This window comes from Schistocerca piceifrons, chromosome 2 (assembly GCF_021461385.2).
Source record: "Schistocerca piceifrons isolate TAMUIC-IGC-003096 chromosome 2, iqSchPice1.1, whole genome shotgun sequence".
In the NCBI taxonomy this organism is placed as follows: domain Eukaryota; kingdom Metazoa; phylum Arthropoda; class Insecta; order Orthoptera; family Acrididae; genus Schistocerca; species Schistocerca piceifrons.
Window position 1 is genome coordinate 662,388,149 of NC_060139.1, and position 72,089 is coordinate 662,460,237.

At 44.2% G+C, this 72,089-nt stretch overlaps 1 protein-coding gene across 1 annotated transcript; it reads left to right on the forward strand.

Moving 5' to 3' along the window:
• Window positions 1–10,365: 10,365 nt before the first annotated feature.
• On the forward strand, window positions 10,366–37,779 carry LOC124775717. The gene is made up of 2 exons (XM_047250542.1): window positions 10,366–11,193; window positions 37,390–37,779. Exons 1-2 carry the CDS (start codon window positions 10,366–10,368, stop codon window positions 37,777–37,779), a joined length of 1,218 nt encoding a protein of 405 aa, XP_047106498.1.
• Window positions 37,780–72,089: the final 34,310 nt, after the last annotated feature.

Genomic DNA, 72,089 nt, shown 5'->3' on the forward strand with positions numbered 1-72,089 from the left:
AGATGCCATTTTCCTTGACTTCCGGAAGGCGTTCGATTCAGTTCCGCACTGTCGCCTGATAAACAAAGTAAGACCCTACAGAATATCAGACCAGCTGTGTGGTTGGACTGAAGAGTTTTTAGCAAACAGAACACAGCATGTTGTTCCCAATGAAGAGACGTCTACAGACGTTAAAGTAACCTCTGGCGTGCCACAGGGGAGTGTTATGGGACCATTGCTTTTCACAATATATGTAAATGACCTAATAGATAGTGTCGGAAGTTCTATGCGGCTTTTCTCGGACGATGCTGTAGTATACAGAGAAGTTGCAGCATTAGAAAATTGTAGCGAAATGCTGGAAGATCTGCAGCGGATAGGCACTTGGCGCAGGGAATGGCAACTGACCCTTAACATAGACAAATGTAATGTATTGCGAATACATAGAAAGAAGGATCCTTTATTGTATGATTATATGATAGCGGAACAAACACTGGTAGCAGTTACTTCTGTAAAATATTTGTGAGTATGCGTACAGAACGATTTGAAGTGGAATGATCATATAAAATTAATTGTTGGTAAGGCAGGTGCCAGGCTGAGATTCATTGGGAGAGTCCTTAGAAAATGTAGTCCATCAACAAAGGAAATGACTTACAAAACACTCGTCGACCTATACTTGAGTATAGCTCATCAGTGTGGGATCCATACCAGGTCGGGTTGACAGAGGAGACAGAGAAGATCCAAAGAAGAACGGCACGTTTCGTCACAGGGTTATTTGGTAAGCGTGGTAGCATTACAGAGATGTTTAGCAAACTCAAGTGGCAGACTCTGCAAGAGAGGCGCTCTGCATCGCAGTGTAGGTTGCTGTCCAGGTTTCAAGAGGGTGCGTTTCTGGATGAGGTATCGAATATATTGCTTCCCCCTGCTTATACCTCCCGAGGAGATCACGAATGTAAAATTAGAGTGATTCGAGCGCGCACGGAGGCTTTTCGGCAGTCGTTCTTCCCGCGAACCATACGCGACTGGAACAGGAAAGGGAGGTAATGACAGTGGCACATAAAGTGCCCTCCGCCACACACCGTAGGGTGGATTGCGGAGTATAAATGTAGATGTAGATGTATTAAATACATAGACAAATTAGATAAACATATATCAAAGGAATAGCAAGCAAAAGTAGGCGAGTATCCTAATGTCTCTGTGCTTTCTAAACCCCAGTAAATATTTGACCAGTTTCTTCATGAATAGTATATATCGGATATAAACAAAGATATAGATGAATAAATATATTTATAAGCATGCTGCTTCAGTTTTTTAGTGTAACTGTGGAGTACTTATGGCCTGACGCGATCGATAGTAATCAGCCACTTTGACCTCCAATAACTCATGTACTATTCAAGATACATGCCTGTAATTTATACCAATTTAGGTTTATACTAACAGCTTTCTAAAGACACGTCGATTGATGGAATAGTATAGATTTTGGAAATTCGTTGCTGGGTGTTACTTGTATAATTTACTGTCAGATACTAAACTTTAAACTGATAAATCGTCGTGCAAATAATGGTAATCTAAATGTTTCTTTTTGAGGTATCATGATTCATCTGGCTACTATTAATTTCTATACGAACTGTGAGACGTTTGCTATTATCATTTCAAGAAGTCCACCATCTTTGGCACTCTCGGCATAGACATCTCCTTGATCAACACAAAGCACCATTCTCATCACAGTTTCAACATGGAATTCCCAGGCACGCGATCGGGATGGACCACTCTTGCTTTGTCCAACATGCGGCACGACGTGGTCGGCCTGCCGAGCGGGCCGCGCCCACCGAGTGGCCCACGCGGCCACGCCAACTCCGAACTTAGATTATTTCCTGGGCGCCACAACTCGCCCGTTACCATACACGCATCGTGCGCCAGTGTGAGACTGAATGTTTGCAGGTGACAGAAAACAAACTGAGGTCGCTCAGATCGACCACAAAGGTCCTAAGTTTACGTTAGTGGGGGTGAGTGAATGACTGTATTCACTCAGAGCCATTCACTGTGAATGGTTTCATGTCAGCGTCACCACTGGAGGTTCTGCTTACCAGACTGTGCATCGGAAACATCACTCTAACACATGGCTTCCTCCTCCGGCGGAAGTTTGAGGTGTGCCACTTTCAGTTCAGCATATTTTGCAACTTGTGTCCTATATAATGATATTAGGGCAATCCTCTGACCCGATGGAGGTCTATCCACCATCCTTGCTGATACTGATTCCATTGATACAAGAGTGGTGAAATTTTGTGAACTGTCAGGCCTCATCCCTAAATTACTGGGGAAGGAAGACAGACTTCTATGGATTATAAACAGTTCCTCGTGTGGGGACAACCTTCGTTCCTAACCATAACACTGGAATGGTGACTTTCGTCAGGACGCTGATGACCATGATGTTGAGCGCACCTCACCTCAAATCATCATCATCATCATCATCACCATCTGCTTTGAACGCACTCCCGATGCAGAAGCTATTTTGAAGGCTACGCATCGGAACTTTATGAAACTATAGGAGGTGAAACGGGAATGTTGCACGACGTCCCACACCAAATTCAGCATTTTCTTACGCGAAACTGGCTGAGAGAAAAATTGATGAATTACTTATTGAACGCCCCTCGTTCGACCTCACTTCTACTGCTTAACACTGCCTGTCAAAATTGACTGGTCGATTGCACTCTCCTTGTTTACAAGTGTTAATTCAAGCTGCGACCGAAGTTACTGACATCCCTTATTTGCCAGGAATAAAATAAGTACAAAATGTGCTGCATCACAGGAATCCAGAAACCGTTCACAATGAGGCTTTCTTCTTTCTTGTTGAAGCTTTTCTCATCTTTGCCTATTTCTATAGCTTCCCTTAACAAGCGGATGTGATTTGCCTTCTCTACAGCAGTCATTCCCCCACAGACATTTCCGCATGTACGCGATATGTTCCCGACATTGCAAGTGGGTGTCCTTTTTCCGTTGTCGATCTGAGACGCTCACTGATCTTCTTCGCCGGTTTATAAATAATCTCTACTTTGCGTTTGCGCAATATACCGACTATCACTCTGGGAATGTAAGACAGAAAGGCGGCACCCAACATTTCTTTTTCCGACAACGAAGATCAAAGAGTGTCTCAAATCGGCAAAGTAAAAAAAGGATCCACCAGCAGTGTCGGGAATACACCCCATACCATGTGCTTGAGGAAAAGTTTACGTGTGAATGACTGGGAAATTAATCAGTACCAGAAACACTGAACATAATCGGCACTGCAGATTGGAGAAGGTAAAGTCTGTTATGGCGGAGCATGGGCTGTGTGAGACCGACCACATAGTAAAATTCGATACGGTAGTTCTTGCTTTAGAAAAGAGCTATTACAACCGCTTGTACAGAGAAGCTATAGAAATACACAAATTTGAGCATAGCTTCAGCAAGAGAGAAGAAAGCCTCAAGGTGAACGGTTTCTGTTTTCACGTGCTGCAGCGAACGATCGTTGCAGATAGCAAGGGGAGAAGCGCATCAGAAATGCCCCCGGAAAGACCCTCAGATGCTGGCGCGCGAGGTACATGTAATCTGCGGCCGCGAGCTGGCCTCGAGTCCAGTAAACCAGCGTTGGAGGATGAAGCTTTGACAATGCCAGACACTATTGCTGGCGAAACTTCCGAAAAATCACAAAAAAAGTTGGCCGAAGAACCTGAGACAGAAGCCAACAGGAAATTCGTGAATAAAATAAGTTTCGGAATGTCTTGGAAGGCCAGTACATAGTGCCAGATTTACTACGTAACTTTTATTACGCTAGATTTGCACTGAAGAGTCCAAAGAAAGTGGCACACGTGCTTAATATCGTGTAGGGCCCCCGCGAGCACGCAGGAGTGCCGCAACACGACACAATATGGACTCGACTAATGTGTGAAGTAGTGCTGGAGGGAACTGACACCATGAATTCAGCTGGGCTGTCCATAAATCCGTAGAAGTACGGGGGGGTGGAGATCTTTTCTGAACAGCACGTTGCAAGGCATCCCCCAGATATGCTCAATAATGTTCATTCTGGGGAGTTTGGTAGTCAAAAGTAGTGTTTAAACTCTGAAGAATGTTTCTGGAGCCAATCTGTAGCAATTCTAGGTGCATGGGGTGTCACATTGTCCTGCTGGAATTGCTCAAGTCCGTCGGAAAGCACAATGGACATGAATGGATACAGGTGATCAGACAGGATGCTTACATACGTGTCACCTGTCAGAGTCCCATCTAGACGTATCAGGGATCCGATATCACTAGAAGTGCACAGGCGTCATACCATTACAGTGTCTCCTACAGCTTGAACATTCCCGTGCTGACATGAACAGTCCATGGATTCATGAGGTTGTCTCTATACCCGTACACGTCCATCCGCTCGATACAATTTGAAACGAAACTCAGCCGACCAGGCAACATGTTTCCAATCATCAACATCCACTGTCAGTGTTGACGGGCCGAGGCAAGGCGTAAAGCTTTGTGTCTTGCGGTCATCAAGGGTACACGAGTAGACCTTCAGCTCCGAAAGCCCATATCGATGATATTTCATTGAATGATTTTCACGCTGACACTTGCTGAGGGCCCAGCACTGAAATCTGCAGCAATTTGCGGAAGGGTAGCACTTCTGTCACGCTGAACGATTCTCTTCAGTCGTCGTTGGTCCCGTTCTTAAAGGAACTTTTTCCGGCCGCAGCGATGTCGGAGATTTGATGTTTTACCGTGTTCCTGATTTTCACGGTATACTCGTGAAATGGTCTTACAGGAAAATCCCCACTGCATAGCTACCTCAGAGATGCTGTGTCCCATAGCTCGTGCGCCGACTATAACACCACGTACTAACTGTCTTAAATCTTGATAACCTGCCATTGTACTAGCAGTAACCGATTTAACAAATGCGCCAGGTAATTGTTGTCTTACATAGACATTGCCGACTGCAGTGCCATATTTTGCCTGTTTACATATCTCAGTATTTGAATACGTATGCCTATACCAGTTTCTTTGGCGCTTCAGTGTAGAATATGCAGGTGGACTGTGTTTTACAAGACTAGTTTATCCTGAGGCTTTGTGACCGAACCCGCCGATTCCACGTGTGACTGTTTTGTAGTATTAAATAATTCTCGTACGAAATCGCACGGAATCGTACTGCAGTTACGAAACGTAGTTGAAAAACACAAAAACAAACTGTTAACTACGTACGTCTTTCTTTCTACTAGTTTTGTTTAAATAAATACATTTTCAGTGCACATAATAACGTTAGTTGTTTGCTGCTGAGTGAAAGTCCCGCGCCAGCTGTCCGGACGAAAGTGAACACCCTTTGGAAGCGGGTAGCGGCCGCCCCTATTCTGACGCCTAGCAAACACTGGCACAAAAAAAATCTTAACGGTGTCTCCGCGGCCGCATTACGCTGCTTTTCTCAAGCCACAATACAGCCGTTCACACACTCCCGCTAACGTAAACTTTACACTGAAAAATGTTACTGCAAATATTGTTAATAAACTTTCTATGTTCAACCAAACCTATGGCCGGTGTAACCTAATGGATCATTTAACGTGGGCTTCTACCCAAAGCACAATGTGGATGAAGGGGCTCAATGCGCAAATTCGGTGGGGCACACAATGTCTGACCTGTCTGCTATCAGATCCATCCACACCGCCGTAACACACCACAGCAGACTCGAAACCTTACCTTAGTTAGGCCCACAGTAAGAAAAACTATCCCTAAAATTTTATTTTCGGTGGCCAGCTCTGAAGGAGCAATTCTGAAATCTTTAAACGTTTTTCTTTTACTTACTTTTAGTGGTGACAGTGCCTTTCAATGGCTGTAATTTTTTTTTATTACGTGAATTTACTTCGAAAAAACATGGAAGCAAACTGGGACTGGCCAAGTCGCAGCCAGCTTTACTTTAAAACTTGTTACGTAAATCATGAATTAGCAAGCAAAACAAATTTAAATTTGTAGCAAAATTAATGTTATTCAAGGGACTGTAGTTTATTTCTTTGAACAAAGCGACCATATTTAAAGATTGTGTTATAAATCAAAGCAATTTCTTAGATTGAAAGTCTCCCCCTCTCTACTACGAAGCAGTTCGTAATAATAATGAATTTACTTATCGTACCTTTTACTTCATTATTAAACAAACAAGCAATTTAACTTTCAAACCGTCATTACACAACAAACATGACCAGGAAACAGGACTGGTGATGACTTGGGGCAGAAATTTTCGGAGAATAAGCATGCACATCTTCTGTTTTTTTCGTTTCAAAGTAAGTTGACTGTAACCCCTTACATGTTCTGAGATCAACAAACAAGCCAATGAAATTAGTGCTTGCCTTGAGTTGTGTGCTTGAGGGCTCATAGTACTGTTGGTACAACAATTTCGGTCGGCTCTTCACGTCCCCAGTGATGGACTTCCTTACTGATAGCCACGTCATAAGCAGCAGCCATCTTTACAAGTCGGAGCGTCGGCCGAATTCCATCATAAAATTATTCGGATAATCTTGCTTTCCGAATTGATACATACTGGAGACGACTTTGCGGCATAAAAGCAGCTGCTGTCCGAATATTTGGTTGCACTTTTTTCACAACTGTAGCACCATATAAGCCTCACTTTATCGGACCTTCACAGCCCGATACACGCACTGTGTAGGCTCCCACGCAACTGCCTGTCTTTCCACCTTCTTTTCCCTTGGTGCTCCTCTCGCTAAGGTCACCGCCACAACCGGTCACGTAAAACCCTTTATACTTCCCCTCGTCTTATTCTGTACTCTTGTTTAACATATTAACCATGAAAATTTGCCCTGAGGTGGTTACAGTCATTACAATTTTTTCATTGAATGGCAATAACATTTTCCTTATCGTTAATTAACAATTAGGTATGAAGTAATTCTTTTATGTCAAAGAGCTTTGCATACAAACATAACAGTTTATACATTCATTTGATGATTACTTTTACATCTCTCTGTAACACCTAATATCGATCCTTCAACATACGAGGGTGAGTCATACGAGGGTGAGTCAAATGAAAACCTTAAATTTGTAATAACATATCGAAATTTCGCGCCGTTATCCTGTAAGTTGGTGAGCGTGCTACATACAGCGTGCAGAATGGCCTATAGATGGCAGCATAGTGCAAATGCACACATACCGTCGCAGTATCAGTATAAAGATGGCCGTCCCACTTGCGACTTGCACCAGGGAAGAATAGCGTTCTGTTAGTCGGTTTTTGCGTAGTGAAGGTGTGAAACCTGTTGAAATTCATCGACGAGTTAAGGTTCAGTACGGTGATGCATGTTTGTCACAGCAGCAAGTCTACGAATGGAGTAGGAAGTTCGTAAATGATGTGACTTTAGTGGAAGATGCTCCTCGTCCAGGTCAGGCACAACGAGTTGTGACTCCATTGAACATTGCAGCAATTGAAGCCGTAGTTAAGGCAAACCGCCGAGTGACACTGAATGACATTGCAGCATGTTTACAGATTAGTCATGGGTCAGCACACCACATTGTGCATGATGTGCTCCAGTTTCACCAAGTGTCTGCAAGATGAGTGCCGCAGCAGCTGACTCCTGAAATGAGAGAACGACGTGTTGATGCTTGAGTTGAACTTCGGCGCTTTGAACGAGAAGGTGATGGCTTCCTTGCAAGAATCGTTACTGGGGACGAAACCTGGGTTCACTTCCATTAACCGGAAATGAAGAGAGCGAGCAAGGAATGGCATGGCGCCATCATCTATGAGACCTTTAGCGTGTAAAGAGATCAACTGAAGTGGCTTGACAATTTTGCTTCTCGTTTTCGAATCCGGATAACTGTTTTTAATTCTGAAGTTCATTAATCTACCCATGTCCGTAGAAGATAAATACACGAATGGTTTCCAATGTACATTAAAATAGCATTGTTGTTATTCGTATACTAACAGCGTTTAGTGAATGACCTTAAAAAAAACAATAAATGAATCGGAAATTATTTTCAGTTAAATTCCTGTAGTGCAAGTTGGTTCACAATCAGTTGCAAACGGCAGTTTTCGGTAAAGTATTCATTATGCGTGGTTTGCCACGAAATTATTGTCAATGCGTGACATTTTCACCACGTTAAGGATTTTTTTTCCTAGTGAGATTCATACAAAGAAAAATCACCAAAACCAAAGAAGTTTCGAACAGAACCATCGGCAGGGGACTCTCTTTTGGGACGAAAAAGGCGTCATTTTGGAGCATTACATGCCTAGAGGAACCACTGTCACCAGTGCATCATACACAGATCTCCCAAAAAATCATCTGCGACCTGCAATCAAATCAAAGCGACGTGGATTGCTGTCAGCAGGTGTCCTTTTGCAACATGACAATGCAAGGCAACACAGTGCACGTACAACAGTTATAACAATCATAGACGTGCATTTTGAGTGTCTTCCTCATCCACCATACTCACCAGACCTTGCCACAAGTGATTTCCATACGTTTGAACCAGGCAAAGATGCAATGGGAGGAAAGAAGTTTCGTTCTGATAAAGAGGTACGCCACGAGGTGCATGAGTGGTTGCGCGGACTACCAAAAGAATTTTTTTCTAAAGGAATTTATGCACTTTATAAGCGCTGGAGGACTTGCATTGAGCGTGGGGCAGGTTATATTGAAAAATGATACAGCTTTGTACCACTTCTGCACATTAAATAATATTTAAAAAAATATTTACGGTTTTCATTCGACTCACCCTCGTACCAATACTCTAAAGCAAAGTAAAAGAAAAATATTTTAAAAATTTATTTAATTTTTAAGGGTGGCATCACAGCTTCTTTGAGAAAAGCTTCATATCTTCCACAAATGTCAGGGTGTTCCTGCATAGAATATGCTCTAGAATCATACAGTATAGAGACGTTGCAATACTAACGTACACTACTGTCCATTAAAATTGCTACACCAAGAAGAAATACAGATGATAAACGGGTATTCATTGGACAAATACATTATACTAGAACTCACATGTGATTACATTTCACGCAATTTGGGTGCATAGATCCTGAGACATCAGTACCCACAACAACCACCTATGACCGTAATAACGGCCTTGATACGCCTGGGCATTGAGTCAAACAGAGTTTGGATGGCGTGTACAGGTACAGCTGCCCATGTAGCTTCAACACGATGCCACAGATCATTAAGAGTAGTGACTGGCGTATTGTGACGAGCCAGTTGCTTGGCCACCATTCACCAGACGTTTTCAGTTGGTGAGAGATCTAGACAATGTGCTTGCCAGGGCAGCAGTCGAACATTTCATGTATCCAGAAAGGCCTGTACGGGACCTGTAACATGCGGTCGTGCATTATCCTGCTGAAATGTAGGGTTTCGCAGGGATGGAATGAAGGGTAGAGCCACGGGTCGTCACACATCTGAAATGTAACGTCCACTGTTGAAAGTGCCGTCAATGCGAACAAGAGGTAACCCATACCATCACGCCGGGTGATACGCCAGTATGGCGATGACGAATACACGCTTCCAATGTGCGTTCACCGCGATGTCGCCAAACACGGGTACGACCGTCATAGTGCGGTAAACAGAACCTGGATTCATCCGAAAAAATGACATTTTGCCATTCGTGCACCCAGGTTCGTCGTTGAGTACACCATCGCAGGCGCTTCTGTCTGTGATGCAGCGTCAAGGGTAACTGCAGCCATGGTCTCCGAGCTGATAGTCCATGCTGCTGCAAACGTCGTCGAACTGTTCGTGCAAATAGTAGCTGTCTTGCAAACGTCCCCATCTGTTGACTCAGGGATCGAGACGTGGCTGCACGACCCGTTACAGCCATGCGGATAAGATGCCTGTCATCTCGACTACTAGTGATACGCCGTTGGGATCCAGCACGGCGTTCCGTATACCCACGTGAACCCACCGATTCCATATTCTACTAACAGTCACTGGATCTCTACCAACGCGAGCAGCAATGTCGCGATACGATAAACCGCAATCGCGATAGGCTACAATCCGACCTTTATCAAAGTCGGAAACGTGATGATACGCATTTCTTCTTCTTTCACGAGGCATCACGACAAGGTTTCACCAGGCAACGCCGGTCAACTGCTGTTTGTGTATGAGAAATCGGTTGGAAAGGTTCCTAATGTCAACACGTTGTAGGTGTCGCCACCAGCACCTACCTTGAGTGAATGCTCTGAAAAGCTAACCATTTGCATATCACAGCATCTTCTTCCTGTCGGTTAAATTTCGCGTCTGTAGCACGTCATCTTCGTGGTGTAGCAATTTTAATGGCCAGTAGTGTATACTACATTGTGTAAGAGTAGGTGCTGTGTGCGGGGGGTCACCACGGAGGCTGGCTTACCGTGTCGTGCTCGATGTCCCTTGTTAACAGGAAAGGGCCCGTACGATGACGGAAACGACGCTGGACACGACGCCCGAGTGGCTGGACCGCGACTTCGTGGCCACCTGCCTGAGCAAGGACGACGAAGCCGCGGGGCTGCGCGTGAAGTCGTTCGTGGCGACGCCGCTCAACACGGCGGCGCAGGTGGCGGGCAGCCGCGTGATGCGCGTCGCTGCGGAGCTGGAAGCGCCGGACGGCAGCCCCTCGCGGCCGCGGCGGCTGGTGCTCAAGACGCCGGCCGTGGGCATGAGCGCGCAGCTGCAGCAGACCTTCCGCAGGGAGGTGTTCGTCTACTCGCGCGCGCTGCCGGACGCGGAGGCGGCGCTGCGCGCGGCGGAGGGCGAGTCGTTCCGGCCGGTGGCGGCGCGCTGCCTGCTGTCGGGCGACGCGCTCGCGCTGGAGGACCTGTCGGCGGCCGGCTTCCGGCTGGCGGCGGGCGGCGCCTCGCTGGACCTGCCGCACTGCGCGCTCGTGGCCCGCGCCGTGGCGCGCCTGCACGCCGCCTCCGCGCCGCTCGTCGACCGCGAGCCCTACGTCGGCGAGCTCTTCCGCGACTCCGCCTTCTTCAACGAGGCGTCGCGCCCCGACATGCAGCACTTCACCGAGAAGAACATGCTCGCCGTAGCCGAGGCGCTCGACGCCGTGCCCGGTTTCGCCGGGTACGCGCAGAAGTACCGCCAGCTGGCCGTGAAGATCTTCGACCGGCTGCTCGCTCTGCACCGGGACCAGGAGGGCCGCATGCGAGTGCTGCTGCACGGCGACCTCTGGCGGAACAACCTCATGTTCCGCTACTCCGACGGCCGGCCCGTCGACGTCAGATTGGTCGACTTCCAGGTAAAAGAAGATTTTCTCTGTACGAGGCTCTACTGACGAGGTAAACACGGCGGGTGCCATAACCCGATTTCCCAGACACTTCGCTCAGTGGAACAGGACTCAGAATAAACGGACACGTGTCTCGTTTCTTAGGAAACGACGGTCAAAGTTTTCAGTGCAATTTAGATGTCTTGCAGCACGCATTCACTATACAGGGTGGTCCATTGATCGTGACCGGGCCAAATATCTCACGAAATAAGTGTCAAACGAATAAACCACAAAGAATGAAACTCGTCTAGCTTGAAGGAGGATACAAGATGGCGCTATGGTTGGCTCGCTAGATGGCGCTGCCATAAGTCAAACGGATATCAACTGCGTTTTTTTAAATAGGAACCCCCAATTTTTATTACATATTCACGTAGTACTAAAAGAAATATGAATGTTTTAGTTGGATCACTTTTTTCGCTTTGTGATAGGTAGCGCTGTAATAGTCATCATCATATGGCTCACAATTTTAAACGAACAGTTGGTAACAGGTAGGTGTTTTAAATTAAAATACAGAACGTAGGTACGTTCGAACATTTTATTTCGGTTGTTCCAATGTGATACATGTACCTTTGTGAACTTATCATTTCTGAGAACGCATGCTGTTACAGCGTGATTACCTGTAAATACTACATTAATGCAATAAATGCTCAAAATGACGTCCGTCAACCTCATTTCATTTGGCAATACGTGTAACGACATTCCTCTCTACAGCTAGTAGTTCGCCTTCCGTAATATTCGCACATGCATTGACAATGCGCTGACGCATGTCGTCAGGCGTTGTCGGTGGACCACGATAGCAAATATCCTTCAACTTTCCCCACAAAAAGAAAGCCGGGGACGTCAGATCCGGTGAACGTCCGGCCCATGGTATGGTGCTTCGACGACCAGTCCACCTGTCACGAAATATGCTGTTCAATACCGCTTCAAACGCACGCGAGGTATGTGCCGGACATCCATCATGTTGGAAGTACATCGCCATTCCGTCACGCAGTGAAACATCTTGTAGTAACATCAGTAGAACATTACATAGGAAATCAGCATACATTGCACCATTTACATTACATAAAATGGGGTCCAATTATCCTTCCTCCCATAATGCCGCACCATACATTAACCCGCCAAGGTCGCTGATGTTCCACTTGTCGCAGCCATCGTGGATTTTTCGTTTCCCAATAGAGCATCTTATGCCGGTTTACGTTACCGTTGTTGGTGAATGACGCTTCGTCGCTAAATAGAACGCGTGCAAGAAATCTGTCATCGTCCCGTAATTTCTTTTGTGCCCAGTGTCAGAATTGTACACGACATTCAATGTCGTCGCCATCCATACAAATATGGTACGGGTGCAATCGATGTTGATGTAGCATTCTCAACACCGACGTTTTTGAGATTTCCGATTCTCGCTCAATTAGTCTGCTGCTGATGTGCGGATTAGCCGCAACAGCAGCTAAAATACCTACTTGGGCATCATCAGTTGTTGCAAGTCGTGGTTGACGTTTCACATATGGCTGAACGCTTCCTGTTTCCTTAAATAACGCAACTACCCGGCGAACGGTCCGGACACTTGAATGATGTCGTCGAGGATACCCAGCAGCATACATAGCACACGCCCGTTGGGCATTTTGATCACAACAGCCATACATCAACACGATATCGACCTTTTCCGCAATTGGTAAACCGGTCCATTTTAACACGGGTAATGTATCACGAAGCAAACACCGTCGGCACTGGCGGGATGTTACGTGATACCACGTACTTATACGTTTGTGACTACTACATTGCCATCTATCACAAAGCGAAAAAAGTGGTCCAACTAAAACATTCATATTCGTTTACGTACTACACGAATATGTAATAAAAAATGGGGGTTCCTATTTAAAAAACGCAGTTGATATCCGTTTCACCTATAGCAGCGCCATCTAGCGGGCCAACCATAGTGCCATCTGGTTTCCCCCTTCAAGCTAGACAAGTTTCATTCTTTGTAGTTTTTTCGTTTGACGCTTATTTCGTGAGATGTTTGGCCCGGTCACTATCAATAGACCACCATGTAGACGAAATGGCGGCACAGTGCCTGGCGTCGCGGTTCTTCACTTTTACGCTCCCTGTTCGAAACCCGATTATTGTTTTTATTTGTTTTACTTTTCTTCATTTCTCTACCTATGTACTTACAAAGGTTACTACTCGAATGTTTATCACCATTTTACGCGATACATTGGTGTCACATTAACGGTAAAATTACAGCTGTAATTTACAATGTCACATTTATTATTTCTATGGTACTTTCAAGGGTTACAATATTTTTAAATTTTCGTATTCTTATATTTCATTCTTAGATCAGTACTAATATCTTATTCTTATGTTTATTCTTCAGGAAGACTTTATGCATTCTCTTGGATGATACCGATCGTAGACACATCGAAACAGAGAAATTCCGAACACCACTACAATTGCGTGTAGGAAAGTACGCCACAGTGATTTTTCTTCGTATGAATCTCACTAGGAAAAAAAAAAATCCTTAACGTGCTGAAAATGTCACGCATTGACAATAATTTCACGGCAAGTCACGCATAATGAATCACTTCATCGAAAACTGCCGCTTACAACTGATTGTGAATCAACTTGCACTACAGGAATTTAACTGAAAATAATTTTCGATTCATTTATTGTTTTTTTTTTTTTTTTTTTTTTTTTTTTTTTTTTTTTTTTTAGGGCGTCCACTAGACGCAGTTAGTATACGAATAAGAAAAGAACAATACTGTTTCAATGTACATTGGAAACCATTCGTGTATTAATCTTCTACGGACATGGGTAGATTAATGAACTCCAGAATTAAAAACAGTTATACGGATTCGGAGACGGGAAGCAAAATTGTGAAGCCGCTTCAGTTGATCTGTTTACACGCTAAAGGGCTCATAGAGTTCCTCGAAATGTTTTACCGTCGTTTTCTCAGAAACGGTCGAGTATCTACGTAGAAGCTGGGACACGTATTCGCTTATTTTGAACTCTCTTCCATTGAGTAAAGGTCCTGTGAAATCGGTTTATAGCGCTTGCGGTGTTTCCTTATGAGTCTCTTCCCGGTTGTGCCTTCTCTTGCTTTAATAGACACCTGCCTCACACATTCTATCCTGTGTGTTACCTAGGAATCAGCTTCCTCTCGTACTTGCAGGCGTAATTAACCTACGCCTCTAGCTTAATCATTGGAAATGGAAATGCCGTGTGGTTGGGGCCTCCCGTCGGGTAGACTGTTCGCATGGTGCAGGTCTTTCGAGTTGACGCCACCTGGGCGACGTGCATGTCGATGGGGATGAAATGATGATGATAAGAACAACACAACACCAGTCCCTGAGCGGAGAAAATTCCCGACCCAGCCGGAAATCGAACTCGGGTCGTTAGGTATGACATTCGGTCGCGCTGACCTCTCAACTACCATGGCCGGAGAGCTTAATGCTTGATTATTGTCAAGTTACTAACAGAAATTAACGACAGATGAGTAGATTAAAATGCTATATAAATAAGAATTTGTAACGCACCGTGTCACGAACTCTTCCAAGAACGCCATATGACGTAATAAGAAAAATGGTTCAAATGGCTCTGAGCTCTATGGGACTTAACATCTGTGGTCAACAGTCCCCTAGAACTTAAAACTACTTAAACCTAACTAACCTAAGGACATCACACACATCCATGCCCGAGGCAGGATTCGAACCTGCGACCGTAGCAGTCCCGCTGTTCCGGTCTGAGCGCCTGAACCGCTAGACCACCGCGGCCGGCTGACGTAATAAGAGCGTAGTCGGCCGTGCAAGACCGAAAACAAAGGACGCTTCGAGAAGTAATCAATAAATTTTAATTACAATTGTGGATGTCGCCGCAGGTCGCATGTAACTATTCTTTATTTTACATGTTTCACTCGATCAACGCGTCTATCTACAGATCTGCGAAAATACAGTACGTTACGCCACCGTACAATAAGATATATCCGCAGATTCAGCTTACAATATAATAACTTATATTACGTAGCCGAAGGCCAAGCGTTAGAAATATCGGGCTGCGCGTAGCGCGGCCCTCATATATAAAATGGAGTAAGTTTGTTGTGTAAAATTAACGTGAATTCTAAGATTAAACAGCAAGACTTATCATTTCCTGTTGAACGAGTTAAAACTCTATCGAAATGCGCTGTCATTGAAACTACGGCTATGTAATACACGAAATAGTATATCTCGCTATTTAATCTCAGAATGCACCTTACCAGAGATTTTCTGTTAACTGTACACAACCGTTTACTCCATTTTACATATGACGGAGGCGCTATACGCAGCCCGATGTTTGTAACGTCTGGCCGTCGGCTACGTAATGCAGGATACCATACAAAAATGTTCAATTGTTTGTGAAATTTTATAGGACTTAATGTTGTGACTTAGGAAGACAGCCAAGCCACTGTGAGGTAGCCGAAAGGCACGCGTTTAAGCTCACGCAGGCTGGCGTGAGGTCTGGAACAGTTAAAGGAGTTGAGTCTAGTAAAAAAATACGTAGCTTCTGGAATACTTAACTTTAATCCATAATTGGTGAACATCGGTCTGACGGTACAAGCATCACAAGATAAATAGCAAATGATAATGGCGCCTTGCTAGGTCGTAGCAAATGACGTAGGCGAAAGCTATGCTAACTATCGTCTCGGCAAATGAGAGCGTAATTTGTCAGTGAACCATCGCTAGCAAAGTCGGCTGTACAACTGGGGCGAGTGCTAGGAAGTGTCTCTAGACCTGCCGTGTGGCGGCGCTCGGTCTGCAATCACTGACAGTGGCGACACGCGGGTCCGACGTATACTAACGGACCGCGGCCGATTTAAAGGCTACCACCTAGCAAGTGTGGTGTCTGGCGGTGACACCACACTTAACTCCTAAGGTCATCAGTCCCTAAGCTTACACACTGCTTAACCTAAATTATCCTAAGACAAACACACACATCCATGCCCGAGGAAGGACTTGAACCTCCGCCGGGACGAGCCATACAGTCCATGACTGCAGCGCCCAAGAGCGCTAGGCTAATCCCGCGCGACAAGATACCATACAGTAAGCTGAATCTGCGAATTTCTTATTGTATGGTGCTGTAACACATAGGATTTCCCCGATTCTGAAAATGCCTCCTTTGGTCGAATAAAACATATAATATAAAGAAAAAAGTTGCATGCGACTTGTGGTGGCTCTACAATTTTAATTTCTAACGGTCGGTGTTCCCCTGCAGGCAAGTGCCTACCCTCCCTAAATAAATATTAAGTCAGATGACCGGTTGTGGATGAACATACAGCTACTATATTCATAATTTGTGCATCTATTTCACTGCGAAATACCTAAAAAATTCAACCACGAATAAAGCACGAAAGTAACTTCAGAGGAAAGAGACATCATAATAAAAATTCTCGAATACAGGAAACCAAAATCTGTAAACAGATAACGGCTGTTGTCGTTTTGACATGAATTAATAATGTGTTCAAGATGCCAGCGACTGTTGAAAAGCCGCGTGGTCTAAGGCTCCTTGCCGGCCGCGGTGGCCGAGCTGTTCTAGGCGCTTCAGTCCCGAACCTCGCGACTGCTACGGTCGCAGGTTCCAATCCTGCCTCGGGCATGGTTATGTGTGATGTCCTTATGTTAGTTAGGTTTAAGTAGCTCAGAGACATTTGAACCATTTTCTAAGGCTCCTTGTCACGGTCCGCGCGGCTCCCCTCCCGTCGGAGGTTCGAGTCCTCCCTCGGGCATGGGTGTGTGTGTTGTCAGAGTAAGTTAGCTTAAATTATATTAAGTAGTGAGTAAGCTTAGGGACCGATGACCTCAGCAGTTCGGTCCCATAAGACTTTAACACAAATTTCTAAAAAATTACCGTTGAAAAGATTCATTTTGAACGGAGCGTGGTGAGATGCACGGGGATAGAGGAAGGCCCGCCGTACTGGCTGTTGTTAACAGCGCTAGGGCAGGGAACCTCAAAGAGAAAAAGGAAGCCGCTGGCCCACCCAGCAAGTTGGTACCTGCCCTGTTGTTTGAGGGCATAAGTACACTAGTCTGGAGCTCCGCCCAACTAACATAACGCCTGACTGCCGCCACGGGACACACTCGGTAAGGTCTTCTTGGAGCAGCTGCCTCGTCTGCAACCTGTCATCGCTGTTGGCTTTCACCAACATGGTACAGCAAAATTCAGCTGTTAATGACTTTGAACAGCGTTTAGTAATGTCGCCCAATTTCGATCCCTATTTTGCTTGCTTGGTGATCGAGAGTATTTCACGGTACAGAGGGACAGAAGCAACGTCAGCCGTGCCCAAATCTGGTTCTCACGGTCCTGCCTCCTTTCTCTGATGTCAAAAAAAATGGTTCAAATTGCTCTGAGCACTATGGGACTTAACATCTGAGGTCATCAGTCTCCTAGAACTTAGAACTACTTAAACCTAACTAACCTAAGGACATTACACACATCCGTAGCGATTGCGCGGTTCCAGACTGAAGGACCTAGAACCGCTCCGCCACTCCGGCCGGCTCTCTGATGTATTCGCAATTACGTGTCTGTGACTAGTTCACTACTAATTCTGTTATGTCCTCGTGTGAATGTGTTTATGTCACTGGAAGGTTGCCCCCAATTAAATGGTACACTGTTCTCTTTTGATTCCAGAATATATCTCGGTTTTGTATTTTCTAAATCTCTTATTTATTGATGTTGCGATTGCTGCTCCAGTAAAAATATAAATCAGTGGCCTACTACAAGTAGCTGCGTAGTCAATGCCTTCCTACGGTCTCATACAGGATACGAAATTAATCTGAAATTCCGACGGCCTGTTAATATTTATCTCGCCTGCAAACTCCGGCCGTCTGAGATACGAGATCTCTGTCAGACAGCTTAAGTCTGGTGGCGCAAGTTTTAGACACACTCAGGTAAACAGATATCTATACATGTGATAAAGAAGAAACAATAGACGATAGGGAAAGAGATAGGAAATCCTGTATTAGAATCAGAATTTGAATGAGCTTGGGAAGGCTTAAAATCAAATAAGAGAGAAGGGGTGGATAATATTCCACCGTAATTCATACGATACCCGTGGTCTAGCGGCAGCGTCTTTGATTCTTAATCAAAACGTCTTCGGTCCCGGGTTCGATCCCCGCCACTGCCTAAATTTTGATAAATAATCAGCATTGGCGGCCGAAGACTTCCGGCATAAGAAGTCAGCCTCATTCTGCCAACGGCCTTGTCAAAGAGGGCGGAGTAGCGGATAGAGGTTCAGGGCACTCTCTTGTCCTAGGGGTGGGAAATTGCCCCTAAAGGCGGAAGAATCAGCAATGATCAACGACATGAGAATGCAGAGGGCAATGGAAACCACTGCATTAAAGACACGTAACGTGTATCCACAGGACATGTGGCCTGTAATTGAAGAAGTGTCATGATGATCTCTCCATTGGCAAAAGATTCCGGAATAGTCCCCCATTCGGATCTCCGGGAGGGGACTGCCAAGGGGGAGGTTACCATGAGAAAAAGATTGAATAATCTACGAAAGGATAACGTTCTACGAGTCGGGGAGTGGAATGTCAGAAGCTTGAACGTGGTAGGGAAACTAGAAAATCTGAAAAGGGAAATGCAAAGGCTCAATCTAGATATAGTAGGGGTCAGTGAAGTGAAGTGGAAGGAAGACAAGGATTTCTGGTCAGATGAGTATCGGGTAATATCAACAGCAGCAGAAAATGGTATAACAGATGTAGGATTCGTCAGGAATAGGAAGGTAGGGCAGAGGGTGTGTTACTATGAACAGTTCAGTGACCAGGTTGTTGTAATCAGAATCGACAGCAGACCAACACCGACAACGATAGTTCAGGTATACATGCCGACGTCGCAAGCTGAAGATGAACAGATAGAGAAAGTGTATGAGGATATTGAAAGGGTAATGCAGTATGTAAAGGGGGACGAAAATCTAATAGTCATGGGCGACTGGAATGCAGTTGTAGGGGAAGGAGTAGAAGAAACGGTTACAGGAGAATATGGGCTTGGGAAAAGGAATGAAAGAGGAGAAAGACTAATTGAGTTCTGTAACAAGTTTCAGGTAGTAATAGCGAATACCCTTTTCAAGAATCACAAGACGAGGAGGTATACTTGGAAAAGGCCAGGAGATACGGGAAGATTTCAATTAGATTACATCATGGTCAGACAGAGACTCCGAAATCAGATACTGGATTGTAAGGCGTACCCAGGAGCAGATATAGACTCAGACCACAATATAGTAGTGATGAAGAGTAGGCTGAAGTTCAAGACATTAGTCAGGAAGAATCAATACGCAAAGAAGTGGGATACGAAAGTACTAAGGAATGACGAGATACGTTTGAAGTTCTCTAACGCTATAGATACAGCAATAAGGAATAGCGCAGTAGGCAGTACAGTTGAAGAGGAATGGACATCTCTAAAAAGGGCCATCACAAAAGTTGGGAAGGAAAACATAGGTACAAAGAAGGTAGGTGCGAAGAAACCATGGGTAACAGAAGAAATACTTCAGTTGATTGATGAAAGGAGGAAGTACAAACATGTTCCGGGAAAATCAGGAATACAGAAATACAAGTCGCTGAGGAATGAAATAAATAGGAAGTGCAGGGAAGCTAAGACGAAATGGCTGCAGGAAAAATATGAAGACATCGAAAAAGATATGATTGTCGGAAGGACAGACTCAGCATACAGGAAAGTCAAAACAGCCTTTGTTGACATTAAAAGCAACGGTGGTAACATTAAGAGTGCAACGGGAATTCCACTGTTAAATGCAGAGGAGAGAGCAGATAGGTGGAAAGAATACATTGAAAGCCTCTATGAGGGTGAAGATTTGTCTGGTGTGATAGAAGAAGAAACAGGAGTCGATTTAGAAGAGGTAGGGGATCCAGTATTAGAATCGGAATTTAAAAGAGCTTTGGAGGACTTACGGTCAAATAAGGCAGAAGGGATAGATAACATTCCATCAGAATTTCTAAAATCATTGGGGGAAGTGGCAACAAAACGACTATTCACGTTGGTGTGTAGAATATATGAGTCTGGCGATATACCATCTGACTTTCGGAAAAGCATCATCCACACAATTCCGAAGACGGCAAGAGCTGACAAGTGCGAGAATTATCGCACAATCAGCTTAACAGCTCATGCATCGAAGCTGCTTACTAGGATAATACAGAAAAATGGAAAAGAAAATTGAGAATGCGCTAGGTGATGATCAGTTTGGCTTTAGGAAAAGTAAAGGGACGAGAGAGGAAATTCTGACGTTACGGCTAATAATGGAAGCAAGGCTAAAGAAAAATCAAGACACTTTCATAGGATCTGTCGACCTGGAAAAAGCGTTCGATAATATAAAATGGTGTAAGCTGTTCCAGATTCTGAAAAAAGTAGGGGTAAGCTATAGGGAGAGACGGGTCATATACAATATGTACAACAACCAAGAGCGAATAATAAGAGTGGACGATCAAGAACGAAGTGCTCGTATTAGGAAGGGTGTAAGACAAGGCTGTAGCCTTTCGCCCCTACTCTTCAATCTGTACATCGAGGAAGCAATGATGGAAATAAAAGAAAGGCTCAGGAGCGGAATTAAAATACAAGGTGAAAGGATATTAATGATACGATCCGCTGATGACATTGCTATCCTGAGTGAAAGTGAAGAAGAATTAAATGATCTGCTGAACGGAATGAACAGTCTAATGAGTACACAGTATGGTTTGAGAGTAAATCGGAGAAAGACGAAGGTAATGAGAAGTAGTAGAAATGAGAACAGCGACAAACTTAACATCAGGATTGATGGTCACGAAGTCAATGAAGTTAAGGAATTCTGCTACCTAAGCAGTAAAATAACCAATGACGGACGGAGCAAGGAGGACATCAAAAGTAGACTCGCTACGGCAAAAAAGGCATTTCTGGCCAAGAGAAGTCTACTAATATCAAATACCGGCCTTAATTTGAGGAAGAAATTTCGGATGATGTACGTCTGGAGTACAGCATTGTATGGTAGTGAAACATGGACTGTGGGAAAACCGGAACAGAAGAGAATCGAAGCATTTGAGATGTGGTGCTAGAGACGAACGTTGAAAATTAGGTGGACTGATAAGGTAAGGAATGAGGAGGTTCTACACAGAATCGCAGAGGAAATGAATATGTGGAAAACAGTGATAAGGAGAAGGGACAGGATGATAGGACATCTGCTAAGACATGAGGAAATGACTTCCATGGTACTAGTGGGAGCTGTAGAGGGCAAAAACTGTAGAGGAAGACAGAGATTGGAATACGTCAAGCAAATAATTGAGGAAGTAGGTTGCAAGTGCTACTCTGAGATGAAGAGGTTAGCACAGGAAAGGAATTCGTGGCGGGCCGCATCAAACCAGTCAGTAGACTGATGACAAAAAAAAAAAAAAAAAAAAAAAAAAAATTTCATAAAATCATTGGCAACAAAACGACTGTACACGCTGGGGTGTAGAACATATGAAACTGGCGATATACCATGAGGATTTCCGAAAAAAATCATCCACACAATTCCTAAAATAGCAAGAGCCGACAAGTGTGAGTATTATCGTACAGTCAGCTTGACAGCTCATGCATTCAAGTTGCTAACAACAATAATATACAGCAGAACGGGAAAGAAAATTGAGGATCTGTCAGATGACGAATTTTGGCTGTAGGAAAGGTAAAGACATCAGAAAGGCAATTCGGACGTTGCGCTTGATAACGGAAGAGATACTGAAAAAATAATCAAGACACATTTAAAGCATTTTTGGACCTGGAAAAAGCGTTAGTTGGACGATCTAAAATGGTGCAAGATGATCCAAAAATTCTGAGAAGAATAGGAGTAAGCTAAAGTGAAAGACGGGTAATACGTAAAATGCACAAGAACCAAGAGGGAACAGTAAGACTGGAAGACTAAAAACGAAGTTCTCAGATTAAAAAGGATGTATAACAGTAATGTATTCTTTCATCTCTGCTATTCTATCTATATATAGAAGAAGGAATGACAGAAATAAGGAAAGGATCAAGAGTGGATTTAAAATTAAAAGTGAAAGGATATCAGTGGTTAGATTCGCTGATGTTATTGCTATCCTCGGTGAAAGTAAAGAAGAATTACAGGATCTGTTGAACGGGATGAACAGAATATGGACTGAGAGTAAATCAAAGAAAAACAAAAGTAATGAGAAGTATCAGAAATGAGAACAGCGAAAAACTTATCATCAGAATTGTGATTACGAAGCGGATGAAGTTAAGAAACTTTGCTACCTAGATAGCAAAATAACCCATGACGGACGGAGTAAGGATGACATAAAAAGCAGACTAGCACCGACGGAAAGGGTATTCCTGGCCAAGATAGATCCACTAGTACAGGATGACACAGAGAAACGGGAATATTTCCACAATCCAATAAAACTAGAAGTGATGAAGGAAAGAAATTGCATTCATAGTAATTGAAACCTTACAATTTTGACATTTACGAAACAATGATGGCATTTAACATTTTTTAAAAATTACGTCCTTTAGATGGTGTCCTCCTGTACGAATGCATTCGTGAAATCTGCTGTTGAGAATCCTCATTGACCGCTGCAACATCTCAGCTGCGATACAATGAACTGCATCCCGAATTCTCTGTTTCAACTCATCCTGGGTTCTTGGTCGAGTGGCGTAGACTTTGCTCTTGAGGTAATCTCACAAGAAAAAATCACAAACGGATAAATCTGATGATCTAGGGGGCCAGGGAATGTTACTGAATCGTGAGATCACACGGTTGCCAAACAGTTCTCGCACATATGCCATTGATTGCCGGGCAGTGTGTGATGTCGCTCCGTACTGTTGAAACCAAGCTTCTTGAACATTTGGAAAGTTGTTAATGCAGGTCTAACAAAAGTTCGTAACATCTCCACGTAATGATCGGCATTGACAGTTATTGTGTTTCCGCCGGACGATGTGGCCGAGCGGTTCTAGGCGCTTAAGCCCGGAACCACGCTGCTGCTACGGTCGCAGGTTCGAATCCTGCCTCGGGCATGGATATGTGTGATGTCCTTAGGTTAGTTAGGTTTACGTAGTTCTAAGTCTAGGGGACTGATGACCTCAGATGTTAAGTCCCATATTGTGTTTCTCTGTTCATTTATGAAAAATACGGTCGATAATACCATGTGATGAAACACCACACCATACTGGCACTTCACTAGCGTGTAAAAGGTGCTCATGAACGTCATTAGGATTTGTGTTTGCCCAGTAACGGTCGTTCTGTTTATTCACATACCCTGAGAGATGAAAATGTGCCTCATATGACGTCCACAAACTTGTTTATTTCTGTTATCATTTGTTGACAGAATCCTAGTCGTAACCGGTAATCGTTGTCCTTCAGGTTTTGCATCATCTGTAGTTTTTACGCATGAAATTTTAAATCAAGATGAAGAATTCTGTGAACACTCTCCCGGGACATTCCAACCACTGGTTCTTGCTTACGAATTGAACGCCGTCGGCTCCATAAGACAGACTCGCCTACAACATCAATGCTCGCTGGAGAACACAAGTCGGCCGTTGTGGCCGAGCGGTTCTAGGCGCTTCAGTCTGGAACCACGCAACCGTTACTGTCACATATTCGAATCCTGCCTCGGACATGGATGTGTGTGATGTCCTTAGGTTAGTTAGGTTTAAATAGTTCTAAGTTCTAGGGGACTGGTGATCTCAGATGTTAAGTCCCATAGAGCTCAGAGCCATTAGAACCAATTGGAGAACACAAACTTCTTGGTTGGCCTGTGATTACGTAGGCTCTCCCGGCGTAATATGTCTTGAAAGTCTCTTCGGGTTTGCTGCCGAATCCTAAAATCAACTTGACTCGCTATTTCGGCGATCCAGATGGTCGCCATCTTCAAGAAAGTGCTGCTTCTGCTGATGAGTCCCGCTGGTTGGCCTGTTGGTTTCTTCTTAAGGGCAGACCCAGTCTCTTCAAAGTTATTAACCCAACATTTTATCGCGTGTTTCGACGGAACGGCATCATGAGGTCCTATATTATAAAAACGTCGAGACTGCCTCTGCACCGCAACCAAACTATCATTGTTTTGATAAAACATTTTTATGGCTAACGCACCCTGTTGTCCGTTCCACTGATCTATGATTACTGAAATGGCGGACTGTTTACTCGCTGACTGACACGAACCCGCAGTGTTGCCACCTGTAGGTGAAGACAGAGATTGGAGTAAATCCAGGAAATAATTGAAAATGTAGGTTGCAGGTGCCAATCCGAGATGAAAAGGTTGGCACAGGAGAGGAATTCGTGGCGGGACAGATCAAACCAACCGGAACACTGATTACTGAAAAGTCCCTTGCCATGCTTTTCTATTTGTATGTTACGGCTGATCGCGGGAACTACCGTAGAGATTTTGATACGGTTGTCAGTAACAGACAGACTGGTTCACTATGAATGTTTGTGTACATCATTACATATTATAAGCAAGTCGCCCGGCCGGAGATGATTCGTTCTACAGCCCGAAGCCGCTCCGGGTCACTAGTATTGAATAATGCCCTCATATACAGATACAGGAAATTACTAAATCTGTCACTGTGATAGTACTGAAACGAGAGGCGAAACACGTATAAACAGTTCAACTTTTACGTGTTGGGCAGACAGTCGCTCTTCGGCCAACAGAAGCAAATCACAGACAATAGTTATTGAAATACACGAGAAAATGAGAGTTTGGTGTAGTGTTGAAGTACTTCCTTGTTTCTTTTTTCAGCCAAATCTCAGCAAGCTAGGAGGGAGACTAAAATGTTAAAATGTTTTCCCAACTGGAAATAGTTGGACGGGGGGGGGGGGGGGGGGAGAGAGGGCAAATTTCCATTTCGATATTCACCTGATAATGGTGAAAAACCCTTTCGAAACGAGTAAATTGGAATTTTTAAAATTTTATTTCTGTGACAATAATAATCATTTTCCCAGACAAGAATTAGAGAACATATGTGTGTTTTTCAAATGTATGATCGATGTAACTGCGTCTTACTCCGATAGCGATGTGGTAGTCATTTTTACGGCTCTGCGAGGTTACTGACCATCGGTTCCATCATGCGCCACGGGCGGTGCCTTCGCGAACCCGTTCTCGCCACGACCGAACGACACACAACCTGAGCAGACGTCACGACACGGGGCATGAGTATGTGTTACTGGCTGCAGCCCAGCACGGGACTCTTGGAGTATGCAAGAGCTTCAACTGAATTATGCAACAGATACGCAGGGTTGTTCCACCACTTCGACAATTGGCTGTTTTCCAGAACTTGACTGGTCTTTATTTTTGGCAGTAGTGTTGTGCTCACCTTTGGATAACCTCTTGTGTACTTGGTCTTATCATTTGCACGCCTGCTCACTTTAAAATGGCTCGAGAACATAAAGGCGTTCCAAGTAACAGCCTTTTACTGTGATACATGGATGAATTGTTGGTAGTAGTTGCTCCTCCCCTTATATGTACTTACAATATTCTCAGCCTCTGCCTTTTTTTGGTCCTTGCGCTGACATTCAGTAAGCGTTTCTTTCCGAACTTGCTCCATCCAATGCGTTCTGTACGACGCCCGATTCCACTGACCGAGGACGGCGTCCGGACGGATTTTTAGGAGCCGACAACTTTGTTTCTGGGCTCATATGTGAATATGCAGCCTATGACGATAAAAACCGCGTAGTCATACTTTACTTATCTTGACGTCGAAACTGCTTAGTTATTACTTCCAAGTTTGCAATCCCCAAGTTGCAGTTTGCTTAATAATAAAATCGGTTGCCATAAATAAAAAAGCGGCCATCAGTTTAAATGATTTTCCCGATTTATTCAAATTTTAGATTTCACATGTACGAGGGTCACTCCAAAAGAATTGCACACTATTTTTGTAAAAATACAGTTTTCATTCTGCATGTGTGAAAGTCTTACAGCGTCTAGATACATCCATCCCGCTTGTTTTCAAACTTAGTTCAAACTGTTCCCGAGAGTACTCAGCCACAGCATGTCTTCAAATGAGGTCTTCAGTCCCCTAGAACTACTTAAACTTAACCAACCTAAGGACATGACACACATCCATGCCCGAGGCAGGATTCGAACCTGGGACCGTAGCGGTCACGCGGTAACAGACTGAAGCGCCTAGAACCGCACGGCCACACCGGCCGGCCATGTCTTCAAGATGGCTGCTACACTTGACGTTCGTCAGAAGCAACGTGCTGTCATAGAATTCCTGTGCTGTGAAAGCGAGACAGTGGGAAAGATCCACAAGAGGTTGAAAAAGTTGTACGGAGATGCTGCTGTCGATCGCAGTACAGTTAGTCGGTGGGCGAGCAGGTTACGTGATGAAAGCGGGCACGGCAATATTGAGGATTGTCCTCGCAGCCGCAGGTCTCGTACTGCACACACTCCAGACAATGTGCAGAGAGTTAACGAATTGGTGACTGCTGACAGACGCATCACAGTGAACGAATTGCCACGCTACGTTGGGATAGGGGAAGGAAGTATTTGCAGAATACAGAAAGTGTTGGCGTTAAGAAAGGTTTGTGCCAGGTGGATTCCCAGGATGTTGACAGTGGCTCACAAAGAAACAAGAAAAACGGTATGCAGCGAACTTTTGGAAGAGTATGAGATGAATTTCTTGGAAGAATTGTGACAGGTGATGAAACATGGCTCCATCACTTTTCACCAGAGATGAAGAGGCAATCAATGGAGTGGCATCATGCAAATTCACCCAAGAAAAAAAATTCAAAACCACACCTTTTGCTGGAAAAGTTATTGCTGCAGTGTTTTTCGATTCCGAAAGACTCTTGCTTGTGGACATCATGCCAAGTGGAACCACCATAAATTCTGACGCATATGTGATGACACTAAAGAAACTTCAAGCTCGACTGAGTCGTGTTCGACCACATCGGCAAAAGCAGGATGTTTTACTGTTGCACGACAATGCATGGTCACATGTCAGTCAAAAAACCATGGAAGCGATCACAAAACTCGGATGGACAACACTGAAACACTCGCCTTAAAGTCCTGACCTGGCTCCATGTGACTATCATCTCTTTGGGAAACTGAAAGACTCTCTTCGTGGAACAAGGTTTGAAGATGATGACTCCCTTGTGCACGCTGCCGAACTGACTCCAACAGGTTGGTCCAGAATTTTACCGTGCGGGTATACAGGCGCTGGTTCCAAGATGGCATAAGGCAGTTGAGAGGGATGGAAATTATGTGGAGAAATGAAAATATTGTTCCTAAAGGATGTATCTACACACTGTAAAACTTTCAAACATGTAGAATAAAAGATGAATTAAAAAAAAATGGTGTGCATTTCTTTCGGAGTGACCCACATAACTGAAAGTGATGAAAATTTCACCACAAGCGCTAATGTTGCGCAACAGTACGACATAAACGAGCTTTATAAAAATAAGTCTGCATACTAGTACAGCCCAACAGCGTATCTTGCTCTGGTGGTTCGGTGGCAAACAAACGTGGCGCAGTTAGTCGGGGGAGACTCCCTCCCTACCATTAATAACAAACACAAACCACTAAACTTGAATAAACAACGTGAACAACAGCTGTTAAGAAGAATTTTCTTGATATATGAACAAGGTCGAATTTAGTCATCTGCTGCCCCTAGGCAAAGAAAATATTTCGGCCCTTTATATCGACATAAATGTACGAGGTGCATTCAAGTTCTGAGGCCTCCGATTTTTTATCTAATTCTCACCCGAAATCGATGAAACTGGCGTTTGTTCTCGACGTAATCGCCCTGCAGACATACACAATTTTCTCAACGCTGACGCCATGATTCCATGGCAGCGGCGAAGGCTTCTTTAGGAGTCTGTTTTGACCTCAGCGGAGGCAATAGCAGCACGGCTGGTGAATGTGCGGCCACGGAGAGTGTCTTTCATTGTTGGAAAAAGCCAAAAGTCACTAGGAGCAGGTCAGGTGAGTAGGGAGCATGAGGAATCACTTCAAAGTTGTTATCACGAAGAAACTGTTGCGTAACGTTAGCTCGATGTGCGGGTGCGTTGTCTTGGTGAAACAGCACACGTGCAGCCCTTCCCGGATGTTTTTGTTGCAGTGCAGGAAGGAATTTGTTCTTCAAAACATTTTCGTAGGATGCACCTGTTACCATAGTGCCCTTTGGAACGCAATGGGTAAGGATTACGCCCTCGCTGTCCCAGAACATGGACACCATCATTTTTTGGTGGCGGTGAATCTGTGTGCTTCCACTGAGCTGACTGGTGCTTTGCTTTTGGATTGAAAAAAGGCATCCACGTCTCATCCATTGTCACAACCGACGAAAAGAAAGTCCCATTCATGCTGTCGTTGCGCATCAACATTGCTTGGCAACATGCCACATGGGCAGCCATGTGGTCGTCCGTCAGCATTCGTGGCACCCACCTGGATGACACTTTTCGCATTTTCAGGTCGTCATGCAGGATTGTGTGCACAGAACCCACAGAAATGCCAACTCTGGAGGCGATCTGTTCAACAGTCATTCGGCGATCCCCCAAAACAATTCTCTCCACTTTCTCGATCATGTCGTCAGACCGGCTTGTGCGAGCCCGAGGTTGTTTCGGTTTGTTGTCACACGATGTTCTGCCTTCATTAAACTGTCGCACCCCCGAACGCACTTTCGACACATCCATAACGCCATCACCACATGTCTCCTTCAACTGTCGATGAATTTCAATTGGTTTCACACCACGCAAATTCAGACAACGAATGATTGCACGCTGTTCAAGTAAGGAAAACGTCGCCATTTTAAGTATTTAAAACAGTTCTCATTCTCGCCGCTGGCGGTAAAATTCCATGTGCCATACGGTGCTGCCATCTCTGATACGTATTGATAATGAACACGGCCTCATTTTAAAACAATGCGCATGTTTCTATCTCTTTCCAGTCTGGAGAAAAAAATCGGAGGCCTTAGAACTTGAATGCACCTCGTATTACCAAGCAACTTACATCTGCACATAACTGCTGCTGCTAGTAATAGTACCGGGTGATTAAAATAAGAAAGAACAGATTTCAATTGTTTATTACAGAAAAACTGTAAAAGATAGATTCAAATTGCACATTTCACTGTTGAAAATTTTGACACAGCTGCATTGTTTGTTTGTAGCAACATAATGTCTACACCACAAGAGAAATCATTTTGTGTGTTGGAACTGTTCGCGAAGTCAATCCATTATTCAAGTACAATATCATTCCAAAGTTTCGTTATTACTGTTTCCAGACTCTGCACACTGCTCAGCATTCCAGTCGCCTCGCATCCTAATGAAGTCTTTTGAGTTTCATCGTCCTGAATAACTTCCAAAGCTATTATTATTTCTATCCGGTTAACACTGAGGCAATAGCAGTCATCGTGGCGCCCTTACCAGCGTGTTTCTGAAGTCGTTTTACGGAAACTGAACTATTTATTTTTGACTGCAAAACATTCCAATGGCTCATCGAAGCAGAGAAGAAAGTTTAAATTTGTTGCAACAAACGACAAAACGAATCCGCTTGAGGACAACAATTTGCTTCCTACGATTCTACCAAGCTAAGGGAGTGAGCTGCGCACGCAACAAAGAGTAAAAGGGTTTCCAAAATGAGATTTTCACTCTGCAGCGGAGTGTGCGCTGATATGAAACTTCCTGGCAGATTAAAACTGTGGGCCGGACTGAGACTCGAACTCGGGACCTTTGCCTTTCGTGGGCAAGCGCTCTACCAACTTTTTTTTTTTTTTTAAATCTCATTTTGTTCGCGTTTGTTCGTTCCATCTGCTCGGGGCGGACGTCGTAAGACACCCATTTTAGTTCGTTGTTGATCGGTGAACTGTCTTTTTTTTATTACAGTGGGCAGCTAACCCTCTGACCGAACACGCTGAGCTACCGTGCCGGGAAGCTTGTAGTGCCATATGACAGACCCCTGCATAAGTGAATGTCCAAACCATATTTTCCTTAGTAAGTTTATTACTGAATCAGTTAATTGTTCTGATTTGTGGCCGAGTTAGTGACAAAACAGATAAATATTTCAACAGGAAATCCATTTTTTTAATAAATATCTTGTAACAAAAGACAGCTGATCCAAAAATATAATATTGAGGGTGAAATATAATATGATGGAAAGATATTTAGTTTCTTTCACTTGATCTACAGCATACTTCATCACCATTTCTGCCAGAATAGATATCACTTCGCACTTTTGTAAATAAAGATATGATGTACTCCCTTTTCCTTTGTTTTAATAAAGTTCTATATGTTTAGCTAGAAAAGGATCGAATCTTGCTGTTAGCTGTAGTGCTATCTCGAAATTTCCGTAATGTGTTGACCCTAACCCACAGTTGAAATCCTGAAAGATAGTCTTTGTTGGAAGAGTTTTTGACCACACCTACAACCCGTTTTAACGCTCACCTCCAAAATTTTATTGCTGTATCAAGCTGAGATGTTAGTTTCTTATCTATTCTTCCCGTGATTTTTTGTCTAGCTTTTAAAGTTGGCTCATATTTCCTATGTTCAGCTGAATTTTCATAAGCAGCTAATCGTGATCAACCGTTTTTCTACTCATTAAATCTCTCATTAGGTTTCGCAACTATGATGTTCCATTAAACAATAAACATGCTACGCAAGATACTTATATCCTTGTTTTAAAAATCAATACACTGCCTGCATGAATTACTGAAATCGCAGTCCATATTCTGAGCCACATGACTTTTGTCAGCGATATGACGACGTTAGAATTCATTTCTTGTACAGTTCGCATGATCGTCAGAAACTGATTCACAATCATCATCCGCTTTATATGCATCATTTGGGTCAACTGAATTGATTATTTCCGATCCATTATTATTCTTTCTAATAACACGAACGTCTGACTCATAAATTACACGCTGCATTATTTTTGATACTGTTCACCACATTATTATAATCCACATTGTTACAGTCTGGTATTTCTAGAGTCAAGCTCGGGCTGGAACTAGCTGGCTGTACTTCATTTTTAAATAGAACATCCGTTTTATACTGATTCTCATAATTTCCTCTTCCTTTATTGTTAACGTTCGCGAAGTTCCTGTATCGAGAACCATTTACTCTTCTCCGACTGTCACTCATTTTGATTATTGCTAAAGTACAAATCTCGAACTAAACACTAAATAACTACTCTCTTTACAGTTTTAAATTAAACTGAACTGCCATCAAGCGACCGGCTGTTAGAATGACCGGCATTTTCTTTGACTTTGAAGCTCGAATGGGCACTCTTGAGTGCCGATCCAGCCTACATATATGACAGTGTTAGCGGCGTTTTCCGTCACAAAGCTTAATTACGAGCAACTAGATTTGCCTTCCTAAAGTATACCACATTAGAAGACACGACACTGAATGAAGTGAATAATGGCCAGCCTGTCACGACGTAACATCGTTAATAAAACCTAACGTGTCATTCTTACGCCGCCCAACCATACAGTTCATGAAATTTGAGGTAATAATTGCCAATGTTATTCATAAACTTTTCATTGAGAATTCAGTTTGCAATGTCTTTTCAAGAACTGTTAATAAAATGTTTGAGAAAAAAGTAACTACTTATAAGCCACCCTTTCAAATCCGCTGCCCTCTAAAATCCGCCGCCGTAGGCAGCTGTTTATTCTACCTAGGTCGAAATACGCCTTTGGATTTGAGCTATGTAGAGATGCCCATGAGAAAGAATTAACCCTACCATGGAGATCTACGATACTGGGCCCTCCAGATTGCAATTGAGATGAACATTAGTGATTTCAAGTCTTGTTTGACCCGGTCAAGCAAATTCAAGAAATCATACAGTATAGGAAGTCGCAAAACAACTGTGTTTAATCCAAGTAAAAGTCTCGAGGAGATGCCATTAGTTTGTAGCTGACGTGAAGAAAAAGCTTGCTGTTATCCCCACATCTGCTGTGTACAACGCTGATCAGTCAGTTTTCATGAAAGAACTGGGAGCACACCGCCATTTATCATTACAAGGTGACACATTCATATACAACAGCGACAGTGATAAGTATGAGTAGATTACAGTTTCTGCAGATTTACATCTTCAGCACCCTCATGACAAATTAGGACCAAATCAGGCCAAATTCTTATATTTGGTGTATGAAAACCTGGAAAAATAGGAAACCATAATTTTTAACATTTCATTTGAAACGGTTCCTAACCAGTTGCAGAAATTAATTCATTACTGTTGTTGGACTCTTGGTCTTGACATAACGATACCTCTGTCTTTCAGGACGATGACGAAAAGACGATATAATCCTGTTTCCATCCGGAATAACCAATGCGATTCCTGCTACAGAATTTTTTCCACTGTGTGAAAGTGTTTGTAAGGAAACTGTTGGACAATATTATTTCCGATAGTTCCGTGTTATTTACGGTGTATTAGGAGGGCAGTGTTCTTAACTCTCAGTCATTTGTGCGTTATCAGTTTGCACCGGCACATTTTACAAACTGCTTTAAGTATGCTCCGTATGCAGCACTGTAAGCAAAGCAACGGGCAGTACTAATTCTTACTCCACCCCAGTTATGTCTAAATAATACTAGTAATTACTGTGACGTGCCTGAAAGCATTGATTTTCTTTCGTCAGGTGTGCTTGGTGTAAGGAAAATGTTTGTCCGCATGGCTGTAACGAACAGTTCGACGACGTTTGCAGCAGCATGGACTATCAGCTCGGAGACCGTGGCTGCGGTTACCCTTGACGCTGCATCACAGACAGGAGCACGACGAACCTGGGTGCACGAATGGCAAAACGTCATTTTTTCGGATGAATCCCGGTTCTGTTTACAGCATCATGATGGTCGCATCCGTGTTTGGCGACATCGCGGTGAACGCACATTGGAAGCGTGTATTCGTCATCGCCACACTGGCATATCACCCGGCGTGATGGTATAGGGTGCCACTGGTTACACGTCTCGGTCACCTCTTGTTCACATTGACGGCACTTTGAACAGTGGACGTTACATTTCAGATGCGTTACGACCCGTGGCTCTATCCTTCATTCGATGCCTGCGGAACCCTACATCTCAGCAGGATAATGCACAGCCGCATGTTGCAGGTCCTGTACGGGCCTTTCTGAATACAGAAAATGTTCGACTGCTGCTCTGGCCATCACATTCTCCAGATCTTTCACCAACTGAAAACGTCTGATCAATGGTGGCCGAGCAACTGGCTTGTCACAATACGCCAGTCACTACTCTAGATGAACTGTGGTATCGTGTTGAAGCTGCATGGGCAGCTGTACCTGTACACGCCATCCAAGCTCTGTTTGACTCAGTGCCCAGGCATATCAAGGCCATTATTACGGCCAGAGGTGGTTGTTCTGGCTACTGATTTCTCAGAATCTATGCACCCAAATTACGTTAAAATGAAATCACATGTCAGTTCTAGTATAATATATTTGTCCAATGAATACCCGTTTATCATTTGCATTTCTTCTTGGTGTAGCAATTTTAATGGCCAGTAGTGTAAAATATTGGTTATTCAGAAATTATCACAAGAACTGTGCAGTAGGGATTGTTATGAAATGATGTATATGTAAGAAATATTTTATTTCGATAAATTAAAGTCATGATTGATGGTTAATATAACATCGAACACTGGCTTGATTCACGAGGGTCGTTATATAAGAAATGAGACAATTTTTTTCTGAAAGCAGGCTGGTTTTATCCAGAATTCCAATACACTATATTATTCCCCACTCTTTTGGCTATAAAACCATATTTTTCAACATAGTCTCCTTTCAATGCGACGGCCTTACGCCTGCATACTCGGAGAGCCTGTACGCCCGCATGGTACCACTGTTAGTCGTCGTGGGAGCCAACGTCTTACTGCATCAACAGCCCCGCCATCATCCTTGTACTGCATGTCGTGGTGTGCATCCGTCATTGGGTTAAACAGATGGAAATTGCGAGATCTGGCTGTAGGACGAATGAGGACGAACTGTCCGATTAAGTTTGTGATCCCCTCTCGGGTGCAGAGACATGTGTAACGCCGTGCGTTGTCATGGAGAAGGAGAAGTTCGTTCCCATTTTTGCGGCGCCGAACACGTTGAATTCGTTTGAGTTTCCTGAGGGTAGCCAATACACTCAATCGATGCAAGATGGTGGAGGACATGAAACAGAATAACACCTTCAGACTCTCAGAAGACCGTCGCCATGATTTTACCGGCTGATGTGGCTGCTTGAAGTTTTCCCTCGGAGGAGAAGTGATGAGGCGGCACTCCACGGGTTTCCGTTTTGTTTCCGGTTCGATGTGATGAAGACATGTTTCATTGATGTTCGACAAAAAATTCTCAGGATCAGCTTCGTAACGCGCAAGTGATTCCACACAGATGGTCGTAGTTACTCTTTATGATCTTCTGTTAGAAGGCGAGGCACACAGTTTTCGATTTCTCCAGTTGGTGGAAGGATGTGCCGGCACTACTGACAGACACGTCGAGTTGTGCAGCAAAGTATTTGAGTGTGATCAATCGGTCACCTCGAATGAGTGTTTCCGCAGGTTCCAACATTGCAGGAGTCACAACTGAGTGCAGCCAACCGGCACGCGGAAGATCGGACAGGTTTGCGAGACCATGTTGCGACGATGACAGTCGCCTCGTCGGCGCTAACCGTACTTTTGTTCTCTGCCAGGTCTCTGTCGACATTCTGCAAGCACCTGTGGATATCTGCGAAGCTTTCATTTGCCTCCTACAGAGTGAAAGCTCTCTGCTTCGAACGCACCTCCGTTGCAGACGCCCTTTTGAAGACTACATATAGCGCCACCAGCTATGAGAACTTCACTTTTTTTTCCTTTATTGAATTTCGATTCCCCCCGAAGGAGGGGGGGGGGGGAGGGGCTGGCAATAGCTTTAGTACGCTGCTCTTCGGCCTACAGAATTTTTAAAACATAAGAAGATGATAAGAAACAATAAAAGCAGGTGATGAAACGGTGACTTAAATTGTAGTAAAACGGCGGAAAATTGTGGAAAGTTAAAACATAAAACAAAGGGTTGGTGATGCTAATAAAATACACAGCAAGCTGACAGGTAAAATAGTAGACAGACAATTGAAAAACACGGCAACAGTCTGGTTTCTGTTCGCAAGAGATATAAAAATCACACCCAGCTACAGTATGATTTCTGTTCGCAACACTTCAGAGAAGTTGCACAACACTGAACACTCAGTGGAAACATTGCACTAAAAAGTCGGCACGAAGGTGACACACCACAGCCAAGGGCTGATGGGGAGGGGAGGGGGGGATCTGGACAGATGAGGGAAAAAAGGGAGAGGAAAAGCGAAGGGGGGGGGGAGGGAATCCGACGGAGGAAGAGTACTCATAAGGGGGGCAGGGCGGACACGAGAGGGAATGGGGAAAGGCAGAGGAGGGAAATGCAAAAGGACTTGGGGGAGAGAAGGGAGCCAGAGATAGGGTAGGTGGGGAAAAAAACAGGATGGAAGGGGGGGAGCGAGCCCAGGAAAATGACAGAGGAAGGGAGGGGGAGGTGAGAATCAGAGTTGATAAGAGGGATACATGAGGGAAAGATAGCATCCTCTGGGAGGGGGAGTCGACGGAATCCACCTTGGGAAAGGAGGTGAAGGGTGTAGAGATGGAAGGTAGGGGGGACACAACGGTGAAGGCACGGCAGAGGGCGGTGGTTGGAGAGGAGAGGAACAACCAGGGGATGTGGGGGATTAAGGCGGTGGGAGGTGTAGAATATGCAGATATGTTTGAGGAATAGGAGCAGATGGGGGAAAGGAATCAGGTCATAGAGGATCTGTGTGGGGGACGGGAGGCATATACGGAAGGCGAGGCGGCGTGCATGGCGCTCAAGGATCTGGAGGGACTTATAAGAATTTGGGGAGGGGGGTGGATATCCAGGAAGGATGGGCATAACAGAGGATAGGATGGATTACGGATTTGTAGGTGTGGAGGATGGTAGAGGGGTTCAACCTCCATGGCCGGCCGAAGAGGAGTATGAAGAGTCAGAGGCAGTTGTGGGCTTTGGATTGGATAGAGCTTAGGTGAGGGATCCAGGTGAGGTGACGGTCAATGGTGCGGCCAAGGTAGGTGAGGGTGTGGGAGAGGTGGACAGGATGGGCGCAGATGGTAAGGGAGAAATCACGGAGCCGGAAGGAGCGAGTGGTACAACCTACGATGATTGCCTGGGTCTTGGAAGGATTGATTTTCAGGAGCCAAAGGTCAAGGTGATTATGGAGAAGGCATTGGGACTGTTTGAGGGTAGGAGCAAGGGCAAGGAATGCAGTGTTATCATCATATTACAGGAGGTGTACTGGAGGGAAGGAGTTGGGGCATATCTGCCGTGTACAGGGGGTAGAGGAGAGGGGAGAGGACAAAGCCCTGGCGCACACCTCCAGAGGGGTAGAAGGTGCGGGAATCGACGTTACGGATGGTAACATAGGAGGAGCGGTGGGAGAGGAAGGAGGCAACCAGACGGACGTAGTTGACAGGAAGGGCGTAGGTCTGAAGTTTAAACAGGAGACCGGGATGCCAGACATGGTCGAAGGCCTTTTCGAGGTTGAGGGAGACAAATTGAGGGAGACAAAAATGGCGAAGCGACGGGAGTTAAGGTGGAGGGAGAGGAGATGAATGAGGTTTAGGAGTTGGTCATCGGCGGAGCAGGAATTTCGAATGCCACATTGGGTGTTGGGGAGGAGATGAGAACTTCACGAAACTGTCGTTGTTAAAGCGGGTATATTCCACGATGTTCCACAACAAACTGCGCATTTTATCCACGAAAGTTAGCCGAGGAAATAATGGGTTGCACTATTTATCGAACGCTCCTCGTATTTTCGTCCGCTAGACACGTTTGTGAGAATTACATACGCAACAGCTTAGCTGTCGATGCGAACTGACTCTCATTCGAAACATTAATGATACATGACATTTTCTGTACGGTTTGGGTGCTTCTGATTGATCTTGTGTCACTCCAGCTGTTAGCACTACGCGGCGCTGTGCTGTCTTGTCGCCGCGGTAGGCTGGAAGGGCTGTACAAACAGATGTCATAAGCGGCTCTTCGCGCGAAAACAACGAGTAACTTCAACAATTAAAAAAAAAGCATTTGCAATGCCTTTATTTCGTTCTTTTCTTCGTGCACAAAAGTTTCAGGGTGGGTTTCGACATGTCGGGTTGGTCCATTTCCTTTCCAGTAACCCCACTGCTTGTGTAGTCGGATTGTACTCGATTTTTTTTCCCACAGATGGCGTACGTTGGCTCTCCAGCTCAAGATCTGCAGTTCTTCCTGTACGGGAACGCGAGCGAGGAGGTACACCGCAACAGCATGGAGTACCTGCTGTCGGAGTACCACTGTGTGCTGCAGTCGACGCTGAGCGCGATGGGCGAGCACGAGCGGGCGGCGTCCTATCCGCTGGAGCAGCTGCGCCGTGACATGGACGACCACGCGCTGCTCGGCCTCTACTGCGCCTGCAACGCCATGGGCTTCACGCTGGCGCCCAGCGGCTCCGCCAACGCCATCGCCACCAACGCCACCAACAGCCCCGCCGTGCACCGCAGGGTCTTCACCAACCCCGCGCTTCTCTCCTACATTAAACACGTCACGCCCATCTTCGAGAGCAAGGGGCTCCTCTGACACGCATCCTACCATAATCCTCTCGCTTATAGCTGAAACGAGGGCGAAGATAACGAGAACTAACCACGACGTCGCCAGTTTGTCACGGATGTGCGATGCTTGCTCTCTGCAGCAAGGCGCGCACGTGCTGCAGGAGGCTATGGCAGTGGTAAGAGCGTCTGGTCGCCACTTAAACACATACACTAGAAGAAGATATCCAAATTCATCTCCTTCTTGTAGATGTGATCCCATGATCCAGTCTTCTGCCTCCTCGACTCGTGCGTCGATCTTCATCTCCGTACATCAACCTCCTCACTGATCTTTGCCTGTCACTTTACTTTCATCACTTTGCTGTTCTTTCCAGAGCCAACTTAGCCATTCGTGGTTACCTTAGCACATGTCCGACTAATCTGTCTCTTCTTTTAGCGTGTGTTTCTTCTGAATTCTTTGTCTGTTACTACTAATATCTTTTCATTTCGTAGAATACCTGATTTTGTCCGTTAAAAACGGTTTTATGAAAGCCTGTGACTGAAAATAAATAACTTTTCTGCTACCAGTCATAGTTTTCTTTTATCCATATTTTACACGACGCTTTTCGGGAGATGATTCCCATTTTCAAGGGCATTTTGTCTGTGTACTACGACATTTTTACGTAACGTTTTTCGTGTGTGAGGTTCTCCTTTGTTTTGTCGACTTTGCTGCAATCTATAAAAAACGCGCCGTTTTTAGTTGGTTATCGGTTTTTATATGTAGTTAGTGGCGAAATTTGGAAGAATTTGTACTTACAGTTTTCTAAAAGCGTAATTGTAACTATTTATACAAGTTGTTTTCGATTAATAATGTGCACGGAAAATTGTGGGCGATGTTTGAAAAAAGACATGTGTGAGACTGTTCACAAATGGACCATAAGAGAACTGAAAGCACAAGTTCTTCCAAATATCGCCAATAGCTACATATTAAAATCGATAACCAACTAAAAACTGCATGTTTTTTATATATTACATTAAAGTCAACAAAACGAAGAAGAACTTCACACATCAAAACATTACTTAAAAATGGCATAGCACATAAAGAAAACGCATTTTTGTAAACAAACCCATCGTGGAATACCGATCGGTTTCACAACAAAATCACTTTAAAAATGTAACATTGGGCTTTCAAATCTAATATTCAGCTGCCCCTTCCGAGATGTTTAATATGGACTTCACTTACTGAGCAGTCTTTTTTAGAGCTTTGAGTGTTTTTGATTCCGTCCAGCACTTCTTCCCCCCACATTTCAGTCTCCTCGTCCCTCCACGAATCCATGCCTATTATGTCTTCCACAAACTGTGTACGTATTTCGATATTTGACGCTCTTACAATTTACACTTCCATTACATCTTCATATTAAACCTTTGCGATATTGCGCCATCCGTTCATGAAGTCATACTTTTCAATAAAAATTTTTTGCTCTGTCATAAGAAAAACGTTTAAATTTTTCGGCCACTGTTATAACGAACTGAAACGTAGAACATTGAGGAAGGTGCTGTGGTCAATGTCCCAGAAGACTTTCATTGAAACTGTCAAAAGCTGTGGAACATTATGGTCATGTAAATGTTAGAATTATTACTTTACCTGTTATCCAGTTCAAGATTGCACTGTACTACGGCACAAGCTTGTAGTAATAAATGACGAGAAACTGGTGTCATAAGCATATCAATACTTCCAGAGTCACGTTATGTGGTTATACACGTGACTATGTTAAATGTGAAATGTAAATATTTCAGCGACTTTTGTATGAATCCTCTACTGAACTATCCGAACAACATATATTGTGTTTAGTGGCCTCGAAAGAGCGATTTACATTTGTAAGTTGTAGGATAAGAGCACGATGTGTAGATGTAATTCATAATACCAGTCACAGAAATTGAGTAGATAGAAGAAATTCTCGGTTCACATGAATCATTTTTGGAATCTAATACACTTTGCGATGGACTGACTTAAAGGAATACAATAGGGTGATGAACATATCTACAGAGCAAGCACATGTGTTTTGCAGGCTTTATTGTTGTCTGTAACATATGTGTATTGGCTTCGCAGAGGGGAACACAAATGACTTCTGTCTAGATTCATTCGAGATATCTACCAAGAAAGCTAATTGCTTCAAACCACGCATAAGGCCAGTGGTACTAAGGTAATGTATGTAGACATTTTACAGGCAACATTTTTAAATAATTGTTAGTTTAGACGTCTAAAACATGAAGATGTAAAATACATCGAGTTTTAAGGCAAATAAGTAATCAAATGACAGCTGATTCGGAAAAAGATATATGCGAAATTACTTCATTTCTCTGATGTGTCACTGACTGCCTGCAAGAGTTACAGCTTGTGGCACGTTGCTATGGTCCAACGAACAAGTGAATATGGGCCTAAAAAATTAACAGTGCACTATGCTTATTTTGTACCTATTTGCATGACTGTATCTCTCATATAGTAAAAGTCTGCTGCTATATGTTTACAAGCGTATAAGGAATTCCTTGAAAATATGCGAGTGTTACATTCACTCATTTACAAAGAAAGTAGCTGCCTTGTACACTCTCAGCAACACAAAATTATCGAAGGTTATTGTCTCGCACTTTATTACCGTTGGAATTAACTTCTCAGTTGTTTTTAAGCGTTTAGTCACCCTGGTGTATCCCAGAACAGTTTATTTACCCTAGCGCCTCTTTATTTGAAAAGATCAGACAGTTTTGCACAATCTTCTTGCTGGTACAGTACCATTTTAATTTTGGCGAAGACTTGTGCATGACTACCAACTAGTGTTGGTGCGCGATACTGCATTAATAGCTTAAATATTTGAAGATATTAAATCGTGTTTCTGCGCGGAAAAACCTCACTTTACACCATAGTCGCTGTGTTCAAAGGGTGCTTTTCTCGGACTTTATCATTGTCGCAAAAAACTGTAAGTTCTTACCTGTTGTGGTGGTTCTCATGCGTCATGTGTAGCTACAGTGTAATGCCTGACACATATTACAGAGAATTCGCGTTGCATCATTCCTGTAAATACATTGCAGAACAAAGTAAATAGCTACCGAGCGGAATAGTACAGTGGTAAGGCGCTGTGTTCGCTTCCAGGAGAGCAACAGCTCAAATTCCCGTTTAGCCATCCACCTTTAAGTTATTTGTGGTTTCTGTAATCGATTGAAGCGAGTGGCAGGATGTTTCCTTTGAAAAGGGAAAGGTCGGTTTCTTTCCTCAACCTTTTCATATCCTGAAAATTGGCATGATCGACTATAATAATATGGCCCAAGTAGAAACGCCCGCAAGATAAAATCCCTGCTTGCATTATACCAACTGATATCACATGAGCCAAGGCAATTTTCCGGTACGCGAGAATGTAACATGAGTGTGATGTCAAAATTCACAACTGGTCTCTGAGACAGAAAAATTACGCTCCAACTTAAGTCCCCAGTATAATGTCGCTTTGCATGCCACAGATAGATGGTCAATGCCAAAACCGCAGAGCAGTTTCTTCATGTTGTGGAAATGCGGATGCTGTGTCACATAAAAGGAGCGGCTCTGACAAATTGTGTAATAAATAGTACAATTGGACAACAGGTCAATTTGGACGTAATAAACTCGAAAAGGCGAGACGGCTTATTATCAAATACATCACAAAATCCTGACACAATGGTTTTATTTTACATTTTTTCTGATGGAAGTGTGCATGAGCTGTCCTGCAACCACAAAGAAAAATTTAACACTAACTCATTTGTTTGTTATGAACAACGTTTTCGTTAGTACATTGCCGTCCTTGAACACTATCACAAAATAATTTTGTTGCTTTGACATTCAATTTTTTTTAAACACTACCCTTAAATAATTTAAATTTTTTTGCACAGGTTTCCTTGCAATTATTTTTCAATAAACTTTATTCTTAAACAGTTGTCATAGACATACAGACGAAGGATTTCCTAAACGGACACAGCTGCGGGGGACAAGCGTAGATGTGATAGCATCAGCGACGTCAACACGTGAGTGCGTGATCTGTAGCGTAATCTTGCTTAGCGTGACGTCCGATTTCCTAGGTTGCATTCAGCTGTAATTCTGTCTCCCTCCACTCGGCTCCAACGTCAGCTCACACGACTGGTACACAATTATGTGTAATATACAAAAAATAGCATCAGATAGTAACGAGGAATAAATCACAAGAAATCCTTACTGTAATTACTCGTCAATATCTTCATTAGTACCACAAATGTTATATAAATCATTATCATGTCTTTAAATTCTTTAGTTCAGGATTTCAATCTGAAATGGTAGTGGCTAAGTGTTTTGTTCCACCCACGGCTTTAAGCCCATCGTTTCATCTGTGTAAGCCAATGCGTCAGCGAACAGCCGACGCTAATGGCCTATGCCACTTGTGAGTCATGCAGGTTCACTGTCGGCGCGTCGGCTATCCTTTAAATGTGTTTTACGGCCTACTGCCACATAACCTACTCTTCACATTACGCAGTGACACTTGACTGCTCTGGTTATTTCCCATATGAGAATACAGCGTCGTTATTTGTATATTTGTACCACGTTAAACAAACCTTTTTATGAATACTTATAAACTGTCACATCTGAGTGTGTATTTCTTACACATAGTCCACATATATTTTGCTTCGACAATAGTATATTCTTTTAGGAATTACGTATACACTGATGTGGTAGAGAGCTGGTAGGGGGAGAGGACCAATAGAAGTACACTACTGGCCATTAAAATTGCTACACCACGAAGATGACGTGCTACAGACGTGAAATTTAATCGACAGGAAGAAGATGCTGTGATATGCAAATAATTAGCTTTTCAGAGCATTCACACAAGATTGGCGCCGGTGGTGACACCTACAACGTGCTGACATGAGGAAAATTACCAACTGATTTTTCATACACAAACAGCAGTTGACCGGCGTTGTCTGGTGAAACGTTGTTGTGATGCCTCGTGTAAGGAGGAGAAATGCGTACCATCACGTTTCCAACTTTGATAAAGGTCGGATTGTAGCCTATCGCGATTGCGGTTTATCGTATCACGACATTGCTGTTCGCGTTGGTCGAGATCCAAAGACTGTTAGCAGAATATGGAATCGGTGAGTTCAGGAAGGTAATACGGAACGCCGTGCTGGATCCCAACGTCCTCGTATCACCAGCAGTCGAGATGACAGGCATGTTATCCGTATGGCTGTAACGGATCGTGCAGCCACGTCTCGATCCCTGAGTCAACAGATGGGGACATTTGCAAGACAACAACCATCTGCGCGAACGGTTCGACGACGTTTGCAGCAGGATGGACTATCGGGTCGGAGGCCATGGCTGCGGTTACCCTTGACGCTGCATTAATGACGGGAGCGCCTGCGATGGTGTACTCAACGACGAACCTAGGTGCACGAATGCCAAAACGTCAGTTTTTCGTATGAATCCCGGTTCTGTTTACAGCATCAAGGTGGTCGCATCCGTGTTTGGCGACATCGCTGTGAACGCGCATTGGAAGCATGTATTCGTCATCGCCACACTGGCATATCACCCGGCGTGATGGTATGGGGTGCCACTGAATACACGTCTCGGTCACCTCTTGTTCGCATTGACGGCACTTTGATCAGTGGACGTTACATTTAAGATGTGGCTCTACCCTTCATTCGATCCCTGCGAAACCCTACATTTCAGCAGGATAATGCACGATCGCATGTCGCAGATCCTGTACGGGCCTTTATGGATACAGAAAATGTTCGACTGCTGCCCTGGCCTGCACATTCTCCAGATCTCCCACCAACTGAAAACGTCTGGTCAATGGTGGCCGACCAACTGGCTCGTCACAATACGCCAGTCACTACTCTTGATGAACTGTGGTGTCGTGTTGAAGCTGCATGGGCAGCTGTACCTGTTCAAGCCATCCAAGCTCTGTTTGACTCAATGCCCAGGCTGTCAAGGCCGTTATTACGGCCAGAAGTGGTTGTTCTGGGTACTGATTTCTAAGGATCTATTCACCAAATTGCGTGAAAATGTAACCACGTGTCAGTTCTGGTATAATATATTTGTCCACTGAATAATCGTTTATCATCTGCATTTCTTCTTGGTGTAGCAATTTTAATGGCCTGTAGTTTATACACTCCTGGAAATTGAAATAAGAACACCGTGAATTCATTGTCCCAGGAAGGGGAAACTTTATTGACACATTCCTGGGGTCAGATACATCACATGATCACACTGACAGAACCACAGGCACATAGACACAGGCAACAGAGCATGCACAATATCGGCACTAGTACTGTGTATGTCCACCTTTCGCAGCAATGCAGGCTGCTATTCTCCCATGGAGACGATCGTAGAGATGCTGGATGTAGTCCTGTGGAACGGCTTGCCATGCCATTTCCACCTGGCGCCTCAGTTGGAGCAGCGTTCGTGCTGGACGTGCAGACCGCGTGAGACGACGCTTCATCCAGTCCCAAACATGCTCAATGGGGGACAGATCCGGAGATCTTGCTGGCCAGGGTAGTTGATTTACACCTTCTAGAGCACGTTGGATGGCACGGGATACATGCGGACGTGCATTGTCCTGTTGGAACAGCAAGTTCCCTTGCCGGTCTAGGAATGGTAGAACGATGGGTTCGATGACGGTTTGGATGTACCGTGCACTATTCAGTGTCCCCTCGACGATCACCAGTGGTGTACGGCCAGTGTAGGAGATCGCTCCCCACACCATGATGCCGGGTGTTGGCCCTGTGTGCCTCGGTCGTATGCAGTCCTGATTGTGGCGCTCACCTACACGGCGCCAAACACGCATACGACCATCATTGGCACCAAGGCAGAAGCGACTCTCATCGCTGAAGACGACACGTCCCCATTCGTCCCTCCATTCACGCCTGTCGCGACACCACTGGAGGCGGGCTGCACGATGTTGGGGCGTGAGCGGAAGACGGCCTAACGGTGTGCGGGACCGTAGCCCAGCTTCATGGAGACGGTTGCGAATGGTCCTCGCCGATACCCCAGGAGCAACAGTGTCCCTAATTTGCTGGGAAGTGGCGGTGCGGTCCCCTACGGCACTGCGTAGGATCCTAGGGTCTTGGCGTGCATCCGTGCGTCGCTGCGGTCCGGTCCCAGGTCGACGGGCACGTGCACCTTCCGCCGACCACTGGCGACAACATCGATGTACTGTGGAGACCTCACGCCCCACGTGTTGAGCAATTCGGCGGTACGTCCATCTGGCCTCCCGCATGCTCACTATACGCCCTCGCTCAAAGTCCGTCAACTGCACATACGGTTCACGTCCACGCTGTCGCGGCATGCTACCAGTGTTAAAGACTGCGATGGAGCTCCGTATGCCACGGCAAACTGGCTGACACTGACGGCGGCGGTGCACAAATGCTGCGCAGCTAGCGCCATTCGACGGCCAACACCGCGGTTCCTGGTGTGTCCGCTGTGCCGTGCGTGTGATCATTGCTTGTACAGCCCTCTCGCAGTGTCCGGAGCAAGTATGGTGGGTCTGACACACCGGTGTCAATGTGTTCTTTTTTCCATTTCCAGGAGTGTATAAAATCTGGAAAATAGTCCATTAACGTTAAGAGTCACCAAATAAATAAACAGTAAACACTTAATGTGGAATCTCTTATGGTTCTTGTCAAAGTGCCTCGCAAGGGGGAATAAATGTTTCAGTTCTCCATTGAGAAAGTAATTTAGAAAGACAATTGGTTACTGTTCTTTTAGCACCACAGACAAATACAAGCTTAATAACGACATTAACGCCTTATGGCAGTTGAAAAAATACACGTAATTCCATTTTTTAATTATGGTCAAGTACTTCTGGTAAATGCTTAATCAATCTTTTTTAAAACATATTTACGGTGAGTGGTCTAGTATAAGTTTACAGTAAGTGGGGCGCCCCAAAATTGTGGTTAACGTACACAGAAACCCAGTCTGCCGGGGACAGCTACAGACGACAAAAACAATTTTAAGTCCGAATTCACCGAAACGGTCAGTTATGTGAGAACAGACTGAAAATCGCCTTACGACGATACTAGCAAAGATTTATTTTAGTTTTTTTTAAACCACAAGGAACCGCCATCAGTGATCATGTAGAATTAGGCTTAGAACACCTGCCTAGAACAATAATAACCAAAAATGGAGTAGCAAATTCTTGCTGCTAACATGATCTTACAGTCTAGATATTTAAGTAAAACGCCTTCTGGCACCAGTTAATAAATCAGGTAAAACACCTTGCGACAACAAGGAAATCTGAATTTTAAAGGTAAAAAAGTTCTAAATATTCACTTTAAAAAAAGATTAACAGCTAACACCCTTAAACGGCCAGCAACGGTAAATACAAGTTCCTTGTATCAACTTTCGCCCACTGCTTAGCAGACAGGCAGAACAACTGACAACAGAAAATGCTGGAATTATCGCAAAGGGTCGAGTGAACTCAAAATTTGGCTGAAGCGTTCAAAATTTGCAACAGAAGCACATGACTATAACTAGCAGGGCAGGTGTTTTAATAAAACGAGACAGTTACCTATATCTGCCACTGCATTTAGAAATTAAGTAGTATATCAAGGCGGCTCTTTGTTTTGAATTAGGTATAGATTGAACCATCTGATGGAGGGCGTATAGCGCTATACAGCGAGGTCCCCTTCCGGGCTTCCTTAACATGTATGTACAATTACAATAACAGTAATAATGATAATCCTGTGCTCCTCTGGAACATACAAAATTATATTAACAAAGCTCCTGCTAACACAGGCACACACGCGTAAATCAACTTAGCGTAAACATACATAAGATGCAAACTAGCAAGGAAGTTTTAGGACCATTATCTCAAGAGCACAGCTCACTAAAAGAATAACCTAACTTGCGAAGCTTACGTGAGCACCAACGAGATATGTACCTTCAACAAGGATGGCAATTGCTCGCCTCGTGCAGTTGACAAGAATAACATACGCCCGCAGCATTTCGTGATAGCTAATCAAAACGGCCACAAACAGCCAATTACGATTAGCCGACAAGCGCACACTCGCCCGGAATCATACAAGGCAATGAAAACACGCTTGCTAGCGGCGGTGTAATCAGGATGACGGGGCTCGGGATATCTGTTCAACAACTTCAAATCGCTGACTAATGACGGAGGTAGTTGCTCGCCATAAATATTCCAACAGTTTTCAGATGAGAAGAAATTCCAGGCCAGGTTCCAGCCCGACAAATGGCTGAGTGAAATAGTCCACCGGCCAGGTTGCCCTTTCTGCCCCGTTGAAACGCCCACCAGGAATGTCCACAGCAACAGCATACCCCGAGCTGTTGCCTTCTATAAGTCGCCTCTCTTCACGTATGCCGGGCACTCCCATATATCGCTTACTGGCATCACATCACTGTCCCCTCGCGGAGGCACGTCCTCCAGTTACCAACTGGGCAAAGATGACCCCGTACAGCGGCAGCTATCGGTACGATTCGTTTGAGGCTCAGATATGGCCTGCTCACGGCTCAGATGTACAAATGTGATTCATCGCTATTCTAAGAGAACGTTTAGATCTGTATGTCCAATAATTTCCGACGATACGTTTTCACACAACGGTATAATTGAAAAATCAGTTGCCAGTATAAAATGTTATTGCTTCCAGTTGACAGTTACACATTCCTTCCATTGGTGTTGCCTTTATGTTAAACCTATAACGCATATATCATGTTACCTGTATTTAAACGTCGCGGAACGGTGTTTGTGAATTGTGTGTTTATGTGTGGTTATAGACTCACCTGTCAAAATATTCTTCCTTCCGTTGTGTCTCAGTTTTAGTAAAACATTTTCGAATGAAAATTGCGATACACCTAATGAGGCTAATTAAATATTCAGTCCCCCAGCTAATCCTTTGTGTGAAGTAAATGTGACTTTTGTAAAAGTCATGACGTTTCTGTTTCTTCATTATGTTGTGGAACTATTCTCTAACTTTTTTACGTACTATTTCTTTTCTCATTAGTGGCCTTTGTTTGGTTAATATTGGTGATGCTGTATCTCGTAGTTAACAACTCTGTATGTCGGCTTCGTGGCAGTTCATTAATCAATCGTGGGAATGACATAGCATGAATCTCTTAATACCTCAATCCTTATCAAACAATGGGTCGCCTTACACGTCCCCATAAATAATCTCCGAAAACGCAACTCCCTTCGACCGACTTACCTACAGCCTAAAAAATTTCCCTAATACAACGTAAACCTCATTGGTCGGGCCGTCCTTTGTCTATAAAGATCAACACAAATCATATTGGTGGCAACAAAAATGTTCAAATATGTGTTAATTCCTAAGGGACCAAACTGCTTAGGTCGTCGGTCCCTAGACTTACACACTACTTAAACTAACTTATGCTAAGAACAACACAATGGACTGATCACTTTAGGCGTGCTGCCAGAAGCCGGGTGAAAATCTTCATGTCACTGTTGAGTAAAGTCAGGGGGTGATAATCACTGATCCTGGATCCGCCTCGTGGATTGTGTATGGGCACAATCAAGTGGTTGAAATGGCTCTGAGCACTATGGGACTTAACATCTGATGTCATCAGTTCCCTAGACTTAGAACTACTTAAACCTAGCTAACGCAAGGACATCACACACATCCATGCCCGAGGCAGGATTCGAACCTGCGACTGTAGCGGTCGCGCGGTTTCAGACTGAAGCGCCTAGAACCACTCGGCCACAACGGCCGACTATGGGCACAATCAGTCCTTCTAGGAACGACCCAGGGATCTGCGTCGTGGGAGACATAAGATCGCGACAAATATCAGTCCATGCTAGTGCCCTTAATTGTTGATATGTCCGATGAAATTCCAGAGGAAGGCCATCAGGTCCTGGGGACTTAGAGCAGCCCCCGCCCGTATTACCTCAATGATTTCCTCCTCCGTTTCATCTGCAGTCAAATCCGCTGCAGCTATCGGAGAGATCGTGCCATAAGTGAGTTGAGAGACTGGGGGATGTCGGTGTTCCGAGTACAGCTTAGTGCAGTGAGCACGAAGGGCGTTTCCTATATCGCGCTGGGTATCAATCCGTCGTCCAGCTTCCGTCGTGATAGCTTCGATTAGTGTCCTGCGGCGGCGCCGTCGTTCTGCAATGACGTGGTACATGGACGGTTCCTCCGGTAAATCTGAGGATCTGTGCGTTGGCATGATTCACCGTCACCTGCCTGGCAGGTGAGTACGGAAATTTTGTGCTACATCTCGACCGTAGCCTATCAAGGTCTTCCGGAGGGCTGGTTTGGCGCAGAGTAACCACCACGACAGACAAGATCGGTAGGTGCCCCGCCGGCGACTACAGAAATCCCACGAGTTCTGTATAAGGCGCCGACGTTCCTGAGAGGCTAGATGGGCGACGTTCAACTTCCAAGTACCACGGCTGTGCCATACCTTCTGGCGGCTGAGGGTAACGGCGTAGATGAAGGCCTCGTGAACAGAAAACGCTGTGGGCCAAACTTCGGCAGCTCTCGTCCCCGGGCTATGGAGCACGAGATGTAAATCCAGTCGATGCGGCTAGAGGAATGGCTGGTGTAGTGCGTAAATCCGGGCCGATCGCCACAAACATGTTCGCACGAGTCCACCATTTGATGATTATTTATAACTGTCCCAAGTTCTGCGCAGAGAGAATGGTGTGGTAACTGATCCTTAGGTGCTTGGCTGCAGTTGAAGTCCCCTCCTAATATCAAGGCATTCTGACGGCCCAGAAAGAGTGGCGTGATTGCATGAGCGAAAAATGTGGAACGTTCGCAGCGCCGACCAGAACCCGACAGCGCGTAGATAGTAAGAGCCATGCCTCTGGAGACAGGAAGATACTCGACGTCTTCTGCGGGTATACCTCCGCTGAGGAGGACTGCCACACCACTCCCATTGGCCGACGCATGTGAGACCAAAGTCTTGTAGCCATAGCGTTCCTTGAAGTCTTCGACATACACTTCTTGAAGGAGTACAATGTCGATGTCTGTTGCATTGAGCATATCCTGTAGCATGGCTAGGATATGTCGGATACGTATGTTATTAATGTTAATCGTTGCTAGACGTTTGGTCAGCCAGGTCGGCAACTGGGTTGTTTAAGAGGTCAGGTGTGGGCGGCAGGGGTGGCCCCAGAGAGTCACTGTGGCTGGTCGGAGCTGGGTACAGCCGAGGTGGCATCTCTACCCTCGGCATCCTCCGGGCGCTGTGGCTCATCCTCGACATCATCCGCCCAAGAATCAATGTAGCAATGGGTAAATATTGATTAGTGCTGTCAGTCTGAGGCTCAGGAACTGTATTCGCCGTAGCACCGTGACGGGACGGGCGGGTTGTGGTGGTAGGGCCGTGTCATCCGATGCCGGATCTTCTTCCGGGTCACACATCCGAAGCAGGCAATCATCGGATGGCGTATGGCACCGTTTCTTGCGCTTTCGCGGGGACCGTTGTTTTCGGACATGTTGTTCTGTGTCAGAGTGCGGGCGGCTATCGTCTCAAAAATGGTTCAAATGGCTCTAAGCACTATGGAACTTAACTTCTGAGGTCATCAGTCCCCTAGGCTTAGAACTGCTTAAACCTAACTAACCTAAGGACATCACACACATCCACGTCCGAGGCAGGATTTGAACCTGCGACCGTAGCAGCAGCGCGGTTCCAGGCTGAAGCGCCTAGAACCGCTCGGCCACAGAGGCCGGTGGCTATCGTCTGATGCGGTCTCCATTGGTAGGAAGGCAGAAGTCAGGACAATTTCTGTTTCTACTTCCATCTTCTCTTTAGGCTCGTCTTGGTGGCACAATTGATCACCGTCTTGAGGTAATTCAACCAGTGACGTCGTGGAAGGAGATATGGTGTCCGTCACACTGTCATTGGCCATTCACTGCAATATGGTGTTTCGATCCTGGGCAGGAACAGCTGTTGCGGTTGCGGCCGTTGCATACGTCATGGGAAATGAAGTAGGTATCGCTGGGGATGGATCTTCACCAACCGGTGTCCGAGTCAGTCGGCGTTGTATACAGGCCGATCGGACGTGTTCTTCCTGGCCACAGCTGGCGGAAATACGGTTGTCCTTCGTACATGACAATGGCTCTGCAGCCTCCAATTACTAGTTAGGAAGGCACATGCTTCGTCAGTGCAATCTTAATTTCTCGCACTCCGTTTGAGGCGGGGTATTCCTCAAAAGTTTTCCATTTTTCAGCCAGATGACTTAGCACGTTGCCGTACGGTTTGAAAGCTGTCACCACATCTGGCGGGACTTCGAATGACAGCTCGAAGACCCTCAGAGTGCGAAGGCCTAATCGAGAGTGGCGATCGTTACTGTTCCTATGTGGCCATCAGGATGCTTAAATTTAAGTCCATGAGTGTGTCTGCACACAACATCAGTGCACGCCTCTTCATTGATCAGCTTTATGTCTACGACACTGGTTGTTATAGAAAAGCGGACCCCAATGATGTCTTGAGGTGCAATATGAAGTTTTTCTCGGATGAAACGTTTAATTTCAAGTGCTCGAGGTCTTGCGTAATCCGCTGGAAATGTGATCTTAATTGTGAACTTGCGGTACGAGTGTGCCATGGCACTACGGGGAGAGTACGCGTTACACGCGCCACAGCTGAAGGTAAACAGGAAAACAATCGCGCGCGTGGTACGCTAACAGGCGGGACACAGCCACGACGTCCTTGCCTCACCGCTGCTAACAGCGCACTGTGACACCTCGGTCGGTGTTCCGTTTCAGCACCGTGTAGTCGAGATACGCAGACTGATTCAAAGTGTTTTAGCTGTTCATTACATATCATCATCACATACTGACATAATACTAAATTATAAAGAATGAGGCAACCAGTCACGGAAACATAATTTATTTATCTTGTTGCAAATCGATTTCGACTGATACCAGTCATCATCGGTGCTAAAACAAATACAAAAGGCAAGGCATAAACAACAACTGCTTTAACAAAGGAAAAAATTGACAAAAACATAGTTACACCAATTACAACATATACAGATGTCTGAAATTAAAATTCGAAGTCATATCATTTTTCTAACCGATACATGCCATAAGCAGAAGTACTGTCCTTTGCAGGTTTCTATCATGAAGTGACACATCATAGGTCAACACTACAACAAGACAACATGAGGTGGCGCCACGTTGCAATAAGCACACTCTATGCAAAATACAACAGTAATATAAAATACAAGCAATATCGAATATATCAGATTACAAAACATTATACAGTGTTGGTAATTGATAATAACAATTTAAATAATTACAACAAGTGAAAATGTGTTAACATTGTTCGTCAGATGATAATAACAAATTAAATACGTCAAAACCACAATCGTCAAAATTGTAAGAAGAGATAAACTCGCTAAAGAAATGATTTCATTCTCACAAATTTAGGAAATGAAACTTACTTGTCATTGACGAAACCGAATAGTAGTATTAATGGCCATCTGCCGTTTTACATATGAACTACAAATGCATCAAAATGCACATTTATGTTACTTCCAATAGATGACGCTATGTTACTGAATGCAAATTCCAAAGTTGACAGAGTTCAGATAAAAATTACAGTACGAGATGAACAATCGTATCACTTAAATAATGCGATTAACATAGTGTTGTGCATATAAAGAACTATATATCTGGATAACGACTTTAGATCTACTATGCGAACTATAGCCTCATGAACAAATGTGCCATGCGCCCTTATATTTCTCATGAGTATAGTAGTAACAATTTAGGTGCGAAAATTGGAAATTGCATCAGATTTTACAAAACACATATTTTTGTTAAAAGTTAGTACATAATGTATAAGGAGATACAAAACTATTTATAAAACCAAAAGTATAAAATTGTAGAATAAATAGACGTCACTCGATGTAAAGTGACATAAATCATCATCAGGAAGAGAACAACACAACATATATCGTTCTAATGTGAACAAATATGAAACAATCTTGTGATCACAGATCATCTGCTCAATGCAGCAAACTTACATTCTAATGGCCTAAAATATTAGTTGAAACAACAATTAGCTATGTAAGTTTGCCCAAAAATTATAAAGGCCGCCATATATCGAGTAAAGTGATACTGATAACATGTCAACCATTAGAAGATAGAAAAAGAGTAACGACATAATCTGTTAATCTACTCCTTCAGCGAACTAGATCGAAACACTGACGCCATAGACAGGGAAAAAGAACAGTTGCTGATGAGCACACATCATCTCCACAACGTTAGATGGCGCTGCAAGGGAATGGAACTATCAAGTATGGTGTGCATTTTTTACTTGACTAAATGGATGAAAAGCTACTAATTTCCATTGCTGGTAGAATGGGTAAAATTGTGCTCGATTACATACGCTTGATAAGCAGAGAAACGCCACTATTTGTGAAGAAACAGAGAAAAGGAGCCCGGGATGTACGGAGTAAATGTGTCCATTGCATCAGGATAATTACCCCTAACTGACACTCTGTCCTATCCTCTATTATGCCAGTCCCTTCTGTATATCCGCCACCCCCCCCCCCCTCCAAATTCTATAAGTCCCTCCAGATCCTCGAGCGCCATGCACTCCGCCTTGCCCTCCGTATATACGCCTCCCGTCCCCCACGTGGATCCTCTCTGACCTGATTCCTTTCCCCCATCTGCTCCTATTCCTCGAACATATCCACATATTCTACACCTCCCACCGCCTTGATCCCCCTCATCCCCTGGTTGCTCCTCTCCTCTCCAACCACCGACCTCTGCCACGCCTTCACCGTTGTGTCCCCCCTGCCTTCTATCTCTACACCCTTCATCTCCTTTCTCAAGGTGGCTTCCGTCGACTCCCCCTCCTGGATGATGCCCTCTTTCCTCCATTTATCCCTCCTATCCACTCTGATCCTCACCTCCCCCTCCCTTCCTCTGTCATTTTCCTGGGCTCCCTCTGCCCCTTTCCATCCTGATTTTTCGCCACCTACCCTCTCTCTGTCTCCCTTCTCTCCCCCAAGTCCTTTTGCATTTCGCTCCTCTGCCTTTCCCCATTCCTCTCTCGCATCTGCCCTGCCCCCCCTTATGAGTCCACTCCCTCCGTCAGATCCCCCCCTCCGTTTTTCCTCTCCTCCCCCCTTTTTTCCCTCATCTGTCCAGGTCCCCCCCCCCCCCCCCCATCTGCCCTTGGCTGTGGACCTTTGTGCCGACATTTTAGTGCAATGTTTACAGTGAGTGTTCAGTGTTGTGCGTCTTCTCCGAAGTGTTGCGAAAGGAAATCATACCGTTGCTGGGTGTGATTTTTATCTCTCTTGTAAACAGAAACCAGTCACCGTGTTTTTTTAACTGTCTGTCTACTATTTTACCTGTCTGCTTCCTGTGTATTTTATTAGGATCGCCAACCCTTTGTTTTATGTTTTAACTTTCCACAATTTTCCGCCGTTGTACAATTTAAGTCGCCGTTTTATCGCCTGCTTTTATTGTTTCTTATCTTCTTCTTATGTTTTAATAATTCTGTAGGCTGAAGAGAAGCGTACTAAGCTGCTGCCAAAAAACAAAAAAAATCTAACTTACGCATGAATGTCAGCGATCACGCGTTTCGTTCTTTTAACACAGCGCGAACTTCGCGTGCAGTTACATATCACACTGCTTGTCTAATGTTAAATCTTTTTTCTCTTTTCCCGCTCAAATCGAAATTCTACTTTGGGTTTAACTTTCCCAGTAAGTTTATTAACTTGAAGGGTCAGAGTGACGTTCACTGCTTCAGTGAATTTCTCTACTTTTTCCACGCTGTCTCTCAAACTGAGTTGAATCACATTCCCGTTGTCTTCAGAATCGGGTTCTTCATAGGAAATATTACTATTGAGTTTGCATTGTTCTTTAGGTAAAGATACAACGCAAGTGTACTGACTTTGGTTATTTGTAACACAAATTTCACTTGACCTCACTTGGCGTGTCAGTAGTTTGGCTGACATTACAACCTAATCGGTCAGTACCAGTCAGAATCACATTTATTTCATGATGTCAGTTTGTTCATTTATTCTATCTTAACGTTTACTTAAAATTTTAAATCATTCTTTCCTTTCTGTACCTATTTTATCAGTTTTTACTTTTAATCCTCTAAAGTTACTGTTAATCTCACCATGTCCTACATTTAATTTTAGATCAGTTTCTTTAAGCGAGATATGTAACTTGCTCTGCCCTGCTAATATTAACGTCAACATTGACCTTACGTCTGGTGTTAGGTTTTGGTTCTGTTCCGCAACACCGCCGTCGTATTCCAAAGTTACAGCTGATGCAGTGCCACTGCTTAACCTATTAGAATATTGTGTCAGATCATTCGAAATGTGGACGTCAGACATCATTTCTACATTTTTCTACAGATTCACTCTAAGTTCATTATCTGTGACTTGTAGCTGTTCTGAAGTATCATCGCCACTGACATTAATTTTTAATTCCTGTAGCTGATCTGAAAGATCTTCGCTGCCACAATATTAACTTGAGCCACTCCCCTACTTCTAAGAGGATACTTCTCTCACCTTCCTAGCCATTTTAAAACAAAAAAAAAAAAATTACAAACGGTTTTAAAAATTTTCCTCAATACAGCAATTATTATATAATACAAACCACTTTCAAGTTACTCAGTTACTTATACCAGCCACTATGTGTTACAAACTACCTATGCAAGCTTAACACTTGCTCTAATCATTTTTAAAATTTTTTTTGAAAACAGTCATCATAGCATTAAATATTTATTACAGTGGTAACCGATTTCAATCGATAATGATCATCTTCAGACCAATCTTCTTGGGTGGTGAGCGGTGGTGGGGGTGGAGCACGAACCAAATGTGTAAAAACACAAATTAAAGCTGCAGTAGTTTAAAACATTTTACTTGTTTAATAAACATTTCATGCTATCAAGATTGCTTTTAAAAAGTTTTTAAATTTTTTAAATTCAGGTCCCGGTTTTTTCCCAACAATGTTTTCCAAAATCATTAACTTGCTCTAATTTGCTTTACAGAGCGAGGTGGTGCAGTAGTTAGCACGCTGGACTCGCATTCGGAAGAACGACGGTTCAAACCCGCGTCGGACCATCCTGATTTAGGTTTTCCGTGATTTCCCTAAATCGCTTCACGAAAACGTTGGAATGGTTTCTTTGAAAGGGCACGGCCGCCTTTCTTCTCCATCCTTCCCCAATCCGACTGAACCGATGACCTTGTTGTTTGGTCCCCGCCTCTGAGTTAACTAACCAATAAATCTAATTTCCTTTGAACTGCTCCTTCCAACCGAGATGTTCTGGCTCTGCCCAGAGCTGCTGAAGGTAGCGCTACGTGTTGCTTTCAGGACTGCTGGATCATCTTGTTTGGTGTCTCTGCTAATGTCTCTCGTTTGCTGCATCCGGCCGCTGAATCTTACACCTGGAGGTGCTGGCTGCTTCTCGTAGCCCCACTGCACCGCCTTCCGCGTTACCTAATAGTACGGTGTAACCTTGTAGCGTTAGCACTCACGTAATCTAAGCATTACGCACATAAATATTTTTTGTTACAGAGTTTAGTACAGACTGATAACCAGAGCCTTTAGCCTTTTTATACACGGCATTCAAGATGAAGCAACTTAAATTATATAGCACATGTTTACACAGTTCAAACACAGCTCAAGAACAGTAGAATCACATTTGAAACACCATTCTAATACAGTTCCATCACGGTCCTCTTTTTGCGTTTAGTGATGTATGCTGTCCTGTCTAGTAATTTTAAGTCGCAACTTTTCAAAAAAACTCTCTTTAATGATGAGAGTCTTCTTCGAAGACCCCACTACGGATGCCATGTATGATGATACAAGAAATGTATTAAATATGTTGGGGGCAGTTAGACTGATTTTAACTGAATTAACAACTGAATATGATGATCACAGGCAAATGTCCAGAATGTAGTGTCCTGAATGTGGTGTCAGAATAGCGGACGTCGTCTGTCCAGTACGACTTTTGAGCCCACTTCCTGCAGTACAGTCACAAGATGTGGTGAGTGCTGTCAAAATTTTTCTTTTTGAGTGTTGGACGTTTTCTTTCCTTTTTTGTTTGTATTTTGAGTATGAAGTGTCAAAAGCCACACTGTAGATGTTGTGCGTGGGCGTAGTATTTTTTGTTGTCAGAGTAAGTGTTAGTGTATTTAGGGCAGTAAGATTTTTTTGTGACATTTGATTACTTCTGTATTGGTTTATGATGATACTGAGTGTGATGATACGGAGCTGTAGGAAATCGGGTTATTCTTGTTCTTAGTCCCGAAACAAAATGACTAACTGAGAACGAAAGCAACACAATCTCAGAGTCAAGGACGTAAGGTGTATCGGAACCAGAAGCGGTGCGGTTTTTGATGGAAAATATAGCACAATTGACAGCGGACAATATGCATTTGAGAAATGAATTACCATCTAGAAGTGAATCTGATCAGTCGTTGTTGCCTAGGTTGCAGGAGATTGATCCAGCCGCCGCAAACTTGATTATTCCGTTTTCTAGCAAGGCATCTGAGGATGTGCGTTCGTTTGTGAAGGACTTGGAAATTTCAGCTGCGATGAATGGTTGGTCTGATGAACAGTTGTTACATGTAGCCAAGATTAGATTAACGGGTGAAGCGAAAACATATGTAAGTTGTTCTGAGACCTTAAGGAAGACAGGACAGTTTAAACAGTTAAAGGAAGGGCTTTTACAAAGGTACAAGAAACAGAATAGCGCTCGGTACTTTAGGGAGAGGTTAAGTACAATGACAAAGAGACAGGGGAAGACAGTGGAGAAATTTGCGGACAGGATAAGGGAAATTAATGAGTACACTTGCGAGTTGGGTCAGAGCGATAAAGCGAATAGTGTTTTGTTGCAGGAGGCCGAGCAAAGGGCACTCGATGTATTTTTGAGAGGGTTACCGGCGCATATGTCACGGAAAGTGGGTGAAGGGACTCCGAAAGATTTGTATTCGGCCATTCAGCTGGCAGTTCAAATAGACATGGCAACAGTGGTACGCGAGAGGCTAACAGTATCTGCAGCGGGTATAAAATGTCATAAGTATGCTCGTGTGGGACATGTGCAGAGGCAATGTACCCAGTCACCAATGAATAAAGGAAGGGGTGGAAATCGGCAGCGAGGAGGATGGAGAAGTGGAGATAGGAGAGGTGGACAATCGTTAAACGGCAGAGGGGGCCCAAGACTCACCTAAGGGAGCTCCCGTTTAATTTCAGTGCAACGAATACGTATGCAGATGTGGAATGTTCAGTGGTAGGATCCGTAGGAACTAAAAAGTTTAAGATTTTGTTGGACACAGGGGCGCAAGTGTCAGTGGCTATTAAGAATATAATGGGACGAAAGAAGTTAGACCCATCGCGTTATTGGTTGTGTGGAGTGGGGGATAAGGAGTTCACGCCTTTGGGGTCAGTGACTGTTGACTCGCATAGGGAAATTCCGATTTAATGCATACATGGAGATGGTACCATGGGTAAGAGTGAGCTACGACATGATCCTAGGAGTAGATTTCTTGCATCAAAATCATGACAAAATAGACCTTGGACAACGAACTGTGGAACTTGGTGGAATGTTATTTCCGGTAGGGGAAACTATTGTCAATGCAGAGCTGTCGCGAGAGACGACCAACGTAATGAACAAACCAATTGAACCGCGTACATTAGCATTAAGGCTTATTTCGTATGAGTGTGTGTCTTGTGGCACCGGGAAGTCGCTTCGGGTAAGTGTGGAGTGGAATATACCTGTGGGTACAGTATGTGTTATTGAGCCATTGAAGGATAATGAAGTTTTGAGTTCATTGGGTTGTTTTGTGAAACGTATTGTTGTACGCGTACAGGAGGGGAACGACGGGTGAAAATTCCCGTGAACGTTTAGCGCTATAGATGCGAATTTGAGGAAAGGAGTTTTAGTAGCAAATCTGGATGTGCCAGATGACGAAGACTGGTATTCGAGAGGTAGGCTAAGCGATCAACCACTAACTGTTGATAGAACTGCAATGCGTGACAAAATTAAGCATTTGAAAGGAGGAGAAAGAGACCATATGGAAGAATTATTGTGGGAATTTAAGAATTTGTTTTTTCCATAAGGGCCGTTACCAGCAACTCCATTAGTTCAACATAGGACACCAACAGGGAATGAAGCACCTGTTTACCGTAAACTATACACAATACCGAGGTATTTGCAGCCGATTGTGGAGGATTTCATTGATCAGAAGCTTTCGGACGGTATTATAGAGCATAGAAATGGTTGCTGAGGAGCGGGCATTGTCGTTGTGTCTAAGAAATCTACAGATGGAACTAAGAAATACAGGTTCTGTTGTGACTACCGATACCTCAGTAATAAGACAGTAACGGACGCACACCCCATTCCAAACATATCGGAGACTTTGGATCACTTAGGACAGTGCCAGTACTTTTCAACGATGGAGTTGACAAGTGGTTATCATCAGTTAGAGGTGGCCCCAGAGGATCGTCCTAAAACTGCTTTCTCTACGCCTGGAGGCCATTACCAGTATATTAGAATGCCATTCGGTTTGAAAAACGCTCCGGCAACGTTTCAGAGGTTGCTAGACAGTGTCTTGAGGTGTTTGAAACCACGGCAGTGTCTTGTCTATTTGGATGACATTATAGTGTTTTCAAGTAGTATGGAGCAACATAGACAGCGGTTAAGGGAATCTTTATGAAGTTAATAGAAGCTCGTTTGACGCTGAGCCTGGAGAAGCCTCATTTCGCATTAGAAGAAGTAGAATATTTGGGTCATGTTATCACTAAGGACGGAGTGCGAACGGATTCGAGATTGGTACAGGCTGTAAGGGATTTTCGGGAACCGAAAACAGTTAAGGAAGTGCACTCATTCATCAGACTTTGCAATTTCTATCGAAAGTTCGTGAAGGGTTTGTAGATTTAGCACAGCCGTTGACGCGATTGTTACGGAAAGGTGTGAAATTTGGGTGGATAGAAGAGTGTCAGAAGGCATTTGACAAACTGAAAGAAGTGTTAACATCAAATCCGCTTCTTGTGTTTCCAGATTTTGAAACGGAGTTTATACTAGCGTGCGATGCATCGAATCAAGCATTAGAGTGTGTTCTTAGTCAGGAAATTGATGAGAAAGAACATCCGGTAGCCTGTGCGTCTAGGCAGTTAAATGCAGCAGTGAAGAATTACTCAACAACAGAGAGGGAGATGCTTAGCATAATCTATTGAATCACGTATTTTAAATGTTATTTATATGGGAGAAGATTTCGGGTAGTGACAGATCATGCTGCATTGAAGTGGTTCAAAATGGTTCAAATGGCTCTGAGCACTACGGTTCTTAACATCTATGGTCATCAGTCCCCTAGAACTTAGAACTACTTAAACCTAACTAACCTAAGGACATCACACAACACCCAGTCATCACGAGGCAGAGAAAATTGAAGTGGTTTTTGGGGTTGAAGGGCCCGTCCACTAGACTCGCTCGATGGGCTGTGGGGCTTAGTGAATTCGACTACGAGGTGGTGCACAAGCCTGGGAAGAAGCACGGTAATGCGGATGTACTAAGTAGGAAGGTGGCAAAAGTAGAAGTCATAGGTTATGACCTAGCAGTACGGCAAAAATTACAGGACGCGGACAACGATAGTAAATTGTATCGGACACAGCCACAGTTTAATGTGTACGATGGTCTTCTGTTCAGGGAAACGAAGTTAGGGCCAAGGGTAGTAGTGCCAGCGAAGTTGAGGGATGAGGTTTTAAAGGAAGCATATGATCACGTATTATCTGGTCATGGAAGGTGCAAAGCGACGAATAGGAGAGTGGCGGAGAGGTATTGGTGGAGAGGTAGGAAAGCAGATGTGGATCAGTATGTCAGGAATTGTATAACATGTGCGCAGAGAGCAGATTTGAGTCGGAAACAGATACAGCTACAACGATTACCAGAAGCAACATGTCCCTTATCTTTGCTGGGGATTGATGTCTTAGGACCTTTTAGGCGAACACCATCTGGGAACAGATTCGTTCTCACAATAATAGACCATTTTTCGAGGTATGTGGAGATGGTGGCCACGCCAAATCAACAGGCAGAAATGGTTGCGCAATCGTTACTAAATAACTGGATTTTGAAGTTTGGTGTACCAGAGACAATAATTTACTGCCGAAGGGACCAACTTCATGTCGGATTTAATGAAGGAATTGTGTAAATTGTTGAACGTAAAGAAGTTGAGAACGATCACGTTTCATCCACAGGCCAACGGAAGGACAGAACGGGTACACGGAACAATCGGGAAGATGCTGTGTTTTTATGTGGATTCTCATCACCATCAGTGGGACGAGTATTTGAAGCATATTGTATGCGCGTACAATGCACAAGTCCATACAAATACCGGTTTGTCTCCGTATGAAGACGCTGTAAAGCGGAAAGGAAGTTTACCGCAGTATAGGGTGGGACAATGGGTAATGCTGTCCAGCCCCCATACTCAAAAAGGGAAAACGAAGAAGTTCCTCACGTGGTATCAAGAGCCATACCAAGTTGTTGAAAACACATCTCCAGTTAATGTTAAGTTTCAGCTTCCAACTAGAACGACGATAGTATACATTGGGCGGTTACGGCCATTTAAGGGTTGCCCGGATGTGAGTCCAGGCGTGTCACAGGAAGGAAAGAGGAAGAAAGAGAGAGTGAAGTGAGGTGCTAAGCGCAGAGAAAACCAGGAAGATAGAGTATAGCATGAAGTACCGTATGCTTTGCGATCCAGAAAGTGGTAGAGTATTTGTAGTTTCTTTTTTTTTTGTTTTCGTGTCATGTATCATTGGGTTTGCATAGATTAATTAGGCGTTGTATTTTATATGTGTTTTCGAGTATTATGAGCCTGCTAGGGGCAGCAGACCATTTGAAGAGGGAGGAAGGGTGATGCTGATCCTTGTCCTCAGGTCACTGGAAAGAGAAGTGTAGTGTCTGACGTACGTTGTTGGAGGAGAAATCGAACGCAGTTTTGGAGAAATAAATTCGTCAGAGTAAATTTTGCGGCAAAGCCGTAATAAATATGTGTTGAACGATGTCAGAGTCGTACGATTTCCTGTTTAAATATTTAGTTATCGACAGTGCTGGGTCAGGAAAGTCGTGTTTATTGCACCAGTTCACATAATGTAAATTTAAGGATGAAAGTAGTCACACGATCAGTGTTGAGTTTGGATAAAAAATAGTGAATGTTAGAGGAAAATCTGTGAAGCTACAAATATGAGACACATGCACGGTGCAGTTATTTTTAGCTCGGGGGAAAGGAATAGACTGTCCAAGGGACATCGTGGAGCCAAAATTGAGTTGCAACGGGTCGGGATGCATTGAATCTTCTCCACCTACGAGAATTTGGTAGTAGTAGCAGCAATTTGTTTTCAGTGGGGAATATTTGTAGAAGCGGAACGTACAGATCTCGAGGGGAGCGGGATTTTAATCAATGGAACTAAGTGTAACATAATAGGACCAACCTCCCATCTGCCAGCGTCAATTTCAGTAATCACACAATTGAATGTTACGCAGCCACAGCTGTACGGGCCAGAAACCACTTTAGAGTTTTTGCCAAGGGAGAATCTGACCTTGTTGAATCAAACTATGGAGCCAGGTCTGTTGAGATCCAGGTCTTACCAAAGAGTGTAATAACGTAGCGGCACCACCGTTTAGGATAGCGAAAGCTCGTTTTGTGCGATATTCAGAGCACGAGTTACAGCTGGGTGTGGGCTGGATTGCAGTAAGTAACGCATACCAGTAGTTTCGAAGGCAAAGAGAGGCCACAGGGATTTAGAACTGCTGGAGAGGGCGCGAGTCACAGGCAAAAGAGGCCCTCTGACCAACCTAAGTGTTACGCGTACGTCACGCAAACCGGCGCGCTTGGCAAAACACAGGCACACAGCCGAGTATAAGTAGGTGCTGTTTTCTAACGAGATTCATTGAAGTGTAACAGCTCTCCTGGACGGCGGGGGATGTTGCACCACTGGCTACACGCAGCAGGAGATGGGGTGCCAGCGTCCCAGTCCACGGCAGGTCATTGGTTCGACGCTCTGAGGCCGACGCGGAGTCCGCAGCCAGACAGCGGCGGGCCACTCTTCGGCTCACTACAGCGGGCAGTCGTCTCCTACGGGTCCCGGAGGAGCAGCGCGGCCCACACCGAGCAGCACTGAGTCGGCTGCTGGCGCAGCCATCCTGACGTAATCGGATCTCTGCAGCTGACGTACAAGGCCGGCACGATGGAGCTAGTGTTGCACAGCTTGCTGGGGTGCTACCTCAGCACTTCGGGGCCTGTGACACAGACTGAGGTGAACGGATCGTCGTAGTGGAAACAAATAAATCACTTGGAAAGTTCTTGCCGAGCACCTCCTGGCACCCATCCACTGCATTTGGTGTCAATACGCCACATTTGGCGTCTGATACCACAACAAGAACAATACTTGCCTTCCACATTCTTTCTTCCCCTCCTCAGTGTAACATGTAACTGTTCTCATTTGTACTGGGAATGCTGGACATGGCAGCGGTCTACGTGTACCCTACCTCCTCAAGGCAGAACACTGAGATTCTGTAATGATTCACTAGCCTCATGCCTTATAAAGATGTCCTCACGTCGCGAATCCGTTGTTCTTAAGATGAGGCTGTGAGGAAGTAGTGAGATGGCTAAGCTTCACAACACTACGAAATAATGTATCCAATTTCAATTCTGGATGCAAGATGGTTTTTCATTTATCACACGAATCACGTTACAGAAAAAGCATCAAACTGACGACAGTAAATATTACAAACGTACACTTATAAAGTCACACATATCTTAGTTGATGTTAGAAACACTAGCAAGTCTTGTGCATTAAGTACATTGGAGGAATTAGATGCCCGAAATAGTATGCACTTCTACTCTGTTCTTCTCTACTTTGCACACAGAGTCACGTTTATTTAAGATCATTCTAAACGGTGCACAAATCAGATCTTAATCGCGCCGCTTCTAATGCGAATTGTACCAAATGGTCTCTCCTCACAGACTGCAGCATCAAACCTCTAGTTTCAGACTGAGATACTAAGCATGAATTATTTCCCTCGGCGTGCTCCTTTGATGGGAACCGACGATGCATGAAGTGCTTCTTCTGAGTATCGTTATTCTAATGCTAATGTAAGTAATTGGTTATTAAAATGACATCTAAAGTGCTTGGCTGATGACTTACTATTGACAGAGTGTTTAGGATGATGGACAATCAGACCTGAGATCTGCTCGCGATGCCAGTTTCTCACCAAAGTGGTACTCACTGTACCATCTGTCGTCTCCCTGTCACTCCACCTCTTACTTCACACCTTAGCTCAACCAAACTATGAAGTGAATCTTGGGGTAGAATATCATAGCTTGTAAAGCTAGGAATGTCACTAATTTATACTCCGTAAAACGTTATTTTTTTGAAGAGACGGTATCTTTTGACATTAGAACATTTGCCATATATACCAGTATCATGTAGAACTTTACATTGGGCTCTCCTCCGTTATATCTGCACTTTTGGGGCTTTAAATTTGTTAAGTATCACTGACTGTTTAGTTAGAATTTGCTTTTCAAGATATCCTCAATTAGGCGAGTCCTACACAGGTGTCCCTACCAGTGGACACATTATCGCCTCAAACTCTAGTGTTAACCTGCAACAGATAGGTGTTGACCACTAGCAACGCATAAAGCTGATGCACAGACGTACAGTCGCCAAAGCTAATTCATTAATGAAACAAAGCATAGCCACGCGTTGTAGCCGTGCGGTTTGAGGTGCCATGTCACGGATTGCGTGGCCCCTCCCACCGGAGGTTCGAGTCTTCCCTCGGGCATGGGTGTGTCTGTTGTTCTTAGTACAATATAGTTTAAGTTAGTTTAAGTAGTGTGCAAGTCTAGGGACCGATGACTTTAGCAGTTTGGTTCCTTAGGAATTCACACACATTAAAAAACAAAGCAAACTCTCAAGGATTATCAGCTTTATTAATGTTCATCTATAGCGACAGCCTGCAGTGTAACTGTATCTTTTAATGTCTTTTTCTTCTCTCTTTGAAATATGGTCACTGAATGGGTTGAAGGGTTTTGTTTCAGTGCTCCATTGTACCTTGGGACACGAGGAGAACAAAGCAGACGATGGACAACATAATAAAGCGATGTGTCAGTGCCAAGGCATGTAACCTAAGTGCATGAAATAGTACATTCAGGTGAACGCGAAAATGCCAGTTGGCTTAAACTGTTTCGTGTAGGTATTATAGCAGAATGCAACTTTCCAAAATGAGTCCAAGAACACAGCGCTTCATCCGACGTCTTTCGCCTAACAACAGCGACACAAAAATTAGAAAAATTCCGGCTCATACGGAGGTGCCCCAACCCACGCACTATCTGCGAATGCTGAAGAAAAAGAGCGTTAGTGTGTGTGGAGGTGGTATGGGGGTGGAATGATACACGTGCCCATGCAGCGCACGTCATACGAAGGGCAGTGGCTTGCGGAGTACAAATGTATATCCACTTTGGTTGTCTAGTGTAGTGACCTTATCGCGTCATCATCGTAATCATTGTTGATGTTGATGATGATGTAGATCAAGTCGAGAGCAGGAAACTGGTGGTATCAGGGACTGTCACGTAGCCTGCCACTTTCAAACAGAGTCAACGAAGGCACTGAGTTTAACTTCTCCATCCTACACACAGAGAAACATCATCAGCGAATCGTGCACGTGACACTGCGCAGTGATTTAGAATGTCCTATCGTGCTCAAAGGTACACTCCTGGAAATGGAAAAAAGAACACATTGACACCGGTGTGTCAGACCCACCATACTTGCTCCGGACACTGCGAGAGGGCTGTACAAGCAATGATCACACGCACGGCACAGCGGACACACCAGGAACCGCGGTGTTGGCCGTCGAATGGCGCTAGCTGCGCAGCATTTGTGCACCGCCGCCGTCAGTGTCAGCCAGTTTGCCGTGGCATACGGAGCTCCATCGCAGTCTTTAACACTGGTAGCATGCCGCGACAGCGTGGACGTGAACCGTATGTGCAGTTGACGGACTTTGAGCGAGGGCGTATAGTGGGCATGCGGGAGGCTGGGTGGACGTACCGCCGAATTGCTCAACACGTGGGGCGTGAGGTCTCCACAGTACATCGATGTTGTCGCCAGTGGTCGGCGGAAGGTGCACGTGCCCGTCGACCTGGGACCGGACCGCAGCGACGCACGGATGCACGCCAAGACCGTAGGATCCTACGCAGTGCCGTAGGGGACCGCACCGCCACTTCCCAGCAAATTAGGGACACTGTTGCTCCTGGGGTATCGGCGAGGACCATTCGCAACCGTCTCCATGAAGCTGGGCTACGGTCCCGCACGCCGTTAGGCCGTCTTCCGCTCACGCCCCAACATCGTGCAGCCCGCCTCCAGTGGTGTCGCGACAGGCGTGAATGGAGGGACGAATGGGGACGTGTCGTCTTCAGCGATGAGAGTCGCTTCTGCCTTGGTGCCAATGATGGTCGTATGCGTGTTTGGCGCTGTGCAGGTGAGCGCCACAATCAGGACTGCATACGGCCGAGGCACACAGGGCCAACACCCGGCATCATGGTGTGGGAAGCGATCTCCTACACTGGCCGTACACCACTGGTGATCGTCGAGGGGACACTGAATAGTGCACGGTACATCCAAACCGTCATCGAACCCATCGTTCTACCATTCCTAGACCGGCAAGGGAACTTGCTGTTCCAACAGGACAATGCACGTCCGCATGTATCCCGTGCCACCCAACGTGCTCTAGAAGGTGTAAATCAACTACCCTGGCCAGCAAGATCTCCGGATCTGTCCCCCATTGAGCATGTTTGGGACTGGATGAAGCGTCGTCTCACGCGGTCTGCACGTCCAGCACGAACGCTGCTCCAACTGAGGCGCCAGGTGGAAATGGCATGGCAAGCCGTTCCACAGGACTACATCCAGCATCTCTACGATCGTCTCCATGGGAGAATAGCAGCCTGCATTGCTGCGAAAGGTGGATATACACTGTACTAGTGCCGACATTGTGCATGCTCTGTTGCCTGTGTCTATGTGCCTGTGGTTCTGTCAGTGTGATCATGTGATGTATCTGACCCCAGGAATGTGTCAATAAAGTTTCCCCTTCCTGGGACAATGAATTCACGGTGTTCTTATTTCAATTTCCAGGAGTGTATTTCAACGATCTAAATTGCATTCCGCCTGATTTGTATGCAGCCCACATAACGCAACTTTCTTGCAGGTCCTCTAATTTATTTCCGGCGCATCCATTAGACTACAAAACTATTGATACAAGACTATAGAACATCGCTCTGTATGTCTATAATGAAGACGAAAATCAGTAGTAAGATAATGCAAATATCAGAAAAATGTCATTAGAGATTATACGGCCTTTGACGCTTGTAAATTTAAATTCATTGCATTAAATATCATTTCAAAATGCAAGTTTCAGTTTGAAATTACGGGATGAGAATGTCTGCAGGCGACCGGGACTCGGGACCCCTATCCAGCGATGATTGTTCCTGTTAGTTAGCCAGGAAAGATCTTAAAAATGATTGCAATCAAAAGTAAGAAAATGTACACACGCTTAAGTTCGAAATGACGTGACGGAAAACTTACTTTGCGTGGAAATTTGAATCCAGCACTTAATATGTTTGTTAAGTAAGCACAATCAAATGTTTGATATCGATGCATTGAGATGACTGAAACTGAAATGACGGGACAAAAACGTTTTGGGTTCCCAGGATTCGAACTCGGCACCTTTAGCCGTCGATTTCTAGTCATGAATAGCCGTTAAATATTGATTTACTTCACCGGTAGCGAGATGATCGCATGTCTGAACAGAAAATTACGTGACGAAATTTCCTTGTCCGACTCAGAGCTAAAAGTGGCTCCAATCGTTATTGTCGACAACGCACGAAGAGATATTAAAAAAAATCACAATTATTTTTATCAGTAGTTTGATGTGCCCAAGCTACACTTGGAAATAATATGGTGGAAATTTTTATGCCGGACTAGGATTCGAACCCAGACACGCGCCATTTGTGGAGGCGTTGGGGAGTTTGGTATCTTGGGAAAACAACGAAACTATGGAAATACATCTTCCCGAAAGGATCAAATCCCTCGAAAGATGATATTTGGGTTTGAAATCCAGTCCAGCAGCAATATTTTCAACATATCTAGTTCAAATATAACAGGAAACAAGTGCCCTGTGACTTTATATGATGGCTCGTGTATAGCCCAAGCTACAGACGCTATCCTGCGGATAGTAGCGAAGGGACATCATGTTTGATGTGAACGTGGAACCACGGTGAAAGTCTCCGTTGCTCAGTTGACGTTATCAGATGTGAAGCGGGTCTGTTTGTACTTTTTGAAATTTGTTGCCAAAGTGTGTATTGAACTCTGAACTTAAACATACAAAGCTAGAACTATTCCAACAGACCACTGGACTACACCTGTAACTGGGCATGATTCTGTTTTAATGACGGATGCTCCACACTGGACGGAATTCTAACTCCCTGGAGGTGGATTAAGGCCTGTTCAAAACCTTCATTTCATAATTGGTCAATATCGCCTTCACCAGGTTTATCAACCAAACAATGTGTATTTTCGACTTGATTTTGTAATCAGTAAAATAAAATCACGTAACAACCATCTGTACGATCTGGTAACATGGTAGGACGCAAAAATTTCTACAGGAACTATTACTTCTCATTTAAGCTGTTGTACTGCTGTATGTATTAGTGCTCTAGTGGCAAACGTTGCACAGAGTAAACGAGATGCCGAAATATGGAGCGCATTCGTTTCTTTACTTTGGAAACTGATACAACTGCATAGGCAACAGTATGGTATTGTAACCATTGTTCATCCAATACATGACGTGAAGTACGTAATCCACAAATGCAGGTAAAAATTGCATGGAAAACAGTAGATTGGTGAGTAAGTTCATGAAGATTTTGTTCGCCGTGTTGTTACAAGGTTTGTTGTAATTGTGTTTATCAAATGTCAATTTTTGTTTGAGGTTCTAGAACTGTTCTCGAGTGACTTACTGAACTTTGCACATTTGAAGGTTGTTTAAGCGTTAGAAAATGGAGTATTAAATGGAAAAAAGACTAAAGTTCTTGACGTTTTGTTATCTTTCGATAACACAGCTGGAAATATTTGTCCCGTGTATGGATAAGTGCACAGAAGAAATCACATTACAAAATAGTTTTCTCGTTTCTGGCAGAATCATTTCAATGTGAATTTTTCACGACGTTCGGTCCGATCCAGTGGACTTTGACGAAGGACGTTTTTACATTTCATCACTATGGTCCACGTCAGTGTACCCAATTATTGAGAGATGTCATAATCTGCGACCATTTAACTTTCGTGATACACTTGCATTCAGTGGGAAATGTTGGAGCAAAAGAAAGAAAGAGTATGATTTTATGTTCTTATGTGGTCATTAGGGAAGAAGCAGAAGGTTGGAAAGGTTGGGGAAGGATACTGCCTGTGCCCTTTCAAAAGAAACATCCCAGCATCTGCCTTAATCGATTTAAGAAAACTTAAATCAGGGTGACCAGACGGGGATTTGAACTACCGTGTGTTAACTTCATAAAAATAAAAAAATGGTTGGACCTAACAGACTTTATCTGAATCGAGGAGCAGTGTGTGTCCTCAAAACGAAACATTACACATCTCGTGGCACAAATAAGGTGTTTGGCACAAATAAGGTGTTTCGTGTTACAAACTACACCGCAGGGGTTTGTCCATCGCAGTTAGCAACTCTTGTTGACAACTGAAACGTCTTGCGGTGGCAGTGTAAGAAAACCAACCAAGTAAACTGTTTCATGTGTCTCTAGACTACGAGAATGCACATCTGCACGAGAATGCACATCTTCACAAAAGAACCCATCCAGGAACTTGATGACAAGCCACCTCTAGTGCACCTATTCTAGTATTCTGCCCTCAAATGTTTACCTTTCTTGTACTCTATCGAACAACCATCGAGAGAATGTCTCTATGGATGAAACTGCACTTTAAACTGGGATAGACGACATATTTATCTCCGAACTATTAATTTTTTACAGGCATAGAATCCTAAACCTGTGTGAGCATAATCGGGCTATTTTAATTAAAGTGAAAAATAAGCAGTTAACAAATCATTCAGTGTCACAGATAAATGAATCAGATTGTGTATCCACAAAAACTAAACATTAAGTCACTATAAGTAGAAAAATACAAGTCTGAACAAGTGTGTAAGGTCACAGTTTCCTAATTTTTGATCATTAGATCTACGGCAGCATTAAATCAAGGTTGCGAGTAGACTTAAGATTTCTTCACTGATTATTATCGATCTGGAAGGTTGTAGCGCTGTTGGAGAAGAAGTAAAAATGTAATAAATTCTCTTGGTCTCTAGGAAGACTGGAACCAAGGGCTTTCGCAGCTTATCTTCCACAAAGTGGCAAAGTTACGTCTTAGGTAGCGTGGCACTACAGCTAGCGGTAAGATTTCATTGCCATAGTGACTGATAATGCAGATAATTTGCAATATAAAATGTGAGCTAAGTTGTGGATTCTGCATTGAACGACCTCCCTGGAATCACATCACAAATTGGATAGTGTTATACCTTAAGTGAGAATAATTCAGATTATTTAATGGCAATGACAAGAATATATAAAGTAGGATAATTCTGAACCTCTACAGGAAGTAAATCGACGGTCACATGGTTGCCAAACGTCTTCTACAATGTTGCCAATACTCTACCGAACTAGCAATAAGAAGACGTGTTTGCACAATCTGTGTGTTCCTTCAGATGGCAAAGCTTGTACTCCGAAGACGCTGTTGCACAGACTGCCGCCACGCTGACTGGGATCCAAATTCCTAGCGAATAGGCTAAAGAGTTTTGTTCACATTTCTTCAATTATGATTTGGACAAAGATTATAGTTTCTAATAATATCCAGATGCACCAGATGCAACTCGAACATCATAAATAAAGAGCTGGTGGAATTATCTGGGCAGCCCTCCTCTTTAGTTGCTGTCACAGCTACGTTTGTTTTTCTGTGTTAAGCATACTGGAAACTAACAAGCTCATTAAAAGGAAGCAACAATACTTTTTTTAGCGTCACCAGATCCTGTTAACATGATGAGTAAACAACACTCTTTTTAATAGTATACGCTTACAAACAGTTTTCCTTACGAACGCTTTCATTGGCATCACTCCTAACACATTATAACACAAATGAAAAGACAGCATGACACTGATTACAGACCATGAACATACACAAAGAAGCCTCATAAGCAGCGATAGACATAAAGATTCAAATCAGAAAAGCCATCTTTGCAAGGAAACCTTGCTTTACTGAAAAATAGGATTCAAACAACAGGGAAAAAAGGATACAAATGGATATGTGCAGTGCAAGTTCCTTTTGAGCTTTTAATAACATGACAGGAGAAGCGGTTGTAACGAGGATGTGGAACAAGGAACACAAAATGATTACAGTAATGTCTCGAATATGTCATTCTTAAACAAAACTGTCCTTCAGAGTATAAAAACCTAGTAACAAATGATATCTACTCGATTAGACTACGCAATAAATGTTGGTGCGAAAAGCGCCAGAAGGATCAGCTTTTCAATCCCCAGACAGCTCAAGACAAATAGAAATCAAAGTAACAGGAAGAGATTCACCTTGGTGAGTATGGGGGAGGGGGGGAATTATGTATGCAGCTCTTTGTGGCTGGCTCATTTTTTTCGTAGTTTATTTCCTGGTTGTTACACACTAAAGATGCCTCTAGGCCATCAGAACATTCACGTGAGAATTATCAACGTGTAATTGTTAATACAGATTGCTACATTAAATAATATAGTCTGGAACGTCCGTTATTACTTCAAGAGCATGAGTCAGTTACTTGTGTAGTTCGATGGTCTGTTGAAATGATTCCAGTTGTGTATGCTTATGGTTTAGACTCAGTTCACATTTCGGGCAAAGAATTTCAAAAACACGAACAGACCCTCATCCCTCTGATAGCGTCAACTGAACAGTATATGGCTGTATCATGGTTCAGATTGGTGTTAAGCATGATGTTCCTTCGGTACCAACATTAGGAGAGTCGATATAGATAGTGCAATGACAGAGGCTAAAGTCGCGGCGAGTAGAAAGTTTGTCACCAGTATAGTTTCTTACGTCAGACAGATATTTTTTGTAACTCTTCAGGCTTTCCCGGCGGATATGTTGTAAATAGTCTTCACGGGTGTGCCGCCGGATGACGTTGTGCAAATCCCACAATATTTCTTCGGAGCAACTGTCCGACGTCATCAGGTGGTTGAACCTCACTGGTGGCTAGGTACGACTGACAAGATCCGCATGTCGACGCCGCTGTACATAGAGCACGCGCGTGAAGATTGTGCAGGCTCGGGAACC

Coding starts and splice junctions, on each gene's coding strand:
- LOC124775717 (XM_047250542.1), top strand. CDS start 10,366: ATGACGGAAACGACGCTGGACACGACGCCCGAGTGGCTGGACCGCGAC. Junction 11,194..37,389: donor TCAGATTGGTCGACTTCCAG/GTAAAAGAAGAT, acceptor TTTTTCCCACAG/ATGGCGTACGTTGGCTCTCC.